The sequence below is a fragment of the Mobula hypostoma genome, chromosome 14 (assembly GCF_963921235.1).
Source record: "Mobula hypostoma chromosome 14, sMobHyp1.1, whole genome shotgun sequence".
NCBI lineage: Eukaryota > Metazoa > Chordata > Chondrichthyes > Myliobatiformes > Myliobatidae > Mobula > Mobula hypostoma.
The window spans coordinates 31623738-31695826 of NC_086110.1; positions in this window are offsets into that span (position 1 = coordinate 31623738).

A 72089-nucleotide genomic window follows, 5' to 3' on the forward strand; every position below is an offset into this window, starting at 1 on the left:
TGGCAGAAGTTTCAGAGAATTATGTGCTGCATGCGAAGGCTGATGGGGTGGTAGGTGAGGTCAAGAGGAACCCTATACCTGGTAGTGTGGCGGAGGATGGGGTGAGCATGATTGCCTTTGTTTCCTCTCACATTCCAAAGACATTCTGAAGGATTAATAGGTCATTGGTCACCTGGGTGTAATTGGGGGGCATGGGCTCGATGGACCAGATGGATTTCTTAACGTGCTGTACCACTAAAAAAATGAACTAAGAAATTCATTGCATGGTTTTGGGCACAGAAATGGCAGATGGAGTTTAATCCAAGGAAGTGGGAGGTGTTGCACTTTGGGAGCTCAAATAACAGGAGAACATGTACAATTTATGGTAGGGCCCTTAATAGCATTGAGGTCCATAGGGATCTTGAAGTCCAGGCTCATATTTCACTGGAAGTTGCTGTGCAGGTAGGTAAGATGGTAAAGAAGACGCATTGCCTGCTTGCCTTCTTTGGTAGGGGTGTTGAGTAAGAGAGTAAGGAAATCATACTGAAGCTATGCAAAGCACAAGTCAGACCATTAGATATGTGGGTTATGACCAATGGAAAAGTGGCTGGAGTTGTTTAGCACTTTAGTGGTTATTAGGTGCTTCAAGAATCAAATTTACAATAATTAGCAAAAATAATGAAGAAGAAACTGCCAATATTTACAAAAAGCTATCTACCAGCAACACAATAGTAGCTCCATACTTTGTCCAGTGTGAGTTCTTGGCAGCCCCAATCTCTCTCTCCTTCTGAGAGCCAAGAGCTGCATTTATTAGGCACCAGGACATACCATCTTTAATTACCCATGAAGTTAGCTTAACACTACATATGAATTAGAATATGATGCGCCCTACAATGATAATACAGAATAAATAAAAGTATTTACCTTTAAGTACGGTATACAAACAACACATACACATTTACGCATCCCTGTTACCAAGGAAATGGACTATTCCACCATGTATAGCGGGAAAGGCACCATGAAGTCAACCTGTGCTCATCAGCTCAGTTTAAGACCCATTGTGAGAACATACTGGGGAATATATTAAAGTGCATATGCTCAGCGCAACAGCAGAATGACAAGGCAATGTGTGTGTTTGTAAATGCACATGTGTAAAGAGTGTGTTCACTGAGTGGTCTCCATCTCACAGACCACATTGCGTACCACGTGCTTAGGCAGAGTTCTGTGTGCACTTCTGGTCAACCTGTTACAGAAAAGATGTGGAGTTTGTGGAGGGCACAGAAGGGGTTTACCAGGAAGCTGCCTAGATTAGGGGGGTATAATCTATAAGAAAATTTTGGACAAACTAGGGTTGTTCTCTCTAGAATGTTGGAGACTGAGGGGGAGTTCTGAAAGAGGTCTTTAAAATTATTAAAATTTAAATTTAACTTAATAAAATAAAGTTAGGAGAGGCATCATATGGTAGACTATCAGAAATGTTAAATACAAGAGGACATGATTTCAAGGTTGGGGGTTGTTAAGACAATGTGGGGGGCAGATTTTGTATGTAGGGAGTGGTAGTTGTCTGGAATAGATTACCGGGGTAGTAGGGAGGCTGGCAGTTTGAAAACATTTAAAGAGGTTTTTTTTGGTAGACAGTTGAATATGAAGGCAATGGAATGATATCGAATATACACAGGAGGAGGGCATTTAGTGCAATTAGCATCAGGATTAGCACAGCATTGTGGGCCGAATGGCCAGTCCTGTGCTGTAATGTACTATGTTCAATGATTCATTGCAAAAAAGATTTCTCCAACAATTTTCCATTGTCACACATGGGCAGTTTATGGTGATGATTTGACCTCAAATGATCAAAATTAATTATGTATTTCAACAAAAGTCTGAGAATGCCCACCTTAATGGCAATCAAAATATAAAATGATCAGCTGCACTGTGGATACATCCAGTCACAAAAGTGAAAGTTTTTTTTATCCCCCCAGCAATCAAAAAGCTGTACAAAGTGCAGCTCAGTATCTTTTGTCATCTTGAATTAAATTGGGAAGAGTGGGCCTCAATGCTCTGGATCATGTTTCTTTTAATTGCTCCACATATCTTCTCCTCCACTTTCATCAAATCAGCTCTACACAGAAGATATTTCCCTACCATCTGTGTAATCTCTTTGTCGTGATCAATGAGAATTGGCTCCAGCTTTCTTGAAATCCTTTAGAAAGGCAACTCATTAATCCAATCAATCGTAGGATGTCTCAGCGTTCCTTATGGTCAATGAAGTACTTCAGATGTGTAGTCGATGTTATATTATAGGAAATGCAGCAGTCAATTTGAGAAAAGCAAAGTCCCATAGATCCTAAAGCAAATGACAAAACCTATAAAGTATGAAATAAGAGTAAAGTTTAGTGGAGTATTTGTAGTTAATTTGCAGATCAAAGCTAGGTAAAATATATGTTTTTCGGCTAGGAATTGGCGCTGCATACACAACCAGGAGACCCCCATGCCAACTAAAACTGAGCTTCAGATCTCATTTTGAAATGTGACGATAGGGCTAGTAGTCATCTTCATGTGGACCTCTGGTCAACACAATGGAATTGGGGGCTGGCTCCATAATAATAATTAATAGTTTCAAAAAAGAATTAGGTCAAGCTAAGACAGGCTTGGTGTCATGTACAGTGAGGTAGAGGTGAAATGAAACACTTGTTTGCAGCAGCATCATAGGCATGTGGTTTCAGACAACACACAGAATATAAATTATATAAAAAGCTACGTAAAGACAAGACAGAGTCAAGTCCATGGCAGTGCACAAGACAATCGACAGTGTTCTTTTGCTGAGGTTGGGATATGTTTGTGCAGTTTGGTTTAAGAACCTGATGGCTGCAGAAAGGTGGCTATTCCTGAACCTGATGGTGTGAAAATTCAGGCATGTACTTGAAAGTGATTATCTGGAGCAGACTTACCATGTATAATTTGAAGACCAGCCGATATCGAAAGGGGTTATCAGCACCTCCTTATCTATGGACCTGTAATGTATCGATCTATTCCTTTTAGCAAAATGACCCCCACCACCTCAGCACTATGTATTGATCCGTTGTCTGCGCATTGATCTGCTATCTACACATACACAATGCTCGCTCTCTCTCTCTCTCTCTCTCTCTCTCTCGCTGCAATGTGAATACACCAGTTAAAGCCATCTCCCGCGTGTGTGCTTTCATTGTATCGATATGTAGTTGTGCACAGACACAACAAATTGGTGACAAGTACGAAACTGAATGTCAGAAAATATCATGAACTGTACTGACAGTTATGCCATGATTACGAGATGAAACAGCAAGAGTTAAACAGTACAGAGAAGGCCATCGCGGACGTTAGCTAACACATGAGTAATAGTGAAAGACATGTTAAAGTGAAAACAACACGGTGATACCTTAAGTCAGGAAAGTTGATGAATTTGATACTGCTAATGAAGGCCGGGAGTCATATATCGAGAGGGTTAAACTGTATTGTAACGCAAACAGGAGCAAAAGAGGGTCCCTACACTTCTTAGATTAATGGGCCCAAGAACATACAGCCTCTTATGCAACGCCAGCAAGAAAGACATTTGATGAAATTATTACAATTTTAAAAGTCACTTGAGCCCTAAACCACTGGTAGTAGCTGAAAGATTCAGATTTCACAAAAGGAACCCGTCAAAAGATGAAAACCTTTCTGAATACATTGCAGAACTGCGCAAACTTTCCCAGTACTGTGACTTTAGAGATGGACTTTCTGAAGCATTAAGGGACTGGCTTGTATGTGGCCTACATAGTCAAAGCACTCTAAACGGGCTACTGGCAGAAAGAGACTTAACCTTAAAATGGACATTGACCATTGCAATATCATGCAATGGATGCAACAGAACTACTGAAAAGCAGGTTAGAATGTGAAATGCACAAAATATCCCTGACTGGTGCAAAAGACCAAAGAACTTATCGATGTGTTAAAACCTGCCATGATGCAAATGACTGTTGGTTCAAAGAAAAAGTCTGCAGAAAGTGTCACAGACAAGGTCACATAGAGAGAATGTGCAAGTCAGTCAAAAAACACAACTGAGTGAAAAGTTTCAAAGACAAAATGAAGCAAATGCATGAAGCTACCAATTGTAAAACAGAATCAGACAACATAGAGTCTGACAAAGGTGAACTAACATGCCTAGAACTGCATAGAATAACCGCAGCAGATCATAAAATCATTTTGATCACAATAGATGTGACCAGTGTAGAACTGAAAATGGAGCTAGATACAGGGTCACCTTTGTCCATAATTCCAAAGGCTAACTACAGACTATTTTCTAACTAAAAGTAAATGCGACATATGGAGCTCAAACACAACAGTTGGAGCTTTATCTTGGTCGATGTCTCCCATCCACTACATAATGTACTGGGTGGGCACAGGAGTACATTCAGCCAGAGACTCATACCATCGAGATGCAGCACTGAGCGTCATAGGAAGTCATTCCTGCCTGTGGCCATCAAACTTTACAGCTCCTCCCTTGGAGGGTCAGACACCCTGAGCCAATAGGCTGGTCCTGGACTTATTTCATAATTTACTGGCATAATTTACATATTACTATTTAACTATTTATGGTTCTATCACTATTTATTATTTATGGTGCAACTGTAACAAAAACCAATTTCCCCTGGGATCAATAAAGTATGACTATGACTATGACTATGTATTGAAAAGTGGAGGGCCAGTGCTTTTCAGATGTGAATGGTTGAGTAAAATCCAACTGGACTGGCACTCAATCAAACCTCTCAGTGTGACATCAACAGGCAACTAGAGCCCATATGGCAAAACTAACCAGAGGCAGGCATAGCTGCTTAATGCCAATAAGAAGGTATTTGAGAAAGGGACTGGTAAACTCAAAGGCATGAAGGCCAGAATTGAACTTGATGAAACAGCAACACCAAGATTCCATAAAGCGCATCCAGTGCATTCTGCACTATATCCTAAAGTGAATGCCAAACCGCAAAACTTAGAGGCATCTGAAATTCTCTCCAAGGTTGAGTGGAGTGACTGGGCCATGCGCATTGTCATGGTGATCAAGAAAGAGAAGGCCAGAACCATTCGCATATGTGGTGATTTCAAAGCGAGCATCAACTTGGTGCTGCATACTGTGCAGTATTCCCTGCCACGAATAGAAGACATTTTTGCATCTTTGGCAGGTGGGGAGAGGTATTCAAAGATTGGCTTGTCACAAGATTATCTGCAAATGGAGATTGAGGAGACAAGCAGGAAGTTCCTCACAATCAACACTTACAAGGGACTGTTCCAGTATAATCATCTCATCTTTGGCGTCACATCAGCTCCAGCAATTTGGCAAAGAGCAATGGACCAACTGCTCCAAAATATCCCAGGAACACAACGTTACCTTGATGACATCATCGTGACTGGCAAAAATAATGAGAACACCTCCAGAACCTTGGCAAAGTGCTTATCAGGCTGAGTGAATATGACATGCGTGCAAAGAGAGAGAAATGTGAGTTTTTCAAGAATTAAATCTCATAGTGTGGACATGTCATTGACAAGCATGGCTTACATAAATCACAAGAGAAGGTGGAAGCAGTGTTACAGGCACCCAAACAGAAAGAAGTGTCACAACTCAGGTCATACTTGGGCCTTGTAAACTACTACCACTGGTTTCTCCAAAACATTGCTGTAGTGCTGAATGTGCTGTTACAGATAGGAGCAAAGTGGAAATGGTCAGCAAGATGTGAAAGAGTATTTAAGGAAACAAACAGACCAATAAACATCCGATGAAATGCTCACCCATTATGACCCATCCCTGCCCATCAGACTGGCATGTAATGTGTCCCCGTATGGCACTGGAGTCATTTTGTCACATATTGTGAAAGATGGATCTAAAGATTCGATTGCATTTGCTTCAAGATCACTGGCGAGCGCAGAATGCAACTACGCACAGATCGACCGAGAGGCCCTTAGTCTAGTATGAAGAATAAAGAAGTTCCACTACTACCCCTATGGACAAAAGTTTACTCTAGTGACGGATCACCAGCCCCTTGTGTCCATTTTCAATTCCTGGAATGGAATTCCAGTGATGACTGCTACCCAGTTACAACATTGCGCACTATTCCTAGGAACCCACTCTTATGTTCAAGGGTACCAAACAACACAGCAATGCTGATGGGTTGTCACATCTTCTACTATTGGCAACTAGAGAATAAAAGTCTTCACACTGCGACCCAGCAGAAGTATTCCTCACTGCATTGACGGACCAATTGCTGGTAACAAATTCCGAAATACAAAGGGAAACAAGGAATGAACTTACATCGTCAAAAGCCTATGAAGTCACCATGCAAGGATGGCCAGCTCAGGGAAACCCTATGTTTCCAGAGTTCTCAGTGAGATGAGACTAACTGTCATTATGTCAAATTCTGATGTGTGGATCTCGTGTTGTGGTTCCCTCTAAACTGTGCACCAGAGTGTTAGAGCATCTGCATGAAGGACACCTGGGTACAGTCAAGATGAAGCGTCTCACCTGGATCTATATGTGAGGGCCAGGAATAGATAAACAGATTAAAAACTTGGCCAAAAGCTGTCTAGGATGCCAAAAAGTTCAAAGTGCACCACCCAGGCACTATTACACCAATGAGAGTGGCTGTCTTCACCATGGCAAAGAGTACATATTGACTTTTCTGGGCCATTCATGGACTCCATGTTTCTTATTGCTGTGGATGCTCATTCAAAGTGGCTGGAGTTTATACCAATGAAGTCAACCTCCTCAGCAAAGACTGTCTCTGCTCTGAAGACTATCTTCACAATAAATTGCTTACCTGAATAAATGTTGAGTGACAGCAGACCACAATACATGTCAGAAGAATTCTGACTGTACGTGAAGAAAAGTGGCATCAGGCTTTTCAAGTCAGCTCCTCATCACCCAGCAACAAATGGGTTATCTGAAAGGTTTGTCCAAACCTTCAAGAAGTCCATTAAAACTATGCACAAGAACATTTCTCAACTGCACAAGGCGGACAACTTGCTTTTGTGTATCGGAATTCCATTCATGCTATGACAAATAAAACTCCTGCAATGGCGATCATGAACAGGTATCTGAGATTTCGCATAGACCTCCTGAAACCAGATCTACAGAGGAAGTACAGAATGAACAGTTCAACCAGTTGTCACATGAAGCAGCAAGGAGCTTTGAGGTTAGACAGGAAGTCCTAGCTCGTGATTACCAAAAGGACGTGGACACCCAGTAAGATAGCTACAAAAACTGGACCACTGTTGTACAGTGGATGTTCGATATCATACATGGAGACGTCATGTGGACCAGATACTGGATGCTCAACCAAAGAACACACCTGAGTCGATTGCTGCCAACAAGACGGGCACATTACAGCCGCTGGACTTCCCTCCCATTGATGATGTCACTGACAACAACGTGACACCGGCAACCGAGAACCGAGAATGATTTCTTCTATCATTAAGCTGTCACTGTGTTTTTCGTGATGCTCGTTATGTGAATAAGGTTTTCTCATGCTTCTCATTCTAAAGCCACTTCCTGTGTTTTATGCTCTATTTAAGGCTATTCTGGACCAATGTTCATCCCTGAGTTCTATATGAATTGCCCATTTTGTGTGCTCAAATCCTGAGTGAGTGAGCTCCTAGTTTGATTATTCCCTGTACTAATCTCCAAATAAATAAATCTTTATTCTTAATTTCTACTATCAAGCCCTGAGTTTACCCCACACCTGGGTCCACTTGTCTGAAGATCATTACAGCAGGACTCAACCAATCTGGGACCCAGCAGAGACTGAACAACTTCACACAGCATTGGCTGCCAAGGACAATCAGTTGGGTGGCATGAGCAGTTTCTCCAGGAGATGCTGCATCTTTGCAGAAGGACTCTGAGACTAGTAAGTGGGATTGACATTCCTCAGGGATGGATTCTGGTTTTGGGTTTTATGTCCTGCTATGTGTTCCCAGAACCATCATGGAGAGTCAATTAACCTGCTGACCCGGGAGTGGTGCAATGCAAACCCGGAGGCTTGCTGTTGACTCTCAATGCTTCTTGAATTACAACCCACAAGGTTCCCCTAGGACAGGGTGATATGGCCGATATAATTTCCCTACTCTTGAAGCAAAGCTGTTCCATGGACAAAGGCTTTATGGGAGAAAGACACTCCCGTGTGTTCTGAAATAAATTTATTTCTAAGAGTGATCTTTCATCCTGCTGGAGGCTCACAGACAGGCACCAAACACCTCCAGCTGTGTCAGGGAGCACGATCTGTACCCTTAGTGGCAGAGAGCAGCTGGAACAATGAGGCTTTGGTTGCTCTGTTTAGTCAGGGATTAAACATCCAGCTTAAAGGCATTCTTGCAACCAGGGACCAGGTGAAGGACATCTCGTCTTTTTTCCCATCTTTCTTTCCAATCTTTCTTTCCTGTTCAGATGAATGGTCTTGGCCCAAAATTCAGTCCAAACATTCCCCTAATCCTTGGTGATCTTCATAATTCTTGGATTAACTGGTTTCTGGCCCCATTCAGGGCTGGTCAAACCTATGTCAGCTTAAGTACACTCCTAGAGGTTCTGAGATGCCTTCCCAAGGTTGTGGGACGCCTTCCTGAGGTTCCGTGAGGCTCGCCCGAGTTTCCGAGATGTCTGCCCAAGTTTTCGAGCGACCTGCTGTGAATCACTTTGAGTTGTTTCCTGACTCCTGAGGACCAGACTTGAACTCAGTGGAGTTGTCCAGAGTACTTTTAGAGTATTCGGATTTGTTGGAGGTATTCAGCAAGAGGAGAGCCCCTGCACTTCCCCCACATAGGGACTACGATTGCAGCATCAATTTATTACCTGATCGGTGTCCTCCCTGGGGAAATCTCTAAGACTTGTCTGCTCCCAAGAGGCAAGCTTTGGAGGATTACATTAAGGAGGCTTTGACATCTGAGGTTACCCAGCCATCCACTTCACCTGCCAGAGCGGGGTTCTTTTTTTTGTATCTAAGAAGGACAAGGGACTGAGACCATATATCGACTTTAATAGCCAACTCTCAACAGCAGCGGCAACAGACTAACCATAGAAAGTGACCAGGTCCTTCGTTCTGTCTGGGCCAACAGGTTTGGTTTTCCACCCAAGACATCCTCAGGTTAGCTCCCAAATATATTTGCCATTTTAAGGTTCTCTGAAGAATTAGTCCAGTGACACATCGCTTACGATTACCCAGATCCTTGCGTATCCACCCCACCTTTCACTTCTCTCTCCTAAAGCCTGTACTTTCCAGTCCTTTGGCTCCTTCTGTCAAGGCCCCATCCCTTCCTCATTTTGTCGATGGACAAGTTTACAGTTAGGTGACTACTGGACTCACATTGTGTTTGTGGCAAGATACAATATCTCATAGACTGGGAAGGCTACAGCCTGGAGAAAAGATGCTGGGTCCCCTCTCAGGACATTCTGGATCCTCAATTAATCATGGACTTTCATAACAGGTATCCCGATTTCCCTGGGTCATAGGTGCTGACCATAGGGGGTGGGGGGGTCCTGTCATGAACCTTTCGGATCAGCAAGGGGCACCGAGTAGCAACAAATCTTGATGCACCTGAACATCTCTTATCTGTTTATTAGAGTTGTTTAATAACTACTTTTATCATTAAGCTGGCACTGTGCTCGTTATGTAAATATGGTTTCCTTATACTTCTTGATCTTAAGTGATAGTTGTTTTTATTTTGACCCGCATGGGTTTACTGTGCTTTATGTTCTACTTAATGTTATTCTGGATCAGCACTCATCACTGGGTCCTGAGTTGGAGTTCTGTGCGACCTTGCATTCTGCGTGGTCAAGCCTCGAGTGAGTAAGCTCTTAGTTTAATTACACCCTGTGTTATTCTCCAAATAAATCTTCATTGTTAATTTCTACTGTCAAGTCCTGAGTTTACTCCACACCTGGGTCTACTCTTCCTGAAGATTGTCTTCCAGTGTGTAGGAAGTGCATCTGACTTCAGCTCTCGACTGACAAGGTCAAGGAACTGGAGCTGGAGCTGGATGTACTCAGGGTCATCCGGAAGGCTGAAAACCTCATAGACGAGGCTCTTACTGAAGTGGTCACACACAGAGTGCAGGCTTCAGATAGTAGATGAGCATCCACGAGGAGAGTAAGGAGCGTAAGCAGTCAGTCCTGGGTTCCCCTGTAGCTATTCTCTTCATTGACAAGTATACCCCGTTGGATGCTGCTGGAGTGGATGACATATCAGGGCACAGCAGCAGCTGGGCTCCTCTGCAATATGCCTGGCTCTGCAGCTGAGCAGAGAAGGGTAAAGTCAGGCAGAGCGATGGTGATAGGAGACTCAATAGATGGGGGATAGACAGGAGATTCTGTGGCTGCGAAAGGGATGCCAGAATGGTGTGTTGCCTCCCAGATGCTAGGGTCAAGGATGTTCCAGAATGCCTGCAGAAGACTCTCAAGAGGGAGGGTGAGCAGCCAAAGGTCATATGCACATTGGCACCGATGATATTGTGGAAAAAGGGAAGAGGTCCTGTGCAGTGAGAGTAGGGAGTTAGGAAGAGGCTGAAGGACAGGACCTCCAAGGTAGTAATCTACTCCCAGGGCCATGTGCTAGTCAGTGCAGGAATAGAATAATAGTACAGATGAATGAGTGGCTGAAGAATAGGTGTAGGGGGCAGGGTTTAAAATTTCTGGATCATTGAGATCACTTTTGGGGAAGGTATGACCTGGACAAAAAAGATAGTTTATCCCTGAACCCAAGGGGTTTGATATCCTTGTGGTCAGGTTTACTAGAGCTTTTAGGAAGGGTTTTAAATTAATTTGGCAGGGGAATGGAAACCTGTGTGATAAGGCCGAGGATAGGTCAATTATTACACAAATTGATGTATTGTGTAGTGAAACTGTGAGGAGGATAGACAGATGATAGGGCAAAATTGCAGTCAGTTGGATGAGTTGAAATGGGGGTTAAATTGAAAAGGGTGATGAATACAAGACTGAAGATGTTATATTTGAATGCACGCAGTATACAGAATTTGGTAGATGATCTTGTTGCGCAGTTAGAGATTGGCTGGTATAATGTGTGGGCACCGCTGAGTTGTGGCCAAAAGAAGATCATGATTGGGAAATTTAACATCCAAGGATACACCTTGTATCAAAAGAACAGGCAGGTAGGCAGAGAGGGTGGGATGGCTCTGTTGGTAAGAAGTGAAATCAAATCCTTAGAAAGAGGTGACATAGAATCGGAAGATGTAGAATCCTTGTGGGTAGAGTTAAGGAACTGCAAGGGTATAAAGATCCTGATGTGAGTTATGTATAGGCACCAGGACAGTGTCAGGATGTGGGGAAATACATTTCACTGGAAAATGGAAAAGTTGTGCAGTAAGAGCAATGTTACAATAGTCATAGGGGATTTTGATATGCAGGTCAACGCTTGGAAAAATCAAGTTGGCACTTCATCCCAAGAGACTGAATTTGTAGTATGCCTCTGAGATGACTCTTTAGAGCAGCTTGTGGTTGAGCCCACTAGGGGTAAGCGAATTCTGGATTGGGTGTTGTGTGATGAACCAGATCTGCTTAGGGAGCTTAAGGTAAAGGGACTCTTAGGAGACAGTGATCATAACATGATCACATTCACCCTGCAGTTTCAGAGGGAGAAGATAAAGTCAGATGTATCAGTTTCACAGTGGAGGAAAGGAAATTCCAGAAGCATGAGAGAGGAGCTGGCCTACGTTGATTGGAAGGGGACAATAGTAGGATGACAAAAGAATAGCAATGGCTGGAGTTTTAGGGGGCAATTCGGAGGTACAGGATCAATGCATCCTGAAAATGAAGAATTATTCTAAAGGGAAGATGAAGCACCTATGGTTGCCGAGGGAAGTCAAAGGCAGTATAAAAACAAAAAGAGGATACGCAATATAGCTAAAATTAATGGGAATTTAGAGGATTGGGAAGCATTTAAAGACCAACGAAAGACAACTGTGATGAGAGGCCTAGGCGAGGATGGTAAGGACCCAAATGCTGGATTATCCGAGACTGGAATCGAAACATGATTTCAAGACTGAAGTGAGAAGAGGTTTCTTGACTAGACGCTAGACAAGAACCTGACAAGACTAGACAATAATCCAAATGAGACAGAAATCCTAAACGCAATTGCAAACTGAACCAAAGTTGAGCTAACAATTGAGCCCTGAAACAGAGCTGAGTTGCTCTTTAAATATCCAAATCTTGGTGCCAAAACATAGCTGCCAACTAGCGGAACAGGCCAGAATCTGGAGAGTGCTAGCTATTCATACTTTGGAGAATCAGAGTATCTAAACTGGGCAACGTATCTAGCATGGTCAGGTGCATACCATAATGGCAACTAAAAAAACCATAAGAAGAGAAAAGATGACATATATGAAGGTAAACTAGCTAATAATATAATATAAAAGAGGTTATCAAAAGTTTTTTCAAGTATATAAAGAGTAAAAGAGAGGTGAGAGTGGATATCTGGCTCTGGAAAATTTCACTGAAGAGGTAGTAATGGGGGAACAAACAAATGTCTGATGAACTTAATTTGTATTTTGTAACATACATAAAAATTGCTGGTGAATGCAGCAGGCCAGGCAGCATCTATAGGAAGAGGCACAGTCGACGTTTCGGGCCAAGACCATTCGTCAGGACTAACCGAAAGAAGAACTAGTAAGAGATTTGAAAGTGGGAGGGGGAGGGGGAGATCCGAAATGATAGGAGAAGACAGGAGGGGGAGGGATGGAGCCAAGAGCTGGACAGGTGATTGGCAAAGGGGATATGAGAGGATCATGGGACAGGAGGCCTAGGGAGAAAGAAAGGGGGAGTGGGGAAAGCCCAGAGGATGGGCAAAGAGTAGATGAGAGGGACAGAGGGAGAAAAAGGAGAGAGAGGGAGAGAGAGAGAGAATAAATAAATAAACAAACTAATGAACAAACAAACAAACAAATAAATAAGAAAAGGATGGGGTACGAAGGGGAGGTGGGGCATTAACGGAAGTTAGAGAAGTCAATGTTCATGCCATCAGGTTGGAGGCTACCCAGACAGAATATGAGGTGTTGTTCCTCCAACCTGAGTGTGGCTTCATCTTGACAGTAGAGGAGGCCATGGATAGACATATCAGAATGGCACGTGGAATTAAAATGTGTGGCCACTGGGAGATCCTGCTCTCTCTGGTGGACGGAGCGTAGGTGTTCAGTGAAACGGTCTCCCAGCCTGCGTCAGGTCTCACCAATATATAGAAGGCTGCATCGGGAGCACCGGAAGCAGTATATCACCCCAGCCGACTGACAGGTGAAGTGTCGCCTCACCTGGAAGGATTGTCTGGGGCTCTGAATGGTGATGAGGGAAGAAGTGTAAGGGCACGTGTAGCACTTGTTCCACTTACAAGGATAAGTGCCAGAAGGGAGATCAGTAGGAATGGATGGGGGGGGACGAATGGACAAGGGAGTCGCGTAGGGAGCGATCCCTACGGAAAGCAGAGGTGGGGGGGAGGGAACGATGTGTTTAGTGGTGGGATCCCGTTGGAGGTGGCGGAAGTTACGGAGAATTATATGCTGGACCCGAAGGCTGGTGGGGTGGTAGGTGAGGACAAAGGGAGCCCTATTCCTAGTGGGGTGGCAGGCGGATGGGGTGAGAGCAGATGTTCATGAAATGGGAGAGATGCGTTTGAGAGCAGAATTGATGGTGGAGGAAGGGAAGCCCCTTTCTTTAAAAAAGGAGAACATCTCCTTCGTCCTGGAATGAAAAGCCTCATCCTGAGAGCAGATGCGGCAGAGACGGAGGAATTGCGAGAAGAGGATGGCATTTTGTGTTGCTTGAAATTCCGGCATCTGCAGATTTCCTCGTGTTTGTATTTTGCATCTGTCTTAACTGAGGAAGACTCTGGCAGTATATCAGAAATTCCAGAGTGCCAGGGGGGCAGAAATGAGTGTAGCTGCAATTACTGAGGTAAAGGTTCTTGGGAAGCTGAAAGTTCTGAAGGCAGATAATTCATCTGGACCAGATAGGCTCTACCCCAGGGTTCCGAAAGAAGTAGCTGAAGAAACTGAGGAGGCATTAGTAATGATCTTTCAATACCTCTATATTCTGGAACAGTTCTGGAGGACTGGAAAATTGCAAAATGCCACACCACTCTTTAACAACGGAGGGCAGCAAGACAGCAAGATTGGCCGGTTAACCTAACTTCAGTAATTGTGAAGATGTTGGAGTCCATTATTAAGGATGAGGTTTCAGGGTACCTGGAGATGCATGATAAAGTGGCCACAGTCAGCATGCTTCTTTGAAGGGATATCTTGTCTGACAAATTTGTTGGAAATCTATGAGGAAATAACAAACAGGATAGACAATGGATATTGTTTACCTGACTTTCAGAAGGCCATTGACAAGGTGCCACACATGAGGCTGCTTAACAAGATAAGAGCCCATGATATCACAGGAAAGATGCTAGCATGGATAGAAGATTGGCTGACTGACAGGAGGCAATGGGTCGGAATAAAGGGGGCCTATTCTGGATGGCTGCCGGTGACTATTCGTGTTCTGCAAGATTTGGTATTGGGACCGCTTCTTTTCACATTATATGTCAACGATTTGGATAACAGAATTGATAAGTTTGTGGCTGGGTTTGCAGATGATACAAAGGTAGGTGGAGGGGCAGACTGTGTTGAGGAAACAGCGTGTCTGCAGAGGGGCTTGGCCAGATTAGGAGAATGGGCAAAGAAGTGGCAGATGGAATATAATTTAGGGAAGTGTATGGCCATCCATTTTGGTAGAAGGAATAAAGATATAGACTATTTTTTTAATGGGGAGAAAAATACAAAAATCAGAGGTGATTAGGACTTGGGACTATTTGTGCAGGATTCCCTAAAGTTTAACTTTCAGGTTGAGTCTTTAGTAAGGATAGAAAACGCAATGTAAGCAATCATTTCAAGAGGACTAGAATATAAGACCAAGGATGTGATGCTGAAGCTTTATAAAGCGTTGGTCAGCCCACACTTGGAGTATTATGAGCAGTTCTGCGCTGCTTCTCTAACAAAAGATATACTGGTATTAGAGAAGGTTCAGAGGAGGTTCATGAGAATTATTCCCTGAATAAAGGGGTTAACATATGAAGAGTGTTTGGTATATCGGGCCTGTACTCCCTGGATCTCATTGAAACCCACTGAATATTGAAATGACTTGTTAGAGTGGATGTGGGGAGGATGTATCCTATGGTGGGTAAATCTAGGACCAGAGGGTACAGCCTCAGAATAGAGGGGTGTCCACTGAGAACAGAGATGAGGAGGAATTCCTTTAGCTAGTGGGTAGTGAATCCGTGAAATTCATTGCCACAGACGGCTGTGGGGGCCAAGTTATTGAGTATATTTAAAAAGGAGGTTGATAGGTTCTTGGTTAGTCAGGGCCTCAACGGTTATGGGGAAAAGGCAAGAGAATGGGGTTGAGAGCGTTAATACATCTGCCATGCTGGAGTAGCACAGCAGATTTGATTGGCCGAGTGGCTTAATTCTGCTCGTATGTCTTCGGTCTTATGGTCTTAAACATTAATTGGTGCAAGTCCACTGATAGATTCCTTCCAGTCCTTACATGACTGTCACATTTATAAGCACCCCACTGACATTCTGCTACTTGATTTTTAATAAGGAGAGGAATTAATGAAAGATTACATAAGAGGTAAACCAACCAACAGATGCTGGCATGAATCTTCCAGCAGTGTTGCCAAGTTCCCAGATGAGTTCTGTGCTGCACTCAACACGTTTCACTTTAGAGATGAATCTAACCATTTAGCGTGCTTGTACAGCACAGATGCTATAACCAGATGACACCAGACACAGACCCTCCTCCATCACTCCTCTGTCACTACATTTTGTCATTGGTAGCTTGAAAATATTAGTCTTTATATTAACACATTTTGACAAGGGATAAAGCCCACTTAGATATCCTATGTCTATCATCTATTCTGACTCTTGGATTCATGACTGTTGGTTCACTTGAAATTATGTCATATATTTTTTTTCAAATTAAGGAAAGAATTATTAACTCCCTTTCCTTAATGGAACCTTGTTATTCCAGGCATGCAAATCAAAGCAGTCTACTAAACTGATCCTGTTAACTATCAGTTAAGCTAAGTTCTTGACCCGATATTGCTATAAAATTGAAGTAAAATTAGTTCGTTATTTACAGTGAGTTACTGTGACAGAATACCAATTAAAAACAAAAGGTAAGATTCATGAATTTACAGATTATTAAAAACTGGAAATACTCCATCATGTATACATCTTAACTTTCTGGACGTGTATGAGCTTACAAGTACTGATAAAATTACCTGCTTGCTTACACTTGCTCGCTTTAGGTTGCATCTGGAAATTCCAGTTGGTGAACGATTTGGGAAATCATGTACTCAGCAGGTTACAGCAGTGGTTTGCCTTTGCCTACTGCCAGGTGAGTTTAAAGAGATCCCCACCTCCTGCAGCGGATGACCAGAACGTCTAAGTGCCTTGTCATGCTCTTAGCGCTCCACTAACGCCTGCTGGCCTGCCTTCTTGACCATTGGACTATTAATCAGTCTCTTCTGCTCCATCTGCCAGGGTCAGACTTCACACACTGGAACAGGCAAATCCCCTACTTCACCGAGGGTCAAAGACCCATCCGCTACCCTCACCTGGTTTGGCCCATCTGCCGAGACCGTTTACCGGGGTGTGGCCGCTGCACGTGTTACAGCTACTTGGAGCCACAGGTGAGAGCTGAGCGCCAGGTGGGGACCAAAGGTGGAAGAGCTGCCCTGTAAAAGGGCACGGCACGCCCCTCCACCAGAGGTGCTACCTCTCCCTAGACACCCCATATATTCCCCAGTGTATAACAATCTACAAATCAATAGTACCGTGGAAGAGCTGCCCAGGAGAAGTACAGTCTTTTGGTTGAGATAATAAGTCAAGGCCCACTTTACTTCCTCAGTTGGACAGAAGTGAACATGTAATTCTAATCTGTGAAAGAAAAGGAGTGTAATCCTTGTACTGAGTGTAAGCCCATATTAACTCAAATCAGAAACAATATTGTTTGTCTATTTATTGTCTGTGCCTTTAGTATAGGACAGCAGTGTGGTGATATCACGTGCAATGATGTGCCAGTACCTGATTGGACAGCACTGAGTGTGTGCGGGGTTTGCCAGAATGTACCAGCGTGTGGCGGGGTTAAGATAGAAACATAGAAACATAGAAAATAGGTGCAGGAGTAGGCCATTCGGCCCTTCGAGCCTGCACCGCCATTTATTATGATCATGGCTGATCATCCAACTCAGAACCCAGCCTTCCCTCCATACCCCGTGACCCCTGTAGCCACAAGGGCCATATCTAACTTCCTTTTAAACATAGCTAATGAACTGGCCTCAACAGTTTGCTGTGGCAGAGAATTCCACAGATTCACCACTCTCTGTGTGAAGAAGTTTTTCCTAACCTCGGTCCTAAAAGGCTTCCCCTCTATCCTCAAACTGTGACCCCTCGTTCTAGACCTCCCCAACATCGGGAACAATCTTCCCGCATCTAGCCTGTCCAATCCCTTTAGGATCTTATACGTTTCAATCAGATCCCCCCTCAATCTTCTAAATTCCAACGAGTACAAGCCCAGTTCATCCAGTCTTTCTTCATATGAAAGACCTGCCATCCCAGGAATCAATCTGGTGAACCTTCTTTGTACTCCCTCTATGGCAAGGATGTCTTTCCTCAGATTAGGGGACCAAAACTGCACACAATACTCCAGGTGTGGTCTCACCAAGGCCTTGTACAACTGCAGTAGTACCTCCCTGCTCCTGTACTCGAATCCTCTCGCTATAAATGCCAGCATACCGTTCGCCTTTTTCACCGCCTGCTGTACCTGCATGCCCACTTTCAATGACTGGTGTATAATGACACCCAGGTCTCGTTGCACCTCCCCTTTTCCTAATCGGCCACCATTCAGATAATAATCTGTTTTCCTATTTTTGCCACCAAAGTGGATAACTTCACATTTATCCACATTAAATTGCATCTGCCATGAGTTTGCCCACTCACCCAACCTATCCAAGTCACCCTGCATCCTCTTAGCATCCTCCTCACTGCTAACACTGCCACCCAGCTTCGTGTCATCCGCAAACTTGGAGATGCTGCATTTAATTCCCTCATCCAAGTCATTAATATATATTGTAAACAACTGGGGTCCCAGCACTGAGCCTTGCGGTACCCCACTAGTCACCGCCTGCCATTCTGAAAAGGTCCCGTTTATTCCCACTCTTTGCTTCCTGTCTGCTAACCAATTCTCCACCCACACCAATACCTTACCCCCAATACCATGTGCTTTAAGTTTGCACACTAATCTCCTGTGTGGGACCTTGTCAAAAGCCTTTTGAAAATCCAAATATACCACATCCACTGGTTCTCCCCTATCCACTCTACTAGTTACATCCTCAAAAAATTCTATGAGATTCGTCAGACATGATTTTCCTTTCACAAATCCATGCTGACTTTGTCCGATCATTTCACCGCTTTCCAAATGTGCTGTTATCACATCCTTGATAACTGACTCCAGCAGTTTCCCCACCACCGACGTTAGGCTAACCGGCCTATAATTCCCCGGTTTCTCTCTCCCTCCTTTTTTAAAAAGTGGGGTTACATTAGCCACCCTCCAATCCTCAGGAACTAGTCCAGAATCTAACGAGTTTTGAAAAATTATCACTAATGCATCCACTATTTCTTGGGCCACTTCCTTAAGCACTCTGGGATGCAGACCATCTGGCCCTGGGGATTTATCTGCCTTCAATCCCTTCAATTTACCTAACACCACTTCCCTACTAACATGTATTTCGCTCAGTTCCTCCATCTCACTGGACCCTCTGTCCCTTACTATTTCTGGAAGATTATTTATGTCCTCCTTAGTGAAGACAGAACCAAAGATGTGTTTGTTTATTTCTGTTAATAAAAGTTCTCTAATTCTTCCAGAATATGCTTCTTTGTTGCTAACCCACGGAATGTTTGAAATAGAAGTAACATAACATGGTGTCAGAAGTGCTTTAGGAAGAATAATACAGGAGAATCGAGAATTGAAGATAATCGAAAAAAAAAGAAAAAAGTTTGAATGGAAATCTGTGAAATGGAAGGTTTTCAACCCCCACAAAAACTGTAGCTGACTGGGAATGTAGCTGAGAATTGGAGGATATTCAAGCAACAGTTTGAACTGTACTTATCGGTGATCGATTATGAAGAGAAATCGGATAAAACCAAAGCTGCGCTTTTGCTCCATGTAATCGGGAATGACGCAGTAGAGGTATACAATACTTTTGTCTTTGAAGATGATTTCAATTTAAAGTCAATAATGGACAGATTTGAAGTATTTTGTATACTGAAGCGTAAGTTAACATATGATTAACTTAACGTATAAATTTTTCACGTGCGCAGAAGGCTACTGAAACAATTGATCAGTATGTGACTGAGTTAAGAAAGCATAGTAGAACGTGTGAGTTTGGATTGCTCACAGACTCTCTTATTAAAGATAGACTGGTTTGTGGCATTTGAGATAACGCTCTGAGAGAAAGGCTATTGAGAGAGGAAGATTTAAATTTTGAAAAAGCTTTCGCGCTCTGCAAAGCTTTTGAGACCCTAAAGTCGCAGACTGAAGAGCTTTTTGTTGAAAACTGCAAGGTAAATGCTATAAAAAAGCAATAATATATCAAGAAATATATTAATACGTCAACAAAACCGATGGAGAGCAAGACGGCATTTGAAAAAAAAGTCGTGTGATCGCTATGCGCGGGAACACCATCCAAATCAGTTTTTCACATATGGCAAACTTTGCTATAACTGAAGTAAGATTAATCATTTTTCACGCTGTTGTAGAAGTAGAAAGAAGGAAAATGAAATGAAACAAGTAAATGCAGTGATTGAAGATGAACGTGAGGAATTTTATATAGATGCGCTTTATGAAAATGCTGACATGGAGAAAATAAAAGCAGTAGCTGCAGTGTCTGAGACGATCAAACAGGAGGCAATTGATGATGTGAAAAACAATGGCAGGAAGTGGTTGCTTCAATGCAAGTGATAATGAAAGAGACATTGAGAGAATATGAGATTCAGTCTAATCACCGTCTAGAGCAAGAACGCTCACAGTGGGCAAGGAGTGAAAGCTCAAGTAACAGAATTGAGAAGTTTTATTGAAATGATGAAGTCTCAGCATAAAAAAGAGATTACAAAGTTAATGAATGAATGAGATGAAGAAAAGAAGATTCGTATTTCATTACAAATGGAAGTGGAAGGAATTAGGAAAGATACAGTCCAAACAGAAGCAGGGAAGCAGATTGCTGAGGAGGATAGCGTGAACTGCTTACCTGAAATTCCAGATTCTAACCAGGATGGAAGTGAGAGTATACCAAAAAGTTTAGTTGAGATACATGAGGAAAAGCTTAAAGTGGCAAAGAAGAAGAAAAAGAAGAAGCACAAGAAGAGTCATGGCACAGATAGCGAAGAGCCAACTTCAGAGTTTCAGTTAGCTGATATAGATTTGTTTATTGGTTAATGTTGTTATTTGTTTTTTTTTCTTTTTAGGAAAAGAAAATGTGATTCTTCAGACTGTTAATTAATCCTAATTCCAATTGATGGCGGCACACCTGGTTCTCATCAAGACCTGCAGCATAAAAACCCCAGCTTTGCATCCACTCGTTGCCAGATCGTTGTTTAGCCAGTGTGGTAATTAACGTTCCCGGCCACTTAGGATTGTGTATTTTAAGTTTTACTTCAGTACCGACGTTTACCTGGGTAATTCTGTCTCTTTGTGTCAAGATAAGTATTCTAAGTTTTACTTCAGTACCAAGGTTTACCTGTGCAACTCCATCTCTCCGTGTCAAGAAAAGTATTGTCTACCGCTTGCCTTTCTACGCTCTGTACCAAGATAAGTTTTGCCTGCCGCCTATCTCCTGTTTGCCGTTCAGCGCCAGCAATGCCCTGTCTCAAGATAAGTTCTGCCTACCTCCTGCTTTCCTGTTCACCCTCCTGTTTGCCGTTCAGCTCCAGCCACTCTCACACCCTCGTCTGCATCCTAACGCAATCTCCGTGCCAGTGTCCTGCGTTTGGGTTCGCCGTGTTCCTTGCAACAGGATGATCTGACCACCATGGATCCAGCAGACACAAATACCCTTCAAAAAGCCCTCGCCAGTCAGGGTTCCCTACTGGGACAGCACGACCAACTCCTCCAGGAGGTCATGGAGAACCTCCGTTCCCTATTTGCTCATGTCACGCAGATTGATAACCAGGTGGACCGTGTCTCCACTCATATCACTCAACCCACTCCTGTCTAACCAGCCCAGACAGCCTGTCGCGGCAAACCCCCACATGTCAGCAACACCCCCGCCAAGACAGCCTCACGTACCTGAACCAGAGCACTACGCTAGAGACTAGGGGAAGTGCCAGGGCTTCCTACTTCAGTGCTCCCTGGTGTTTGAACAGCAGTCATCAACTTACTCCACGGATAAGTCAAAGATTGTTTATATCATGAGGTTGTTGTGGGGAAGTACATTAGCGCGGGCCACAGCAGTTTGGGACAACCAACCGGATATCTGCTCTTCTTTCACCACCTTTATCGTGGAAATGAGAAAGATCTTTGACCACCCCGTCCGTGGTAAAGACACCACCAGGCATCTACTCACTCTCTGCCAGGGTTCACGTAGTGTTGCTGAATATTCCGTGGAGTTCCGGACATTAGCAGCCGACTCGGGGTGGAACAATGAGTCACTCCAGGGGGGTTTTCAGAATGAACTCAGCAATATGGTAAAAGACGAGTTGGCGGCAAGAGACGATACCGACAGTCTAAATTCCCTGTTCTCCCTAGCCACCAGGTTGGACAATCACCTCCGAGAACACCATAGAGAAAGAACTGGTCGTCCACCACCTTTGGTCACTCCTCGGCATTCATTGCCACCTCCCGCCAGAACAAGCCTCTTTCCTCCTTCTGCACCCCGAGTAGCTCCCAGCCCTGCCGTTTCCACCGCCCCGGGGGAGGAACCGATACAGCTGGGACGGAACCGTCTTTCTCCCACAGAATGACTCCGGAGAATGAGAGTGGGTGAGTGTCTCTATGGCGGCCAGTCTGGCCTCTTCCTTGCCACCTGCCCCCTTCAGCCATAAGGGAAGGCTCACCAATAGCAAGGGGGACCCTGGTGAGCCAGACAACATTCCCTTTCGTCTGTCCCCCGACCCTGGATGTAGCTTCAAGCCACTCTGTGTTACAACCAACAGTCCTTGCCTCTGTTAGCACTAGTGGACTCCGGCACAGAGGGAAACTTTTTGGATGAAAACAGCCTTCCAAGCCGGAATTCCTCGTAAGCCATTGAGTACCCTGGAAGCCCAGGTACTGGACAGTAGACTTCTGGCCTGAGTCACACACTGCATAAAACCCCTGCCTCTCCTTCTCTTGGGAAACCATCAGGAACAGGTATGATTCAATTTAATTTCCTCTCCTCAAGCCCCTATAATTCTTGGTTATCCCTGATTAAGCCGTCATAACCCCCACGTCGATTGGCCCACCAGAAAGATAGTCAGCTGGAGTTCATTCTGCCATTGCACTGGTCTGCAATCAGCTCTTTCCCCAGTGGAGGTCACTGCGACCTCGTCCGCCTCTGAGCCCCCTGACTTGTCCAAGGTTCCCATAGGGTATCACTATCTGGGAGAAGTTTTTAGCAAGTAACGGGCCCTTTCTCTGCCCCCACATCACCCTTACGATTGCGTAATTGACCTTCTCCCCAGAGCCTCACTACCCACCAGTCGGCTGTACAACCTGTCCCGACCAGAAAGAGAAGCTATGGAGACTTACATAAGTGACTACCTCGCAGCTGGCAATATCCGACCCTCATCTTCCCCTGTAGGTGCAGGTTTCTTCTTTGTGGGGAAGAAAGACGGCTCACTACATCCCTGCAATGACTACCGTGGCCTTAACAACATCACCATAAAGAGTAAGTATCCCCTGCCCCTTATCAACTCAGCATTCAAGCCCCTTCACGGAGCCACAATTTTCTCTATGTTGGACTTGCGGAATGCCCTATCACCTGGTCAAGATAAGGGAGGGAGATGAATGGAAAACAGCTTTTAACACCCCCCCCCCTCGGTCATTTCAAATATCTGGTCATGACATTTGGTCTCACTAATGCCCACGCCGTCTTCCGAGCTCTGGTAAATACATCCTTAGGGACTTTATTAACCGTTTTGTTTTTGTTTATTTGGATGACATCTTAATCTTCTCCCGTAATCTTCAGGAGCACACCCATCACATCCGTCAGGTCCTTCAGCGGCTTTTGGAGAACAAGTTACTTGTTAAGGCAGAGAAGTGCGAGTTCCATGCCCATTCCATCAGTTTCCTGAGGTACATTATTGAGAGCGAGCAGGTGAGGGCGAATCCCGAAAAGATCCTGGCGGTGGCAGAGTGGCCAAGACCCACGACACTTAAACGGTTCCGTCACTTTCTGGGGTTTGCAAACTTCTACCGTCGCTTCATCAGGGATTACAGCTGGGTGGCAGCGCCCCTTACTCAGCTCACCGCTCCTGCGACCCCTTTTCACTGGGACCCCGAAGTGGACTCAGCCTTCTCAGAGCTGAAGAGGCGTTTCACCTCCACTCCCATCCTGGTCCAACTTGACACCTCGCCAATTCATTGTGGAAGTAGATGCCTCCAACTCTGGCGTGGGAGTGGTCCTCTCCCCACGCTCCGTCCCAGACCAAAAGCTCCATCCCTGCGCCTTCTTCTCTCGCCATCTATCCCCCACTGAATGGAACGGCGACATTGGGAACCAGGAGTTGCTGGCCATCAAACTTGCCTTGGAGGAGTGGAGGTGCTGGCTGGAGGGAGCAGAACATCCATTCATCATCTAGACGGACCGTAAGAACCTGGCATACATCCAAACCGCTAAACGCCTTAACTACCGCCAAGCCCATTGGGCACTATTTTTTGGCCGTTTCAAATTCACCCTCACATATTGTCCTGGATCCAAGAATGGGAAGCCAGATGCTCTCTCTAGTCAATACGTCTCCAAGGAGGGCCCTTCCAACCCTGATACCATCCTTCCACCATCCTGTGTTGTGGCTGCCCTCACCTGGGAGATCGAGTCCATAGTTAAAGAGGCCCAACGGACTCAACCTGACCCAGGTGATGGACCCCCTCCCCCCCCAGTCGCCTCTTTGTGCCTGACTCTGTCCGGTCTCAGGTTCTCCAGTTGGGGCATACTTCCCGGTTCGCCTGTCATTCTGGAATCGATCGAACTCTGTCCCTTCTGAAGTGACATTTCTGGTGGCGCACCATGGATGCTGACACTCGCTCCTTCGTCTCTGCCTGTTCTGTATGTGCCTGCGGAAAAGCCTCCCATCGGCCACCTGCTGGGCTGCTTTGTCCCCTACCTGTCCCTGGCCGCCCTTGGTCCCACATTGCTCTGGATTTCATCACTGGACTACCCCCTTTACATGGTAATACTGCTGTACTCACCGTGGTGGGCCGTTTCTCCAAAGCCGTGCGCTTCATAGCTCTTCTCAAACTCCCTACAGCCCGTGAAACAGCCAACCTCCTTGTCCACACGTCTTCCACCTTCATAGAGTTCCCTCTGACATGATTCTGATCAAGGCCCCCAATCCATCTCTCAAGTCTGGAAATCCTTCTGTCAACTCCTCAGGGTTTGAGTAAGTCTGTCTTCCAGTTTCCATCCACAGACTAACTGTCAAACAGAGCAATCAAACCAGGATTTGGAAGCAGCACCGCGCTGCATATCCGGCAACATCCTGGAGCACCCATCTCACTTGGGTGGAGTATGCCCACAACTCCCCGGTCAACACCGCCACCAGAATGTCTCCCTTCAAACGCTCCTCGGTTATCAACCCCCTTTGTTTCCCACACATGAAGACAACATTGCGGTGCCTTCAGTTCAGGCCCATCTCCGCTGGTGCCACAAGGTCTGGAAGGATGCATGCTCGGCCCTGCTCCGCTCCGCTGACCGTAACTGGAGGATCGCTGATCACCACCGAATTCCAGCGCCCAACTATTGGCCAGGTCAGAAAGTTTGGTTGTCTTCAAGAAACATCTCACTGAAGAATGAATCCAAGAAACTCGCCCCATGTTACATCGGACCATTCGAAATCGAGAGCCTCATCAACCCCTCAGTGGTTAGACTCATACTGCCCAGATCTATGCACATTCATCCCACGTTCCACGTCTCTCAACTGAAACCCGTGTCTGTCAGCCCTTTGTGCCCACCTGCTGAACCTCTTCCACCCGCCTGGGTCATCGACGACTACCCAGTTTACACCGTCCGGTGAATACTGGATGTGCACCGCCGAGATAGGGGTCTCCAGTACCTAGTCGATTGGGAGGGATACGGTCCTAGGGAGCGCACCTCGATTCCCTGCTCCTTCATCCTGAACCCTTCCCTCATCCGAGATTTCCTAATCGCATCAATCAGGACAAGTCTGGTGGTTCACCTGGAGGATCCGGTTGAGGTGGGGGGGGCGTACTGTCACGGTCCTGACCATTAATTCCCTATTTTCTCCTAATTCCCTTTGATTCTCATTCTTACCTGGTTCTCATCAAGACCTGCAGCATAAAAACCCCAGTTTTGCATCCACTCGTTGCCAGATCATTGTTTAGCCAGTGTGATAATTAACATTCCTGGCCACTTAGGATTGTGTATTCTAAGTGTAAGGGGGTTTCGACTTTTATGTTACTGTGGAGGCTAATTAAAATGGCCTCTTTGTTATGTTAATCTGGGGAATGCGGCTTTGTTGTGTTAAACGTCGAGAAAGTTTGCGCTAGCAGCTTGTTTTGGTTAAGAGTGTGATAAGAAATATGTTATTAACCAATTGGGATAGTTGTTACATTTTTGGTTTATTTGAAGATACTGTATGCGCGAGGTTTTGGGGGCAGAAGGCGGGAGAGCGGGACAGAGGATGGACGAGGTGCTGTGATGTCTGCTAATGGGGTCAGACCCTGAGGAGGGCAATCAGCGAGGAGACGGAGACGGACTCATGTGGAGCATCTGGTCAACCACCGTTGTTGGTCCCAGGCGGCCAGTTGAGGTGGTCCGAGGGGACACAGGGTGAAGAAGAAGGTCCTTGAGCTCCCATTGTTTTGTGCACGAAGGGATTGAACTTTGATAAGTGTGGTGCCTTTTATTTTCCTTTTATATTTTATTCTCTCTTAATTATATAGTTCCAGTAATATCTATAAACTGTATATCATTTAATTGCATCTGGTGTATTGTCTGTTATTTGGGTGGGGTGGGGTACCTCACACAGCATCCAAACAAACTATTACCCAGTTTGGCGGGGCCGAGGCTGTTTCCCTAGATGACAGCGAGCCAAGCAACCCTGAGGGTGGCCAGGGGGGCTAAATAAGCTTTAGTTCAGTACCGAGGTTTACCTGGGTAACTCTGTCTCTCTATGTCAAGAAAAGTATTCTCTACCACTTGCCTTTCTACGTTCCGTGTCAAGATAAGTTTTGCCTGCCGCCTGTCTCCTGTTTGCCGTTCAGTGCCAGCATCGCCATGTCAAGATAAGTTCTACCTGCCTCCTGCTTTCCTGTTCACCCTCCTGTTTGCTGTTCAGCTCCAGCCACTCTCACACGCTCGTCTGCATCCTAACTCAATCTCCGTGCCAGTGTCCTGCGTTTGGGTTCACCCCATTCCTTGCAACACAAAGTCCTTTCAATTGCCCTCAGGTTGAGGAAGGTGCTAGTCTTTCTTTGGAATGGTTGGTCTGAGTCAGACTTGCTGGATCCTGTACAACACCTGTAGATTCCAGCACATGAATATTCTCCTGATCCAAGTGTGTACAGACAAACTGGCTGGCCCTCTGAAATCTCAGGCCAAGGTGGGGTTCCAGTAGCAACTAGTATTAGTATCGATGCCCTACTCTTGGAAAGTCACTGATGCTCTTTGAAACAAAGCGAGAATTGACAGGAAAGGATGGGGTGGAGGGAGGTTTGCCTTCTATCAAAGCTAACAAGGATGTTGTGTCTTTTAAATGTATCTGACACACAGACATGTAAAAATATTAGAACTCACATAAATGATTAACAAAACAAAATCACAAAGTCAAGTAGAAATTATGTAAGGCATTAAACTAATGCCAATTAATTTTAAACAATTTATTCTTTACCTCTTATTGTACAGGCTTGAAATCCCCCTGGAAATGACAGGGGTCTCCACGGATCTGGTGCAATCTGACACAGAATCAGAGAGGTGATTCTCCAGTACAATGGTGAGGAATCCTGTCTAAATGTCTATTGCCCAGTGGCACTTACATCCACAGTGATGAAGTGTTTTGAGAGGCTGGTGTTGAAGCATATCGTTACTGTCTGAATGGTGACTAGGATCCAACCAATTCGCCTACCGAAGCATCAGGTCTACAGCAGATGCCATCTCGTTGGCTCTTCACACAACCCTGGAACGTCTGGACAGCAAAGATGCATACATTAGGATGCTCTTTATTGATTACAGTTCAGCATTTAACTCCATCATCCCTCAAAACTAATCAGTAAACTGCAAGACCTGGGCCTCAATACCCCCTTGTGCAATTGGATCCTGGATTTCCTCACTTGTAGACTCCAATCAGCTTGGCTTGACAAAAACATCTCCTCCACAATCTCCAGCAACACAGGAGAACCACAAGGATGTGTACTTAACCCCCTGCTCTAGTCGCTTTACACCTTGACTGTGTGACTAAGTACAGTTCCAACACCACACACATGTTTACTGACAACACCACTGTTGTGGGCAGTATCAAAGGTGCGGGGGGGGGGGTTGAATCAGCATACTGGAAGGAGATTGAAAACTTGGCTGAGTGATTTAACAAAAACAACCTCTCATTCAATGTCAATAAGAGAAAGGAATTGATTGTAGACTTCAGGAAAGGGAAATCAGAGGCCCATGAGACAGTAATCATTGGAAGATCAGAGGTGGAGGGGGTCGGTAACTTTAAATTCCTTGGTGTCACTACCTCAGAGGACCTGTCCTGGACCCATCATATAAATATTATTGCGAAGACAGCACGATAGCACCTCTACTTCCTCAGGAGCCTCTGGTGGTTTGGCATGTCATCGAAAACCTTGGCAAACTTCTGTAGATGTGTAGTGGAGAGTGTGCTGACTGGCTGCCTGGTATGGGAACACCAATGCCTTTGAGTGGAATATTCTACAAAAGGCAGTTAATTCTGCCCAGGTGCATTATGAGTAAAACCCTCCCAACCATTCAGCACATCTACACGAAACGTTGCCATAGAAAAGCAACATCCATCATCAAAGAACCTCATCACCCAGGCCATGCTCTTTTCTCATTGCTGCCATCAGGTAGAAGGCACAGGTGCCTCAGGACTCACATCACCAGGTTCAAGAACTGTTACTACCCCTCAACCATCATGGTCTTGAACAAAAGGGATAGCCACACTCATTTAAGGACTCTGTTATATTGTTATTTCATACCTGTTATTTATAGCTATTTATTTATATCTCATTTGTGCAGTTTGTTTACAGTTAACAGTTCCTGATGTTTACAGTTACTTTTCTATAGATTTGCTGACATGTATGTACCCTGATAATAAATTTTACTCTGAACTTTGAACTTTGAAATGCAGAAAGCAGAATTTCTCTCTAACTTCCAAATCTGATGTTACCAAACCATAATTTGCCATGTCCTACAATTTATTCTATTGCCCCCCTCGCCACCCTACATCATGATTCTTCATTCTAATTAAGAGCTGATTACTGAATACACAATATTGTGCATGTAGTTGCACCCCATTCTAACATTACCAAGCCTCTCAGTAATCATTCAGGATCTTGTCACATTATTCCGCTGGTGGAATTGTACTGCACTGTGAGAAAGCATCCATACCTGATAATCAACAACCTTTCTGCAAATCTGCACCTGAAACTGTAGAGATTCATGCACACAGTACAGCATTCAGGGCAGCTTGTCCACCTTTGGTCCCCACCTGGCACTCAGCTCTCACCTGTGGCTCCCCGTAGCTGTTTGCATGTGACAGCGGCCACACCCCGGGCAACGGCTTTGACAAGCCGGCTAAACCAGGTGAGGGTAGCCGACGGGTCTCAAACCCTCGGTGAGATAGGGAGTTGTCTATCCCAGCATGTGAAGACAGACTCCGGCGGACTGAGCGGACGACACCAATGGAAGGTCCAACGGTCAAGAAGGCGGTCTCTGCAAGCGTCGTGGAACGTGTAGAGCAGGACAAGACACAGAAGATGTCCTGGTCATCCACTGTGCCTAGTCCCATCTCCAGCCGTCTCGACTCTGTCTTGCCACTGGATCCAGATGGGAATTGGGAAGAGAGAGTGAGGCTGACGCTGTGCAACTCTCCCTCACTTAAATCCAAATCAAGTGCTGGTCTCGACACCATCATAATGGTGTCGAGGTCTTCATCGATGACAACGATGGGCGAACAACAACACAGCATTACACTCAGCATTTTATTTATTATCAGTACACTGATTCATCAAGAAAATATTCCTGATCATATTGAAAGATAGTGGTGTGTGAGCACAACTCCTTGTTCAAAAAAGTTAATTGAAACAAAAAATAGCGGTAACCATTTTATTCTCAAGTCTCATAAAGAGGAACTTTTTTTTAAAATGGGTTTTCATTACTGCATATTTCTATGTTTCTAATGTTGCATGAGTGATTGATACTGTTTAAAAGTGGCAATTGCTGCAAATCATTTCATTACAAAAAACAAAGAACTCAAATACAAAATCTTTCTTAACATTCTGAAAACTGTCATTGTTGATAAAAGTAACCCTCTGCAATTTAAGAGAGTGGAAAAGTATTACGTACCAGGCACAGGCTGAGAGAGTGCCTTTGAAACTGATACTTTGGCTTCATCCTAAGGTTTAGTTATAACTGATTTGTTCTAATGAAACTCTGTAATCCGGGCAGATGACTTCAAGACAAGATGGAAAAATTGCATAACTAATCACTCAAATCCAACCATAAGCAGTGAGAATCCAATAGGATTGAACAAAGTTGGCAAGTTGTGCATGGACTCTGTGCACCCACATCTACAGATGCACGGGTTGTAAGGGTGGCGCCCTGAACAGTACTCTGAAGTCATCGAAAAAGTGACGGTGGCAGTGATTGTTTAGTGGAGGAACAGGGCAGGTGAAAGTGGCAGGGATACTCAGAAAGTTAGTCAACCCACAGTGCTGTTCCACATCTGTCCAACCCAGAGTAGTTGGATCAGTGCATGTCCATCATCTGTTTGTGATATGGGGAAACTTAAATGGAAGGATAACTTAAAGCTCCCAGGCTTGTGGGCAGGTCATCAGCATTCTTGCTTGCATACTGCCTCAGGTATTCAACCAGCTGCAAAAAAAAAAGGACTGGAGAGCTGTATATGGACAGGAAAGGAATGGAGGGTTATGGGCTGAGTGCAGGTCAGTGGTCACTGGAGAAGCTTCTTACAACTGAAAGAAACACGAGGGGAATAGAAATCCTTATCTGGTGAAAGATATCAAGCTGAAGAAATTAGTTTACCTAATTATTCTTTACTTAATAGTAAAAGTCAATTGGCAGCATTCCAGAGAATGTAAAGATGAGAACAACCATTGGAGCCTCAAGGACCAAATCCATTAGAAATGCATTGATGAAACTAATAATGGCAAGTTATCCAGCATAGTAAAGGTATTAAAGCAGTTATGATTTCTTTGGTTTCTAACTTAGTCTTAGGCTATAAAAAATCTCCACGTCATTTAAAAAGGACAACTTAATCCATACCAGAAATCATTCAGATTGTAATAATTAACTCTTATTTTTAAGAGAACAGAGTCTCTGATTGCAAAGAGTTAAGAACAAAACCATTCCTAATTCTATTGCAATCCCAATATTTCATAATTGATTCACAGTGGCTGGGCTGTTTTGAATCAGATATCAGTGGAGATGCTGACAATATAAGCAGAATTGCTGCCTCATTAGTAACAAGATATCAGGGATGGCTGATTAAGGCCAGGAGAATACTTCAATCTGCTGAAACCATATGCAGAATAATTAAAAGCAGTGACAGCCACAGCTATAAGAGAGCTTTTCTTAAGAGAAAGGCAAAGCAATTGGTATTCTTGTTCTTAAACTATTGCTGTTTTACCCTACTTAATAAAATTTATGAATGCAAATATTAATTACTTATCACTACAGCACATAGGATATAGCCACGTAACATATTTTAAATCACGTTGCCTTGAATTAGTTCAAATTCCAAATAATCTGTTGCAGGGTCGACAGCAACATTGGATTTAAGATGATAGAAGTAGTTATCCAATGGAGATTTCCTGTCATTTCCATTCAGACAGTTGTTGGACATTGATTGTCAAATGCTGTGTTTGCCTTTTATCTCTCGATCTGCTCTGCTGTTCAGCATAAGCTACATGGACACCATGCAACTTGGCATTTCTGCATTCAGGTAGAACCTTAAGCACCATGCTGAGACTTCAAAGAATAAAGAGCTGTCTTTGATGTTAGAAAAATCAAACAACATTTTCAGACAGTACTTTCCAAAAAACTATATAGTTACCTGATACTTATTGTGTTATTGTCCATCCTCCCGCCAGCTCAACCCTCAGTTTAAAAATGCCGTGTTATTCAGGCACTTCAATGCAACCTTTATTAACCATTTGTGAGATTTGAAATCTGTACTAGTAAGATCTAGGTAATTGTAAAATATACATAATTTCTGAAGTAACAACATAGTGATTAGGAACAATATCTCTCTTGCAAGTGAAATAACATCTCAAATCACCAATTATCCTGGTCACATCTTATTAGTTGTGTGGTTATTGCCTCTCTGTTGGAAATAGAGACCGACACTTTGAAGAGATTAACAGCAACATGAACCAATGTGGACATGGTTTTCCCCGTGAGCCACAGATGTGGTTTTGCATATAAAACATTATTTGTTCTATTTGTGAAGTGCCAGTGTTGGTAAAGTGAGGTATTTAACTTGTCAAAAAGCAATGCTCTGCAATTCTACAAACCAGCCTTAACCAAATTTTAGACTTGATATACACCAGGGTTTATCAACCTCACCAGTTCTTGGAGGAAAGGCAAATACGATTATTCATCATGTGTACTATCTGTACTGTTCAACATTTTATCTAACTCAAAACCTGCTGGACTTCCACAGCATAATCTAATCAGAGATAGGCTGTGACATGACTTTTGTTGAGAAAGCCAAAAGATGGGGAATAAAACACACATGAATAATTAAGTGTTGGATCAAGGTAATCACTCTTGGTTCTAAACAGCAAAAATGCTGGTTTAAACCCTAACTTTGACATTTAAGCATATAGTTGAGACACTTACTCCTGCATGCAGGAGAAGAGATGCTACACAGTAGGGGGGGGCTGAACTCTCAACTAAGATGTTAAATAGAGGGATGAATTAAAGTCTTATGTGTGCCTAAAAGTATGCGAGACTCCATCGAATTTATGGCAGGAGAGTTCTTCTGGAGTCCTTGCCAATAAATATCCATCAGTTAAAAGCCAAACAGCTCATTTTCTCAATTTGTGGGGGTTTTTAATGCACTACATGACTGTTACATTTCCTGCAGTGCAACAGTGAAAAAATTCTAGGATACTTCATTGAATAAATATCGCGGATTCAAGAAAGGCGCTATATAGGTAGGTAGATAGACACCGAAGGAAATTACAGTGTCACAGAAGCATTACAAGATATACAAATATTATGAAAGAAGTAAGAAAGAATAAAAAATAAGTTACCTCAAACAGTCTAATGGGGAGGGGGGTCATCACTTTCCTGGTTATAGGTTGACTCATTATAGAGCCTAATGGCCAAGGGTAAGAATAACCTCATATAGTGCTCTTTGGAGCAGTGCAGTTGTCTGAGTCTATTACTAAAGTGCTCATCTGTTCAGTCAAGGTGGTATGCAGAGGTGGGAAACATTGTCCAGAATTGCCAGGATTTTCCATAGGGTCTTTTGTTCTACCACAGCCTCCAGTGTGTCCAGTTTGACTCCTATAACAGAACCAGACCTTCTAATAAGTTTATTAAGCCTGTTGGCATCAACACTGTTGATGCCATTGCCCCAGCACACCACCACATACAAGATTGTAGGGGTGACAATGGACTGGTAGAACATGCGAAGAAGAGGCCTGCATATTCCAAAGGATCTCAGGTTCCTCAGGAACTAGAGGTGACTCTGGCCCTTCTTGTACACAGCCTCCATGTTGGCGCTCCACTCAAATCTGTCATCCAGGTGCACCCCCAAGTACTTGTAGGTCCTCACCACATCCACATCCTCACCATCGATAGTAACAGGGAGCAGTGGAAGCTTAGTTTTCCTAAAGTCCATCACCATCTCCTTTGTCTTACTGATGTTGAGCTACAGATGATTCAGCTTGCACCATTTGACAAAGTCCCCCACCAGGGCCCTGTATTCATCCTCCCATCCTCTCTTTATACACCCAACTATTGCTGAATCAGAGAATTGCTGGAGATGACATGACTCAGTGTTGTATCTAAAGTCCAAAAATATACAGAGTAAACAGGAAGGGAGCCAATGGTATACAATACATTTGGGAAATAATAAATACATGAATACATTAGAAATTCATTTCAAGAAAGTTAATTGAAGTTAAGGTATAGATGCAATTCTGTTTGAATTTTACCCTGAAAAAAATTATGAAATCCCGCACCACCTGGAGGCTGTCATGCATGAAGGGAATGAGAACTCAAGAACTGGTCCATCAGTATTTTGACTCCATTTCCTGCCTGGTGGTAGTGCTGAATCTAGCTGAATCTGAAATCCTTCACTAAATTTTCCAATCACTCAATATTATTTGCTGATTTTATTCATCTTCTGTGTGCAGGTTCTTAGGCAGATGTTAACAAAAGAAAATATCATTTGGTACAACATATATTTGAAATGTCAAACTTCATGTTCAACAGTCTTTGTAGCAGCAGAAAAATCAGAGTCTTTTCAACTAACTTATTAAATATAGCATTTTTATATCAAGTTATGTTGTCATTAGCTTTCTATGATAGGCTTATCAAATCTCAAACAGCCACACATCTATTGCTCAGATTGAAGATGAAATTGCTTGAACTATCTTTATTTTTCTTGAATCAACAGTCTTTATGAATTCTTTTTACTCTCTATTGTACCTGCAGAATTACAATAATGTGTTAACAACAATAGCTTTAATGCTGCCATTTAATGCTAGTTCTTTTCACCCTTTCTTTTTTTCTGCTTTAAAAGCTCTGTGTAAAAAAAATCGTATTTACATCATCCAGGCAATCTGCTTTGAAGTACTCCAATTAATCAGGCCATTATGCTAAAAAATAAATGATCCACTTATCTACACACAGAAATGTTCAAAGCTTAAAAATTCCCCTGAACAGATGTACATTATCATTGGCTTTGCCTGTGCTCTTTGCTGCAGTATTAGTTAAGAGTGTTCCCTGTGTCCCCGCACATCCTCCTCACTTACCATCTACTCTTTACAGAGGCTTACACCCCACTGTGCCAGTACACACATCAAAGCTCTCTTTCTATCTGTTAGACACAAAGCACAAAGTGAGAACATATGGCCTCTTTTAATTTTCCCAGTATTTAAGTCAATATCAATGCTTTTCTCCTTTGGCTAAAACATAATAGGGTTCATCTTCACCCATCAAAGCAGGAATCTCCAGCACCTCGGCAGACTCCCTCTGTAGACTCTTGCCAATTGAACAGTTACTGCACCGTATCAGTGCTGGCAGCACATATGAAGAAATTGCTAATTTTTAGAACTGCTTTTATTTCAGCAGATCAAAAAGATGTTTTCAAATGATGAAAAATTGCCAGATGTGACTGCAGACTTTTAGATAAGAGGATTTGAAACACATGAAAGGCTCCAGTGTGTAATGCAATGAAGTTAAATGCATAAGTTTTTTCTTTTAATTCCTCGTAATACTGATATCCTACAATGCAATCTCTTCTGCACAATGAGGAAACTATAACGTACTTTGAGTACAAACATATCCCTATAGCAATATCAGTTTTTTTATTGAACAAAATCCCTCTGATCGGGTTGGTTTAGGGGTGTAAGATCTCACCACTGGGCATCATGTATAATGAAAAACTAAGATTGTTCTCTATAAACTCAGCTGACTAGTTGTTTAAAATCTTGCTGCAAATAGTTCATTATATCTGAAATGACAGCTTGGTCTCCAAATGTGTGTCCATTACACCCCGCATTTCTTAAGCGAAATGGGAACCCATCATTTCTTAAATCAGCAACAAGAGCATGAATTTAAGAAGCCTAGAGGATTAAATTAGAAGATTTAATTTCATGCAAAGAGACTCTAGAATTTAGAATGCAGAAAATTGCATGAAGCGAGTATTGGCAAAGATATGGCATTAAAGAGAGAAGTCGATTATCGCTTAGAGAGAACAAAATACTAAAACATAGTGGGGAATGATTAGATTAATGGAATTAGGAGAGATAGCTAGAATATGTTATTATCATTGGACCAAATAGCCACCTACTGGCATTTCAATGACTGTATAACAAAAAAATAAGATGTAAAGCACTTTGACCTTGAAATTATAATTTGGTTAGTATAATTATAATTTACAGGTTTCCTCTAAAACTCTACTGTTATTTCCATAAATGCAGAAAGTGAATAACAAGAAGTTTAGCTCAACCAGTTATAAGCATTACCACTTAAGAATATAACCTTTCACGGAGGGGTCATCTCCATTATTTCAAAGTGATAAAATGGAAGCACGGAAGCAAAAATATAGTGAGACCTTGGTGACCTTGCCATGTTGAGGTCTTCATTTCAACTCAAGAGCACAATTGGTGATAGTCAGACTGAAAACGTTTGCAGATTTCTGGGAGAGAAGGAATCCAGATAATGGCGACTTCTACGAATCCATTATAGAATCATAGAGCACAGAAACAGGCCTTACAGCCCATTTAGTTCATACCTAACTATTATCCTGTCCGGTCCCATTGATCTGTACCTGAACCATAGTCCTCCATGTACTTATCCAAACTTCTCATAAATATTGAAATCAAACTAACTTAAGTATCTTTTGTAGGTTTCCCATTTAGCCCACCATAGATTTTGGTATGGGAGCTTTGAACTCAGCTGCATTGGCTGTAAATCTGATATAAAAACAGAAAATTCTGGAAGTGTTCAGCTGGTCAGGCAACAACTGAAACCTTACTCTTGTTTCCTCACTGCAGGTGCTGCCTAAACCGCAGAGGGTGCCCAGTTCTTTTCTATTTTTGTGTCTTCATTTGCTACGTGCACAGTACAATGGCAAACTCTGCTATTGAACAGTAACATATGAACTAATTACCCTTATGTTTATTTCAAGTCATTATTTTGTCATCTAATTTAGAGTCACGGACTTGTACGGTGCAAGAACAGTCCCTGTGGCTCACTACATCCATGCTGATCTCCCTGCTCATCCATACTAATCCTATTTGCCTGCGTTAGGTCTGTATCCATCCATGTTTTGTCTGTGCAAGTAACTACTTCAAACTCTATTAAATATGGTGATTGTATTTGAGTCCTTTGCAAGTGCATTCCAGTATCAACTGCTCTTTATATTAAAAAAACTTTCCCCTCAAATCACTTTTAAAACTGCTTCCTCTCACCTTAAACCTAGTTTTATGACACCCCTGACACATTGAATATTGTAAGTGGAATGGCATATGGGGGAAGATAAGGAAGGTTTGCTACCTGGATATCTCTTGCCAGACAGATAAAAAATCCATTGACTCTTAACTAGAAGGAGCAATAGGACAGAAGGTACAGCACATATGTTTTAAGTTCAAGTTCAGATTTAATTATCATTCAACCATATATGAATATAGCAAAAAGAAACAGTGTTCCTCCAGGGTGAATGTGTAATGCACACTGCCAACAGCACATAGCAAAAATAGCATATGTGTTTGCGATTTCAGAAAAAAGCATACAGTCACAGAGAAAAATAATTTAAAATAATATAGCCCGAGTCTCTGAGTGGCATGACTGTAGTCCTGTAATTCTGCCACCAAATGAACACTGGAGGGCAGCACCGAGCAAACGCTGGAGAGCAGCACTTATGGGAGGGGCTAGCCCCCAATGCAGTGCGGATTCTAGCGCACCTCACGGATGCTCTTCCATACCACCTCGGCCTCTCCTCTCCTGGGTAGCTGCAATGGGTGAGCTCATGGCTTCGGCCTAGACCTCGCCACAACCGAGACAATGTAGCTCTTCCACTGTCCTTCTCGCCAATGAACCAGCGAACCGGACTTGCAGTGTACTACATTATCAATGTCCAACAGGGGCTTGTGATCCCAATAGAAACGTCCATGACAGTCACTCGCACAGCGTACTGTCATGGCGCAATGGTACACAACAAGTCCAGGTGACAACACAACAACGATAGCTCCATTGCGATTGAGGAACTCGCTGATGGGATAGTTCTGCACTGCTTGATGTCCTTCGTACCTAGCAGTCGGTCGCAATCGTATAAAATAGGTACAAGATGAGCAGACACCCTTGATTGGGCCCGCAGGGGTCGCTACATCCGTCATCTTACTGGAAGGCCGTCTACTCAACATCTTGTTTTGTTCTGTGAATCACTCCCAAAAGAACGTTGAGTATATATTTATGTTCTTAGCATGATCCGAGATTGAAACTACTGAAATAGAGCTAGAGCTGTTATTTTTGAATAATCATGTAAACTACAGTTATTTCAAGCTAAAATAAACAGACCAGCTTGAGATGGAATTGACTTGATCAAAGACAGCCCTAAAAAGGTAATGCAGGCTTCAGATAATTGCAAAGACAGATTGATAATGAAAACATCAGGAAAAGATTTGTGGTCAGGTCTGCTGAAGATCAGTGAGGACGGATTAGCCTGTACTGCTTTAGGTATGTTATTCATTTACCAAAACACTATGTATGAAAATAAAATTTTCTGGATCATGAAGGTCCATAAGCTGGACTGAAGGCAAGGGTATAAAGTAATATGATATTAGCAGTATGAAGGTTAGAATTTAGGAGCTTAAAACATCCTAGAATAGCACAGTTCTTAAACTTGATTGTTTAGTTCATGTAAATTAGAAATTTAAATCCCTTGTACAGAATGTTGTTTTTTTCCATGCGACGTGCTTGCATTGTTTCTTTGCTTTGTGATTTTCCATTGTGGATTTCAGCCCATATGTGCTTAATCAATGTGATACCCACACTGGAATCCTGACAATACAGCTGAAGCAGTAACTTGGGAAAAATCAGGATTTGTCAGAAAGTATCAGCAATATTTCCTTCCAACTTCTGTGTACTCCTCTCGTCTTAAACCTAGTTGTTTGACACCCTGGCACATTGAGTATTTTAAGTGGAGTGGCTTATGGGGGAAGATAAAGAAGGTTAGCCACCTGGATATCTCTTGCCAGATAGGTAAAGAATCCATTGACTCTTACCTAGAAGGAGCAATAGGACAGAAGGTACAGCATATATGTTTTAAGTTCAAGTTTAACTATCATTCGACCATACATGAATATAGCGAAATGTAACCATGTTCCTCTGGGGCCATGTGCAACACAAATTACCAACAGCACGTAGCAAAAATACCATATGTGTTTGCAATTTCAGACAAACATACAGTCGCAAAGAAAAATAATTAACAATAATATAGCCCAAGCCTCTGAGTGGCATGACTATAGTCCTGGTCCAACTTGTTCTTCCACCAAATGAACACTGGAGGACAGCACAGAGCGAACACTGGAGGGATGCACTTATGGGAGGGACTAGGCCCCAACGCAGTGCAGGTTCCAGCACACATTACTGAGGCTCTCCCACACTGTCTCCGTTCCTGGGTAGCTGCAACAGGTGAGCTCATGGATTCAGCCTGATCCTCGCCACATTGTAGCTCCCCCACCACCGGTCTCGTCAATGAGCCAATGAGCCGGATTACTAGTGTCCGTCAAGGTCTTGTAACCACAGGAAAATGCCAAGACATTCACTGGCTATTAGACTACACGCCGCCTTCGTGCACTGATATTGATACCTTTCTGCATCAGGCGGCAACACAGTCCACATCACGTCCAGCTCATCAAGCTGCTCAGCCCACAAGCGCCTTAATGGTGGTATAGAACTATAGTCGCTGAAGTTCTTAGCGTCCAGCAGTCATAAAAAGACGAAAACATCTTTGGTTGGTCCTGGAGAGGCCGCTGCATCCAAGCATGCCACCAACTTACCGGAAGTAACTTCTGTATGATCTATCACCTGCTGAATCTCAATTCCCTTTTCACTGGCGAGGCCTTGTCGTTTGCCATTGCTGATCTTATTACCACTCACCCAGCTTCCTCTAATTTGATTTGGCACATGAATTTTGCCAGTTTAAAGACCTTGTGAGCCAACTGGCAAGACCCTTTGTAGTGAAGAACCTTGAGCAGCAGAAAGGAGAATCCTCACCTCTGAAAGGGAATCCAAATCCCCACCTCCTGAGAGTTCTGACAGATGGCAAAGCCCTGTTGCTGGCTGTTAAAACTGTTAAGGAATCAAAATAGGTTTGCTTGTCTCATCTGCAATGTGAAGTAGCCTGACATCTTCCAATCCATCGCTGGAAGGACAAATCACTCCGTTTCATGAGCAAATGAGCAAGAGTTGATTGCTATCGTGGTCTCATGTATGTTGGCCATCTTTATCCATTCTAAATATCACCTTAATTTCAGTTTTATCATCCTGGAAATAATGTATAGTCTTAGTTCATTGAGTCAGAAACTATACTCAGCACAGATGTTTGTTTCTTAAGCTTAGTCTGCTTATGATTGTCATACTGTCTGAAGGCTCACCTTCTAGATAAATTTGTTTAAGTATAGAACCCATGCATCTACTTGAATGATTTGAAGAACAAAAAGGAATCCATCATTTATTCCTAAAACAATACCACAAGAGTGATTGTTGAGTCACTTCTATATTGTTTGCAGGTACCAACTGATGCACGAATTGTTTGTTATATTTCCCCTGCATTACAGCGATGTAGTTTTTTCACAAATACATAATTGCCTTTAATAATTCTTTGAGCTGATGTTGGGTTCTTTCTTTATGAATCTATTAGGCCAACATTCATATCCTCTGAATTTAAAAAAAATTGACAAAGTCATTGCACACCTATGAGATAAGAAGATAGGATTTTCATCTAGTTACTCCTGAGAATGAGATTTTCATTAGTACTGAAGAATATCAGACAAGTTGCATTTCTGTTTAAAATCCTTAAAAGCACCTCAGGTAACAAGCCCCCAGCATAAACATGAAGCTATTTGTTTATCCAAGTTTTGAAAGTACAATTGCTATGTGCAACATGAGAAATTTCTTTTCTACCTAATTCTGTGTCCTTGGGTGAGTTCTGACATTGTTATTCAGCTCAAATAATGAGGGCAATTAAATCAGAGATAGTGTATTTTGTCTGGCAATCAATAAAGCTATTCAGTTGCACTATCCCTGTCATTTCTTTTAAAAATTCCATAGTTTATTTGCAGAAGAGAGAGTAATGTAAATTCTCTTTCCTTCATATAGTAAATGATTATAACTTTAAAATATGTTGATGAATTTAAAAGACAAATAATACAATTACTAAAATTGATTGCATTGCAGTGGAGAAATGCAGAATTTAGTAGTGGTTGTTTGTTGTTCTCCACATTTGAATAAAACTGGTTAGACCTTGTTCTATACTTTTCTAGACTTTGTGAAAGCTTTACTGTTGATTTTATTGTAGCTGGAGTAATGTACTACCATATCTTCATATAATGTATTATATTGTATTGTAATGTATTATATTAAAATGTTCAATATCCACCAGATCAAAATTCTCAGCAAATATTTAATTTTCAATTCTTTTGAATGCTTGTAAAATGTCAAAAATATTCCCACAAATTAATCGCTACTAATTGTGGGATACTTGGGGTAAACGTTATCCCGGGTATCCCACGCTTACTAGCAATTAATATACATAGCTCTCTGTTGAATCCTTACTTCTGTTTCACATCTGTAAACTTTCTGGTTGAGTTCACATTTTTTATGTTACATTCAATTCTGATTTAAATGCTGCTATTAGTTGAAGGACATGGTGATCAATTTTGGACAGGCTCCATGTTTTATGTTGTACTGGTATGCATGGATCTGGTAGGTAAGCGAGTGATGGATATTTGTGTCCACAATTTTCTTTCTGTTTTTTCTCTGCAGTACAACTGGGATTATCCAAAAATCTAATTTAATTATCTGTGAAACAGTCCAGGATGTCCTGTTCCATTAAGATTACAATATGAATAGAAATAATTTCTCTAAATTCAAGTAATCTTTTTCAAAGAGTGGTTGGAAGATTGTAATTATTTTTAATAACAGGTTTATCATTCGCTATCTCCAATGGAAAAATGCTTTACATTAATTAGAACACATAAAGGACTGAAAGGACAGATATGCTGCCTTGTGTTACTCCCGTGGCCGCATCTTCTTTTTGTGGCCTCGCAGGTCCAGATGTCCGGCAAGTCTCACTAATCCAGCTATTTCATGAAATGGAACTCTCTGGCCTTGCAACCAGGGCACAGGTCTCCCCGCCTCCCCCCCCCAAATATTCTTATGACCTTTATATGACACACTACTGTTGAAAGAAACGTTGACATACTTTTAAGTGTCTCTGGTTAGCAAATATATTTAAGAACTTTAAAAATATTTAAAATAATTATGAAATTATAATTATTTAAAGTCAGGATTTAAATACATTTAAGTAGTTAATTAGTTAAAAACAATGAGATTATATAATTAAAGGATTAAAGGATTTTACATTAAAAAATCATTTTGTAATAAGGTCTTTTCTCCCATTTTCTGCATCATAATCTATATTTTTTGTTGCCCTTCTTTTGCCTCCATGCAACTACTAAATATAATTGGGATATCATAAGCAATATTATATGCATAATATGACTCCAGATTTGAAGGTGCCATTATTAAACTCTCAATCAGAAATAAGGTAAAAATTATTAACGTTTGTGAACATGTCACAAATGCTCAAAAATAATGTTGCTGAAGACTGAGGGGACACAAGAATTAGATATGTTGAGAACTTGTGAGTATTATTCATGTCCTAAGGACCAATAAGGAGGAAATATTTTAAAATGGACTTTTTATAAAGCTTGAATCACGTCCTCATTTGCATTTTGGCAATGCCAAAGTACATAGCTCTCTGTTGAATACTTACTTCTGTTTCATATCAGTGAACTTTCTGGTTGAGTTCACATTTTATATGTTCCATTCAATTCCGATTTAAATGCAATATAGTTTTCATGTTACATTATTAAAACATGTTTCATTTTGTCATATCTTATGTATATTTAATTGGATGAATAGCCTACACAAAATAAAGTTTGTGAACTTTTAATTATGTAGCTGGCAGTTAAGATGTTTCAAATATTTGTCAGGTCCAAAATAAATTGAGATAATTAATAGCAGGCAAATTAAATAACACAGCATAGAGAACTGAAAGGGCTTTGAATAAATTATATTACAGTCACAATGGGAATCCAATTTCAACTTTTTTACATAATTACATTACAAGTTACTAATCAACTGTGATAAAATGAACTGTTGAGTTTACATGTATTCTTCAAGTAAAGGAGGATTAGAACATCAAGGATTGTTATATCAAGGATGAGGAAAGGATGCAGTCGGGCTTTGGTATATGTTTCCAGTTTTTCAGTAAGGAAACATTTCGTCCCTGGGTAATGCTCACGTACACCTATGTAATGGAAATGATCATAAGCAGCAATACAATTCCACAAATCAACTGCATTCCATAGAGTATTGGCACTGTATTATAAGACCATAAGATAGAAGAGCAGAATTAGGCTATTTGGCCAATCAAGTCTGCTCCGCCATTCAAACATGGCTGATCCTTTTTTCCCTCCTCAACCAATTCCACAGCCGTCTCCCCGTAACCTTTGATGCTGTGTTCAATCAAGAACCTATCAAACTCTGCTTTAAATACACTCAATGATCTGGCCTCCACAGCCGCCTATTGTAGCAAATTCCACCAATTCACCACCCTCTGGCAAAAAAATTGCTCCGCATCTCTGTGTTAAATGGATACCCCTCTATGCTGAGGCTGTGCCCTCTTGTCCTAGACTCCCAAACCATGGGAAACATTCTTTCCACATCTACTCTGTCTAGTCTTTCAATATTTGAAAGGTTTCAATGAGATCCCACCATGCCCGATCCTTCTAAATTTCAGTGAGTACAGATGCAGAGCCGTCAAAAGTTCCTTGTATGATAACCTTTTCATTCCCAGAATCATCCTTGTGAACTGCCTCTGGACCATGTCCAACGCAAGTATGTCTTTTCTTAGATGAGGAGCCCAAAAATGTTCACAATACTCAAGGTATGGCCTTAACAGTGTCGTATAAAGCCTCAGCATCACATCCCTGCTCTTGTACTCTAGACCTCTTGAAATGAATGCTAACATTGCATTTACCTTCCTCACCACCAACTCAACCTGCAAGTTAACCTTTAGGATGTTCTGCACAAGGACTTCCAATTCCCTTTGCATCTCATTTTTTTGGATTTTCTCCTCATTTAGAAAGTAGTTTGCACATTTATTTCTACTACCAAAGTGCATGACCATGTATTTTCCAACACTGTATTTCATTTGCCACTTTCTTGTCCATTCTCCTAATCTGTCTTAAGTCCTTCTGCAGCCTACCTGTTTCCTCAACACTACCTTCTCCGCCACCAATCTTCGTATCATCTGCAAACTTGGCAACAAAGCTATCTATTCCACCACCTAAATTATTGATATACAACATAAAAAGAAGTGGTCCCAACACTGACCCTTGTGGAATATCACTCGTCACTGGCAGCCAACCAGATAAGAATTCTTTTATTCCCACTGGCTGCCTCCTACTAATCAGCCAATGCTCTAACCATGTTAGTAACTTTCCTATAATACCTCGGGCTCTTAACTTAGTAAGCAGCCTCATGTGTGGCACCTTGTCAAAGGCCTTCTGAAAGTCCAAATATACAACATCCACTGCATCCCCTTTCTCTATCCTACTTGTAATCTCCTCAAAGAATTCCAACAGGTTTGTCAGGCAGGATTTTCCCTGAAGGAAACCATGCTGACTTTGTACTATCTTGTCCTGTGTCACCAAATACTCCATCACTTCATCCTTAACATTGACTTCTAACATCTTCCCACCCACTGAGGTCAGGCTAACTGGCCTAAAAATTTCCTTTTTGCTGCCGGAGCCCAATGATTTTGAAAGATCATTGCTAATGCTTCCACAAACCCTAGTGCTGCCTCTTTCAGAACCCTAGGGTGCAGTTCATCTGGTCTGGGTGACTTATGTACCCTTTGGTCTTTCAGCTTTTTGAGCACCTTCTTCCCTGTAATAGTAACTGCACTCACTTCTCTTCCTTCACACACTACAACATCTTACACACTGCTAGTGTCCGCCACAGTGAAGACTGATGCAAAACACTCATTTAGTTCATCTTCCAACTCCTTGTCCCCTGCTATTATTTCTCCAGCCTCATTTTCTAGCATCTTATATCCACTCTCATCTCTCTTTTATTTTTTACATACTATCCACTTTGATATTGTTTGCTAGCTTGCTTTCATATTTCATCTTTTTCCTTCTAATGATTCTTTTAGTTGCTCTCTGTAGGTTTTTAAAAGCTTCCCAATCCTCTATTCTTTGTTGTATGCCCTCTCTTTTGTTTTTACATTAGCCTTGACTTCCCTAGTCAGCCATGGTTGTACTATTTTGCCATTTGAGTAGTCCTTCATTTTTGGAATACATCTACCCTGCACCTTCCTCAGTTTCCCCAGAAACTCACACCATTGCTGCTCTGTTGTCATCCCTGCCAGCATCTCCTTCCAATTTACTTTGGCCAACTCCTCTCTCATACCACTGTAATTTCCTTTACTCCACTGAAGTACTGCTACATCAGAATTTATTTTCTCCCTACAAATTTCTAGTTGAACTCAATCATACTTGACAATCTGTAATACTGCAACAAGATCATCACTTTATTTCTTGTACTCTGTGCATTGAGGTATAACACTTTGAGTACTGTATGTGCTACCCTTTTTGATTTTGCATCCTTAATGCACTGATGCTCACTTGCTGGCTGCAATTTTCTCCTATCATCTGCCTGCACTTCCTGACAGTCTGACTGCACTCTGTCTTTGCTTTTTTACCATCCATCTGATCCTGATTCCCTTCGTTCCGAATCCCACCCCGCTGCTAAATTACAAACCCCATTTCCAGAAAAGTTGGGATATTTTCCAAAATGCAATAAAAACAAAAATCTGTGATATGTTAATTCACATGAACCTGAATTTAACTGACAAAAGTACAAGGAAAAGATTTTCAATAGTTTTACTGACCAACTTAATTGTATTTTTTAAACATACACAAATTTGGAATTTGATGGCTGCAACACACTCAACAAAAGTTGGGACAGAGGCACATTTACCATTGTGTTACATCACCTTTCCTTTTAATAACACTTTTTAATCGTTTTGGAACTGAGGATACTAATTGTAGTAGATTTGCAATTGGAAATTTTGCCCATTCTTGCTTGATATAAGACTTCAGCTGCTCAACAGTCCGTGGTCTCCATTGTCTGATTCTCTTCATGATGCGCCATACATTTTCCATAGGAGATAGATCTGGACTGGCAGCAGGCCAGTCAAGCACACGCACTCTGTGTCTACAAAGCCAAGCTGTTGTAGCCCGTGCAGTATGTGGTCTGGCATTGTCCTGCTGAAATAAGCACGGACGTCCCGGGAAGAGACGTTGCCTTGATGGCAACATATGTCTCTCTAAAATCCTAACATATGCCTCAGAGTCAATGGTACCTTCACATACATGCAACTCACCCATGCCGTGGGCACTGATGCACCCCCATACCATCACAGATGCTGGCTTTTGCACCTTTCACTGATAACAATCTGGATGGTCATTTTCATCTTTGGCACGGAGAACTCGACGCCTGTTTTTTCCGAAAACTAGCTGAAATGTGGACTCATCTGACCACAGCACACGGTTCCACAGTCTTTTGGTCCATCTGAGATGAGCTCAGGCCCAAAGAACTCACCGGCGTTTCTGCATAGAGTTGATGTATGACTTCCTCCTTGCGTAATACAGTTTCAAGTTGCATTTCTGGATGCAGCGACGGACTGTGTTGAGTGACAATGGTTTTCCGAAGTACTCTCGAGCCTAGGTGGCTATAATTGTCACAGTAGCATGACGGTTTCTTAGGCAGTGCTGCCTGAGGGCTCGAAGGTCACGCGCATTCAACAGTTGTTTCTGACCTTGCCCTTTACGCACTGAAATGTCTCTGAATTCTCTGAATCTTTTCACAATATTATGTACTGTAGATGTTGAAAGACCTAAACTCTCTGCAATCTTGCATTGAGAAATGTTCCTTTTGAACTGACTAACAATTCTCTCACGAATTTTGGCACAAAGGAGAGAGCCACGACCCATCCTTGCTTGCAAAGACTGAGCCTTTGATGGACGCTACTTTTATACCCAGTCATGATACCTCACCTGCTACCAATGAGCCTGCTTAACGTGGAGTCTTCCAAACCGGTGTTACTTGAATACTCTGTGCACTTTTCAATCTTATTTTAACTCTGTCCCTACTTTTTTGCATGTGTTGCAGCCATCAAATTCTAAATTTGTGTATATTTACAAAATACAATTAAGTCGGTCAGTAAAACTATCGAAAATCTTTTCTTTGTACTTTTGTCCGTTAAATAAAGGTTCACGTGAATTAACATATCACAGATTTTTGTTTTTATTGCATTTTGGAAAATATCCCAACTTTTCTGGATATAGGGTTTGTAGTTTAAGCCCTCCCCAACAACTGTAACAAACCTACCGACAAGAATATTGGTCCCCCCTCTTGTTCAGGTGCAAAACCCATCCCTTTTGTACAGGTCATACCTCCCCCAGAAGAGCTCTCAATGATCCAAGAACCTGAAGTCCTGCCCCCTGCACCAGCTTCTCAGTCACTTATTTATATGCCAAATCATCCTGTTTCTATGCTCACTAGCACATGGCACAGGTAGCAATCCAGAACTTACTATGCTGGAGGTCCTGCTTCTCAGCTTTCTGCCTAGCTCACTAAATTCTCTCTTCAGGATCTCATTGCTTTTCCTTCCTATATCATTGGTACCAATAAGTACCAAGGCATCAGGCTGCTCTCCCTCCCTCTCCAAATGTTGTGGACCTGACCCTGACACCAAAATTATAACCAATTTTGAAGTGGATTTGCCTAAAGGGCAAAAGTGACCCTACTTTCAACAAAATACAAGCACCATAATTAATAGACACACAAATCAATAGGTGCAAAAAATTTTCAATTCAGTCAAAAACAATCAAAAATGTTGTGCTTATGTCCACATGATCCTGCAGCTAAATGACTCCGACAGATCCATAAGGCAATGATCAGTAGCAGCAGAAATGTATTCCATCACAGCCTATACGTCATGGCCCATGTATCTCTCATTCCACTGTTACAACTGAACAATAGGATCAGAGATGAGTCAATTAGTATAGAAGGGCATGTTAGAAGCAGCTCCTAACACACGTAAAAGTTCAATGCCAACCAAGCAAATTTGCAACTAAGTATGCTTAACTACAAACGCAGCATGCAATAGTAGTAGAGCTACTAGGACTTTATGTTTCAATCCCTATGGTAAGTCGGCACTCACGATGTAGGCAGTGGGCTTGGAGTGGTGAAAAAGAGGGTAGGCACGTTATCGAGGTCATCAGGTGGGCACCCTCCTTCTTTGACGTTTCGTTGATAAGCCCACGACGTCTCCAGAGGGCTCAACGGTGCTACCTGGAGTCCCAGATACACCCCCCTCAGTTCCATACCCTCCTGTCTTCATCGTGCAGCCCAGTTGTTGTCTTTCCTTTTAATCCAAATCCAATTGCTGCTTTCTTCTGCTGCATTTGACAAGGACTTGATTGCTTGTTGGAGGGAGTGACCCCTCACCCCCATCTTCTTCAATAGACTGGTCATAGATGTAGCAATGAATCCCCTGTATCCCACTTCTACAGGGAAAATCTTGGTCTTCCAGCCATTCTGGGCAGCTTCAGTTGCCAGTTCAGAGTACTTGGTCTTTTTCCTCCAATAAGCTTCTTCGACACCATCTTCCCATGGTACTGTCAATTCCACAACATATGCCGGCTTGGCTGTTGTAGACCACAGTACCATGTCTGGCCGGAGAGTTGTAGCCGCAATGTCTGGGGGAAACACAAGCTTTTTTTCCAAATCCACGTCCATTTTCCAATCCCGAGCAACCTGCAGAATGCTTACATCTTTTGATGTTATATGGTGCTGTGGAGGTTGGCCTGCTGGTACAAATCGTGTAATGTGGACATTTCCTGCTGATGTTTGTGGGAGAGCATTTGTGGTGATTCGCCTCTGTTCCAAGATTGATGCCAGCTGTCTGAGAACTTGGTTACACCTCCAAGTGTACTGCCCCTGGGTGAGGCTTGTGGTGCATCCTGTTAAAATGTGCCTTAGTGATCCAGGTGCTTGACAAAGAAAACAAGCGGGGTCTTCTCCCCACCACTGGTTCAGGTTCTGGGGTGTGGGTAGGAGTCATAAGTGGCTCTGATGACAAAACTTAGCCGAGATCCCTCCATCTCCCAGATGTCACACCAGTTAAGTTTCCCCTTTTCCAGGCTCTTCCAATTAGTCCATTGGCCCTGCTTGGCCATTGAGATGGCCCTGGCATTTCGCTCTGCCTCCTCCTGTCTTCTCAACTCCTCCACCACGGGCCGTCTCTTCTGCATTGATGTTGCCTTGTGCCATTGAGGAGCTTTTGGGATGAGCCCAAGCCCAGCTTTCCCACTTAGCACTCTGAACGGCTTCAGATGGGGTCCACGTCCTCCCCGTTGCCACACGGGGGGGCCGCTGTTCGAATAACATTATCTTCAGATTCAGTGAGGGTCATGACCAACCTTGCTTTGGTGTATTTGAATTCTTCTACAAGACTTGCAATTGGTAATTCCAATTTGCCGTTCCCGTACAGTCGAACAGGACTTAAACATCGTGGAAGTCCAAGCCACTGTTTTACATGTGTGCTGATCATTCTTTTGAGCTTTTCAGCCTTGCTGATGGGGATTTCAGACACTGTTAAAGGCCACATGAGTGGAGTATGCCGAACTGAAAGCACCACAGCTTGAGTTTTCCTGGCAGCCAGGTCTTGTTGTTGCAAACAATGTACGTGATGGTATCCTTTTTGAGTCGTTTATACTGCTCTGTGTCCTTGAGCTTAGCATCATGCCATCAGTCCAAGCTCTTCACTGGCATTTCTGAAACAGTTGGGACAGGTGTTCCGTCAATCTGAAATCTTTTATCCGTGACTTGACCTTTGACGATGGAGATGCTTCTGGACATTCTGGGCTTGATCTTCATCCTCGCCCATGTGATGTTTTGATGAAGCTTTTCCAGAAGTCACTTGGTGCAGGGGACAGTTGTCGTCAGTATCATTATATCGTCCATATAGGCTCGTATTGGTGATAACCGTTGACCAAACTGTAGCCCTTTTCCCTCCGCAACCCATTTTGAGGCTCTGATAATGATGATGATGATTATGAAGACACGTAGTCCTCTTTTATTGTCATTTAGTAATGCATGCGTTAAGAAATGATACATTATTTCCTCTGGTGTGATATCACAAAACACAGGACAGATCAAGACTGAAAAAAACTAACAAAGCCACATAATTATAACATATAGTTACAACAGTGCAACAATACCATTACTTGATGAAGAATAGTAAAGTTCAAAGTTTCTCAAATGTCCCACATCTCATGCAGACGGGAGAAGGAAGAAAAACTCTCCCTGCCATGCCGACCACAGTCCGACTCTGAGTCATCTGAAAACTTCGAGCCCTGATCAGCTCTCTGACACCGAGTACTGAGCGCCATCTCTGTCCGAACGATTCGACCTCCTTCTCAGTAGCCAAAAGCAGGCAAGGCCGGGGATTTTGAGGCCTACCCTCCGAAAGATTCCCGACCACACAGTAACGACAGCAGCAAACGAGTGTTTCAGAAATATCTCCAGATGTTCCTCTGTGCTTTCACGTCCATTCTCCATCAAATCAGAATTGTCCACGGCCCCATTTAACAGATATGATATCATTTTTCACCAGAGGGCTGCGCACACGCAGGCACGCCGTCATCTTCTCCTCCCACCTTTTGAGCTCCATTGCCATAATGAAGGCCAAAGGGGAGATGGTGCACCCCGCAAAGATGCTTATTTCCAGTGGTTGCCACGCTGTGGTGAAGTCTGATGTTGTGGGACATACTTGCAGATCCTGGAAGTAGTGTTTTACCAGATTTGTTATTGTTGCAGGCACCTGAAAGAATTCAAAAACATTCCACTGTAGGGAATGAGGAACTGATCCATAGTCGTTGGCCAGGTCGAGGAACAAGACATGCAGATCCTTCCTTCTTTCTTAGCCATCTGGATTTGATGCCATATGACACTGGTATGTTCAAGGCATCCCAAGAAGCCTGCTATGCCAGCCTTTTGGATTGACGTATTATTGAAATGGTTTTGTTTCAGATGCTTTGTAAGCCTTTGCGCCAACACGCTGAAAAAGATCTTGCCCTCAATGTTCAGGTTTATTTGGTGAAATTGCTCAATGGTAGACTATTTTTTTCTTCTGGGATCAGAACTCCCCCTGCTCTTTTCCAGGCTTTGGGGATAACTTGCTTTTCCCACGCAACCCTCATGTTTTTCCAAAGGAATTTTAGAACATCCGGGGTGTTCTTGTAGACACAATATGGAACGCCGTTAGGGCCTGGCACTGATGTCGATCTTGCCCTTTTACTGCCTCTTTCACCTCGCTCAACTTGGGAGGGCTGATGTTAAATTGCTGTTGTGGGGGTGAGATTGGTGGGATGTCAGCTGGGACGAGTATCGGTTCATCTTTTCGCTTATCAGTGTGGATGATTCTGAGATGTTTTTCAACTTCCTCTTTTGATAATTTTAAGTATCTGCTTTTCTCTTTTGTGAAAATGCCTTTCACATATTTAAAGGGATCTTTGTAGAAGTCTGTTCTTGCTTTTTCCTCCTTTTTGTGTTGTTTCCGTAAATTCTCTGCTCTGCGCAGCTTCAAGAGCCTTTGTTTTAGGTCCTCTTAAAGGAGGTTGATGCCCTCCCTTTCCTCTGCTGTTGCTTTTTTCCACAACTTCCTCAGGCCTCTTCTTTCTTTAACAAGTTGTTGGATTTCCTGGAGACGACGGGATTTGGGGGCGGGGGGGAGGCTTATCTTTCCTGCTGACTTGTTCCTTCACTCCAAATTTCTCCTTTCCGTAGCTGTAGATCAGGTTACCCATCCTCTCCAACTTCTTTTCTGCTGATCCCTTGATGCCTCTTAAGATCAGGCTCACATCTGCATTGATGGTTTCCCACTCCTTGCTGTTAGACTTTGGCCATTTCGCCAACGGCTTACGTCCTTGCATGTTCTCCACTTTACGATGTGCCTGGCTGTGTCTTGGACTGCTGCTTGTGCCTGAAACTTCTTCCACATCCCGTAAGGTGCTGATACTCTGCGGACTGTGAGTTTCTTCCTGACGCTGAGTTTCATCCGACTGATTTGACCTTCCTCTTAACAGAATCTGGTCAATGCGGGGCCCTGGGTTGGAAATTTTCAAGCATTTCTTCCGTCCTTGATGAATTTTTGGACCACAAGCTGATGTTACTTTAGTCCAGCCACACCTACAGGTCTGAAGAACGTATCCAGCTGCTGGTTTCTCAAGAGTATTGCCACTTTCTTGATTCAATGTCATGTCCATGCCAAGGTTCATTACCGGGAGGTCAGTCAGAGAGTCTTCTCGCAGACTCTGGGGGTATACTTCTTTTTAAACTTTCCGTAGCCAAGTGAGGGTGGCTCTTGGGCCCTGACAAGGTGACGGAGCCTGCTGTTATGGGTAGCTAGCCCATAACAGCCCCGTTGGGGTCTATTTCCTCCTGACAGCTGTCTCTCCAGCTGTCACATGGTCTTTCCCTTGTCGTCAGCTGCACTTTCACAGCAGTCACTGGTTTTCTCCCAGAAGATCAGTAGAGCTACCAGGACTTGATGTTTCAATCCCTATGGTAAGTCGGCACTCTCGATGTTGGCAGTGGGCTTGGAGTGGTGACAAGGAGGGAGGGTAGGTATGTCATCGGGGTCATCAGGTGGGCATCTTCCTTCTTTGACGTTTCGTTGATAAGCCCACAACATCTCCAGAGGGCTCAACGGTGCTACCTACCCAGATACACCCCCCTCAGTTCCATACCCTCCTGTTTTCATCGTGCAGCCCAGTTGTTGTCTTTCCTTTTAATCCAAATCCAATTGCTGCTTTCTTCTGCTGCATTTGACAAGGACTTGATTGCTTGTTGGAGGGAGTGACCGCTCACCCCATCTTCTTCAATAAACTGGTCGTAGATGCAGCAACGCATCCCCTGCATCCCACCTCTACAGGGAAAATCTTGGTCTTCCAGCCATTCTGGGCAGCTTCAGTTGCCAGTTCAGAGTACTTGGTCTTTTTCCTCTCATAAGCTTCTTCGACACCATCTTTCCATGGTACTGTCAATTCCACAATATATGCCAGCTTGGCTGTTGTAGACCACAGGACTATGTCTGGCCGGAGTGTTGTAGCCACAATGTCTGGGGGAAACACAAGCTTTTTTTCCAAGTCCACGTCCATTTTTCAATCCCAAGCAATCTGCAGAATGCTTACCTCTTTTGATGTTATATGGTGCTCTGGAGGTTGGCCTGCTGGTACAAATTGTGTGATGTGGACATTTCCTGCCAATGTTTGTGGGAGAGCATTTGTGGTGATTCGCCTCTGTTCCAAGATTGATGCCAACTATCTGAGAACTTGGTTATGCCGCCAAGTGTACAGCCCCTGGGTGAGGCTCGTGGTGCATCCTGTTAAAATGTGCTTTAGTAATCCAGGTGCTTGACAAAAAGAGCAAGCGGGTTCTTCTCCCCAACACTGGTTCAGGTTCTGGGGTGTGAGTAGATCATAAGTGGCTCTGATGACAAAACTTAGCCGAGATCCCTCTATCTCCCAGAGGTCACGCCAGCTAAGTTTCCTCTTTTCCAGGCTCTCCCAATTAGTTCATTGGCCCTGCTTGGCCATTGAGACGGCCCTGTCGTTTCGCTCTGCCTCCTCCTGTCTTCTCAACTCCTCCACCACACCCCATCTCTTCTGCACTGATGTTGCCTTGTGCCACTGAGGAGCCTTTGGGATGAGCCCAAGCCCGGCTCTCCCATGTTGGACTTGGCCAACCACATCCCTGAAGCAAAGAGCAGACTTAGCACTCTGAATGGTTTCAGATGGGGTCCACGTCCTCCCCATTGCCACAAGGTCAAACTTTTCAACCTTGCTGATGGGGATTTCATACGCTGTTAAAGGCCACATGAATCTAGGGAGTATGCTGAACTGGAAGCACCACAAACATCCACAAAGCAATCAATTCTGCCATCCAAATCATTAGCATATAATGTGAAAAGAAGTGATCCTAACATTGACTGTGTTGTATATTTAATATTTCAGTAATATTTGAGTAATTTTGTAAATATATTGTTGATTAAGCATTCTTTGTTGTTTACACTGTTTATCATGGATTATATGTTAAAGTGGGGTGTATGGGGTGTCAGGGAGGGGTAGCACCTCTGGTGGGGTAACATGTTGCGTCCTTTTCAAGGCAGTTAGTCCACCTTTGGTCCCCACCTGGCACTCAGCTCTCACCTGTGGCTCCCCGTAGCTGTTTGCATGCGACAGCGGCCACACCCCGGGCAATGGCTTCGACAAGCCGGCTAAACCAGGTGAGGGTAGCCGACGGGTCTCAAACCCTCGGTGTGATAGAGAGTCGTCTATCCCAGCATGTGAAGACGGACTCCGGCGGACTGAGTGGACGACACCAATGGAAGGTCCAACGGTCAAGAAGGCGGTCTCTGCAAGCGTCGTGGAACGTGTAGAGCAGGACAAGACACAGAAGACGTCCTGGTCATCCACTGCACCTAGTCCCATCTCCAGCCGTCTCGATTCTGTCTTGCCACTGGATCCAGATGAGAATTGGGAAGAGAGAGTGAGGCTGACGCTGCGCAACTCTCCCTCACTTAAATCCAAGTCACGTGCTAGTCTCCACACCATCAGCAATGGTGTCGAGATCCTCATCGATGTACGATGGACGAACAACAACAACAACAACAACATATGTTAAAGTATGTGAATGACATATGTCATTATGCTACAAAGTCATAAGTGTGTGCGCCTTGATAAAGGTAAAACTAAGAACATGCATGAGTTATTCCAACTCCGTGTTTTTCTTTCAATTAGTGTTATGTTTTTGAGTTACGAAACGTATCAGTGCTGATGAGTAAATTTGAATATGAACCCAAGACAACTAACTACCTCTGCAGCACAGCAAAACATTTTGTTTTTCTTCACAAGGGAGAGAAAGAGAGACTGTCAAGTTAAAAACAGAGTGCTGTACATGTTCTTCAGAAAAGGAGACAGAGATGATTGAGATTTTAAAAAGTCAGAAAATGGGTGAATTTACGGGCCCATAAACAGTGACTACTGGGTGATGATAATAAATAAATTTTGAAAAGAACAGAAATGGCTGGCTACATCAGAAAGTTAGACATGCTCGATAACAGCATATTATGTACTGAGCAAACTGAGCAGTATTTTGAAGCAAATGAAATAGCCAATGAAAAGCACATTCCAGCTTTGCTGAGTGCATTTGATGGCAAAGCATACAGTTTGCTTGGACATTTAACGGCTCCAAACAAAGCAGCTGAAATGAGGTTTGCTGATATCATGAAAGTAATACAAGAACATTTAGAACCAAAGCCATTATTTACAGTGTAACGATCTCACCTGGCTTGTATGCAAACTTGGCTTGATAACTAATTCAGCTAACAGCCACTGGACTCAGCGGTGAGAAGACAACCTTTCATAAACAATATACGTCTAGGGTTGGTATGATTTGGGGTTCAACTAAACAGGAACATCATGATGCTCCGATTAAAGAAACCTCAATTTGACCAAATGTTGTGTAAATACTGCTCTTACACAACTATCGGTCGACAAGAAATAATGGACAATACACTGCATAAAATTATAAAGGAAGCATATTTCCCAATTTCAGCTTTATCAAACAGTTAATAGGAAAGAAACGAAAAGGGCCCATCACAGTTAAACCAGTCCAATCTGCACATGGCCATTGGAGCTCATACTGGAATATTCGGGGGTGTATCTCTTACTCACATGTTGTACCCACACATTTTCAAACTCCCTTCGAAGACCATCCCAAGTAAACTGGTTCTCTTTGTCTCAGGAGTATTGCCCTTCCACCTTGGAGCCATTCATCTGCACAAAGCGTTTCTTGCACCAGGCACTGTCCTCCCGATGGCATTCTGCGGCATTTTCCTTTCCATCCCGCTCCACAGCTCCCACCAAAAGACCCCAAACCAGACTACTGTCCTTTAGAAAACTCTTCCCTACAGCTCTCTAGAACCTTCTCTAACATCCTACAATCCTGATTGGCTGGCTCACAATCCTAAACTGGACAAATTTGATCCTTATCTTCGCCAAATCCAAAACCCATTTTCCAGCATGGCATACTGTGCTTACAGAAAACTGCTAATATACACTATCTCAGCATAGCAGTGGAAATCTTAACTAGGCCATTACAATCGCAAAACACTTTAGATTTCATAAGCAGGATCAAATGGAAGGGGAAGCCATTTCAGCTTATGTGGCTGAATTGGAGAGATTGACTGAACATTGTCAGTTCAGTCATGGGCTTAATGATGCACAGAGAGATCGATTAGTTTCTTGAATCTTACAAGAAGTCAAGTTGCAGTTTCAAAATGAGCACTAATCTGCATGCTGTTGATGAAAAATCAGATAATGTTGAGAGGGACACAGGACTGCACAGCCTTAAGGTTTACAGTGTGAAAACTAACAATAGACAAGCAATTTGGCTTACACCAGAAGTGAATGACAAATTAATTATTTAAAATGGATTTGGACATTGGCTCGACTGTTTCAGTTAGTCCATAAAATGAGCTTAAACGGCCTTTCAAAGATACTGAATCGAAGCTCCGGATGGCTCTTGACGTGAGTTGGCAACAGCACATGATGAACGTCGAGCTCTATAACAACCTACCGATGCTCTCCACTAAAATCGAGGCGAGAAGACTGCAACTAGCGGGGCACTGTCTACGCGACCCCGAGCTACCTGCCAGCCTAGTCATCATATGGGAGCCCAAGCACGGGAGGATGAACCCTGGGCGCCCTCCCAAGACTATGGTCAACACGCTCCTAGAAGACAGCGGTGCGGCTAATGTAGATGAATTGAACACACTGATGAGGGAGAGGGAGAAGTGGAGAGTCCATCATCATGCCCGATGCCGGTCCCCTAGGCCTGAGTCGACATAGTAGTAGTAGTAATAGAATCGAAGCCAGCAGATATCCACCTAAGTTATACTGGAGAAAAGATAACTCCTGTGGGAAATTACATTTGTAACAGTGAAATACAACAACCAGCAAGTCACACTGGACGTACGTGGTAAAAACCAGAGGGTCGTCATTGTGTGTGAGTGTGGGGTGGGGGGGGGGGTGAGAGGGAGGAGGTGATTGGCTGAGAAAACTACAACTTGATTGGAGATCCATCCACCCCTACAACAGAGGCAACTGGAAGCAAATTAAGAAAGGTACTGGATGATGCCACAACAGAGCTCAAGTATGGCACTGGAAAACTCAAACATATCAAGAGAAAAAGAGTGCTAAATTTAAATGCCACACCCAAGTTTTACAAAGCCTACCCAGTTCCTTATACCATCTGTGATAAAGTAACCAGTGAGCTAGATCGCATGGGGGCTAAAGGAATTCTTTTCAAATTTGAGTACAGCCCATGGGCAATGCCAGTTGTCCCAGTAACCAAAAAGAATGGGTCTGTCAGGACCTGTGACAATTTTAAGGTCACCACCAAATCGATACTGAAAAGAGATCAATAACCTCTGCCCAGGATAAAGGACATCATTACAAACCTTTCTGGAAGAAAACAGTTCAGCAAAGTGGACTGAGCTGAGGCCTACCTACAGATGGAGATGGAAGAGTGTTTCGTAACAGTGTTTCGTAACATAAACTTTATCACCATAATAGGCTTATTTTTGGAGTAGTATCTACACCTTCACTCCAGCAGAAAGCAACAGGCCAGGTTCTGCAAGGCTGTCCAGGCACACAGTGTTACCCCAATGACATTTTTGTTGCAGGTAAGGATGACAAGGAACATTTCCAAATCTCAAGACAGTGTAAAAAAGATTAGAAGATTATGGGCTCAGAGCACAATGTGACAAGTGTGAATTATTTACACTAATCATCACTTACAGTGGTCACACCATTGCACAAGAGTACAGAGAAAATTCAAGCTGTGGTGGATGCCCGAAGGCCACAGTTGTGGTCCTTTCTATAATTTGTCAATTACTATACCAGGTCCCTGCAAAATCTGGCAACTGTGCTCCGCCCCTAGAACTCCTTACTCCAGATTGGGAAGAAATGGCAATGGACAAAGCAGTGTGAGGTGGCTTTCATAAAGGCAAAGGAAATTGTGACGTCAGACACTGTACTCGCACATTATGATCCACATCATCCAGTAAAGCTTGCCTGTGACATCTCATTTTATGGTATAGGTGCAGTCATGTCACGTAAAATGAGTGATGGAAGTGAACACCCCACAGCCTTCGCATCACATTCCCTTACCGCTGCAGAGAAAAATTATGCACAGATTGACTGAGGGGCCCTGAGTCTGGTTTGAGCTGCAACCAGTTTCAGCCAATACTTGTATGGGAGGGAGCTTACCCCTATTAATGATTATCACCCACTAGTTTCCATTTTCAAAGTACAAAAGGGTGTTCCTCTGACAGCAGCTGCACGGATGCAGAGATGGGCTCTGGAGGACACAATTATAAGATCAAATTCAAGGGGATAACTAATCATGAAAATGGTGATGAATTGTCACATTTATCTTTGGAAAGGGAAATACCTGAAAATTTGCAAAACTGGAATTCTCCTTGATGTAGTCTCTCTAATGCAAATCGAAAGTCTCCCTATTACAGCAGACATGATCCAAAGGGAAAGCAGCTCTATATCGCCACCCAAAATGGCTGGAATATGCAGCAGAAACTCTAACTTTTACATTTTTTCCAGTGCTGGGATGAACTTGCCCTTGATGTGGGTTGCTTTATGTGGAGATTATGAGTTGTTGTAGCATCAAGTTAAGAGCTAGAATGGTGGAGGAGCTATATGCCAGTCAGCTAGGCATGGTCAAAATGAAAGCATTGGCTTGAAGCTTTATATGGTGGCTTGGGATAGGTCATCAGATCGAGCGGCTTGCCATGCCCTGCTCGGGATGCCAACATGTCCAGAAGAAAGGTATTCAGAGCTGTCAGAACCACTTCCTTTAGTCCCAAAGTCAAATCCTACAACCACCATGGGGGAAGCCCCAGAACCTGAGATTGTTTCACAGCCACAAGTCTCACCTGCCAAGCTGTGTGACCCCACCTTGTCAGGAAAGAAGTTATTCCACAGGAGTAAGAAATGCTCCTCAGTGATTAAATCTTTTGGCCCGATGGGGACAATTTAAAATTTACTAGGCTGTGGGTGTCTAAGCAGGGAAGAGTGTCGTGTATTTGATATTTCACTAACATCAGAGTAATATTGTAAATGTATTGCTTGATTAAGCATTCTTTGTTTACATAATTCATTACAGGTTATATATGAATGGCATACGTCTTCACACCCAACACATCATAAGTACGTGCCTTGCTAAAAGTAAGGCTAAGAGCATCCTGGCTCTGTCTTTTTCTTTCAATTAGTTTTATGGTTTGGAGTTATAAAACAGATCCCTACAGAAGTAGACGCTGGCTGCCAAACAGAAAAGGCCCCTTTGTTCCCACTCTTTGACTCCTACCGGTCAACCCATCTTCTATCCATGCTATTACATTTCCTGTAATACCACAGGTTCTTAACTTGTTCAGAAGCCTTGTGTGTGGCACTTGTCAATGGCCTTCCGAAAATCCAAGTACAGTCGGCCCTCCTTATCCGCGAGGGATTGGTTCCGGGACCCCTCGCACATACCAAAAAACGCGGATGCTCAAGTCCCTTATTCAACCTGTCTCAATCCGGTGGACCTCAGGACCCAGCAGAACCCTGGACCTTATTTAACCTGTCTCAGTGTGGTGGACATTAGGACCCGGCGACAGAGATCTGAATCTGCAGTGTTTCTGTTCGCGAAAATAATCACGATTGCGATTTAAAATAAAGTGGAAATAATAAAGCGGTCAGAAAGAGGTGAAACGCCATCGGTCATTGGAAAAGTGTTAGATGACAGTCGGTCAATGATCGGAACAATTTTAAAGGATGAAGTGAGAAAGGCCCTGCCCGATTACAGCTACAATTATTACTAAGCAACACAGTGGTTTAATTATTGGGTTTTGGGGTTTTGGGTTTTTGATCCTCCACATCAACCCAGCACGGATGGAGAGCGCTCAGGAGCGGTCTGTCACTAGATCGAACTCGGGAATTTCCATTCCCGAGCCCAGTGTTGAAACATACGTTTCTTAGGTGTTTTATATGCATAGAAAGGTAAAATATGTACTATATACTAAGGCAAACGTTTGACTAACTGACGCTAAATAATACCAGATGTACCTGTTCTGACTTACTTAGTAAGAGAACTTCCTGTTTTTACCGATTCCTGATCCACAATAACCTTTGCACATCCTCCCGTATACTTTAAATCATCTCTAGATTACTTTTAATACCTAATACAATGTAAATGCTACGTAAAATAGTTGTTATACTGCATTGTTTAGGGGATAATGACAAGAAAAAAAAGTCTGTACATGTTCGAACGACAAGTGCTAGAAGAGCACTTCCGGGTTTTCTCGATTCGTGGTTGCTTGAATTCGCGCATGCGGAACTCGCGGATAAGGAGGGCCGACTGTAAAATACTTCCACTGACTCTCCTTTGTCTATCCTGCCTGCTATTTCCTCAACGAATTCCAACAGATTTTTCAGGCAGGATTTCCCCTTAAGAAAACAAAGCTGACTTCAGCCTAATTTATCATGTGTCTCCAAGTAAGGTAAAACCTCATCCTTAATAATGGACTCCAACATCTTCCCAACTACTGAAATCAGGCTAACTAGCCTATAATTTCCTGTCTTGCCTCCATCCCTTCTTAAAGAGTGCAGTAACATTTGCAGTTTTCCATTCCTAATGAACCATTCCAGAATCTAGTGACTCTTGAAAGAACACAACTGATTCCTCCACTATCTTTTCAGCTCCCTCTTTCAGAGCCCAGGTGCGTAGTCAGTCTGGTCTACCTGACGTATCTACCCGCAGACGTTAAAGCTTCTCAAGCAGCTAGCTTCTCCTTTGTAATAGCAATAATACTCATTTCTGTCCCCCAACGCTCTCGAACTTCTGGCATACTGCTGGAGTCTTTCACTGTGTAGGTTGACTTTTTAAATTCATCCACCATTTCTTCGTGCCCACTACTACCCCTCCAGCATCACTTTCCAGTGGTCTGATATACACTCTAGAACATAGAATAGTACAGCACAGTACAGGCCCTTCGGCCCACACTGTTGTGCCAACCCTCAAACCCTGCCTCCCATATAAGCCCCCACCTTAAATTCCTCCATATACCTGGCTAGTAGTCTCTTAAACTTCACTAGTGTATCTGCCTCCACCACTGACTCAGGCAGTGCAGTCCACTCACCAACCACTCTCTGAGTAAAAAGCCTTCCTCTAATATCCCCCTTGAACTTCCCACCCCTTACCTTAAAGCCATGTCCTCTTGTATTGAGCGGTGGTGCCCTGGGGAAGAGGCGCTGGCTATCCACTCTATCTATTCTTCTTATTATCTTGTACACCTCTATCATGTCTCCTCTCATCCTCCTTCTCTCCAAAGAGTAAAGTCCTAGCTCCCTTAATCTCTGATCATAATGCATTCTTCCTAAACCAGGCAGCATCCTGGTAAATCTCCTCTGCACCCTTTCCAATTCTTCCACATCCTTCCTATAGTGAGGTGACCAGAACTGGACACAATACTCCAAGTGTGGCCTAACCAGAGTTTTATAGAGCTGCATCATTACATCGCGACTCTTAAACTCTATCTCTTGACTTATGAAAGCTAACACCCCATAAGCTTTCTTAACTACCCTATCCACCTGTGAGGCAACTTTCAGAGATCTATGGACATGTACCCCGAGATCCCTCTGCTCCTCCACACTGCCAAGTATCCTGCCATTTACTTTGTACTCTACCTTGGAGTTTGCCCTTCCAAAGTGTACCACCTCACACTTCTCCAGGTTGAACTCCATCTGCCACTTCTCAGCCCACTCCTGCATCCTATCAATGTCTCTCTGCAATCTTTGACAATCCTCTACACTATCTACAACACCACCAACCTTTATGTCATCTGCAAACTTGCCAACCCACCCTTCTACCCCCCCATCCAGGTCGTTAATAAAAATCACGAAAAGTAGAGGTCCCAGAACAGATCCTTGTGGGACACAACTAGTCACAATCCTCCAATCCGAATGTACTCCCTCCACCACCACCCTCTGCCTTCTGCAGGCAAGCAAATTCTGAATCCACCTGGCCAAACTTCCCTGGATCCCATGCTTTCTGACTTTCTGAATAAGCCTACCGTGTGGAACCTTGTCAAATGTCAAACTCTCATCTCTCCTTTTCTCTTTATATATTTGAGAAAAAAAACTTCTGGTATCCCCTTTTAAATCAGAAGAATGACTCTTCTGTTAAGTTATAAAAGCAGAAAATAACTGGTCAGAATTGACCCTAGCATGTTTCACTTCCACTACTTTAAGTGAATAGCCACAGAGACTAATAATCTATCCATCCTCTTTGTTCAGACTGTGAAAAGAGTTACTGGAGAGACACTGAAGTTGCTGGATATAAATGTTTGCATTGATCACGACTAGCAGGCATTCTCCTGGAGATCTTCCTAGTAAGGTTTCTCTGAATTCAAAGTCCATCTGGAGTTTATACTCTTGTGAACAAAGTTAACAGCAGGTGATTCAGTACAATTTCAACAGCTATAATGGCATCGTTTCCTTTAATATCTCACATCTGACAGAGTTGCTTATCTTCAATAGGAGCACTCTGTAGCTGGCACAACACCCCTGAATGTTCAGACTTATTTGTTAGGACAAAGTAATTCGCATGGATAATCTAAAAGCTGCTGAGGACAGAGAACACAGGCTTCCAAACGTAGCATTATAAGGGCTGATTTTCTGACTAGAAAAATGTGATAGCAGAGAGGCTGTTGACCATATTTGATGTGCTACAATGACAAGGTCGATCTGGTCTGGAAGTTTTCTTGAATTCATTTGCAGTGGTGCAGAATAACTTATCCAGTGATTGCTGGTTTTATGTAGGTCAATTAATACAACACCATTGCCTTATGTTTGGCTGATACATACAAGAACATCCCATGGTCATATTATTTTATAAACCATATCTTTTGAGCAACCAGCCCCTGCTGTGTTATTTTCAAAGCCTCCCTTTTTGTTTCAATCTGATTACTGCTTGCAATTTACATTAAGAACTGAAGATTGGCTCTTGTTTAAATGAATACTTGGTATTTTCACAAAATTCCATGACTACTTAATCCCCAACTGTTTGTCACAACAATCAGGATGTACCCTTCAAAATAACCTCATTTGCAATTTCCTGTTCTGTAAGGTTATTTTCCTTGTTTTAATGACCTTGACCGTTTTTAGGATTCTTAGTTTTCACAGTTGGCTGGTTGCAATCCGTTTGTACCTGCCCAAAGTAAGATGCTTTTTTTATATATAGATGTACATAATAAGTTTCAAGAATTAAATTTTCTTGGTATCTGTTTACCTCTCTCCACAGATGCTGCCTGACCTGCTCGTTATTTCCAGCATTCCCCATTATTTCAGGTTTCCAACAACAGTAGTGTTCTGTATTTCACAGTCATAGTATTGCTTTTTCTCTCTCTCTTCTGTCCTCCTTCATCTCCCTCTCTTTACACCTCCTCCTGCAATTCACAGGCTCTAACCACCTTCACTTAAAGTGCAACCGCTACCATTTGTATCATTCAGTTCCTTCAGGACTCTTCACGGTCATGGGTATTCCCTTTGCAGCATTTTGCTATTCACAATGTAAGGTGGATTTGTCTGGGAATGTCGCACCTTATATGAACTATTTGTCAAATACTACTCAATCTGTTTATCCAGATTCAACCAAACATATGCAGAAAGAAGATCTATTTTGCTGAAAACTTTGGCTCCTTCCAGCTACAGATTCTGTGTGGAAGACATTCATCACTAACAGCCTGCTTCAATGTAGCAATTAACAGATAATTAATTGTAATAAATTAACACGCAGTAATTTTTCTCCCTCTAGTTACTATCAGGTGTTGCCCAGTTATTCCAACTTATCTTGATGAGAATGTTATTTTCTTTTAATTTATCAAACTCTTTTTCTTCAGTACTTATGGGATATGATGAGATTTACAGCAAATTGGCTGCATTCACACGACTGACTTGATGGAAATATAGTTCAAATTTATTGTCATTCAACCATATACATATACATAGCTAACTAAAACTTTGTTTCTGTAGGGCCAGGATGCAAAACATAGTACATATAGTTACAATCCAGCACATAGTCACAAAATAATATTAGCACAAGTCTCTGAGTGGCCTAGCTTGAAGATTAATAGTTGAGGTATGAGGTGCAAGGCGGTAGTCATCATAACTATAATGATATGTAAGTATTCCGTAACATTTCTGCATACTTTCCCAACAGGATGCCTAATCATGAATTCAAAATATTCACATCAACAGCTTTTTCCAATCTAGCTTCAATGTTCTGAGAAAATCTTTGTCTACCTACGTTGAATGATTAATATGTTTGTCTGCAACCATTAGTAATTCTATTCACTGACCGTTGTGATTTCATTTAGCCTAATGTCTTCAACGCTTCACCTGAATATGTTTTCAATTTCCTTCTACACCTCCTCAATGGCACCTGACTGAACTCATTTCAAAATATATCCTTATTTATAACTGAGTAATCTTCTGCCATATCAACAACTAAGCACTTACACATTTTTTTTACCTTGAAGTCTTACTGCTCTTTGCTTTTGCTTTCATAGTGTAAGAGATTTCTACGCACAATTCTCCATTGCTTATTTATTTGTTGAGACACAGTGATGAGTAGGCTCTTCTGGCCTTTGAGCCATGCCACACAGTAATCCCCCAATTTTAATAATCACAGGACAATTTACAATGACCAATTAACCTACCAGCCAGTGGGAGGAAACCAGAGCACCTGGAGGAAACCCTAGCAGTCACAGGGGGAACGTACAAAGGCAGGAATTCAACCCGGGTCGCCTGAACTGTAAAGCATTGTGCTGACCACTACACTGCCGTGCTGCAATACTGTCAAATTTTAATGTGGAAATATCCCTTCCGTGAAGAAATCACACTGCTGCACTGCTGGAGTAACTTCGAGTATTTTGGCTTTAAACTTTCATGATAAGATTATGCACTCCCCCCCGCCCTAGGAGTCTGTCATTTCAAAATTCAAAGTAAATTTGCAGTGACAAATCAGCACGTAGGAGGAAGACTGAAAAACTGGCTGAGTGGTGTCACCACAACAACCTCTTTGTCAATGTCAGCCAGAGCAAGGAGCTGGTTATTGACCTCAGGATAAGGAAACCAGAGATCCATAAGCCAGTCTAATTGGGGGATCCGAGGTGGAGAGGATCAGCAATTCAAAATTCCTCAGTGTTATCATTTCAGAGAACATGTCCTTGGCCCAATATGTAATTGCAATTACAAAGAAAGCATGGTATGGCTTTTACTTCCTTTGAAGTTTGCAAAGATTCAGCATGACGTCTAAAACTTCAACAATCCTCTTTAGATGTGTGGTTAAAAGTATGTTGATTGGCTGTATCACTGCCTGGTATGGAAACTCCAATGCCGTTTAATGGAAAATCTTGCAAAATGTAGTGGAACCCGGCCCATCATCGGTAAAGCCCTTCTCACCATTGAATACAACTACATGGAGCATTGTTGCAGGAAAGCACCACTCAGTTTATGCTCCCTTGTCACTGCTGCCATCAGCAAAAAGGCACAGGAGCCTCAGGACTCACACTACCTGGTGCAGGAACAGTTAATATCCCTCAACCATCAGGCTCTTGAACAAAATGCAATAACTTCACTTGCCCCATCACTGAATTGTTCCCACAACCTATGGACTCACTTTCAAGGGCCCTTCATCTCTGTTCTCGATAGTTATTATTTATTTATTTATTATTATTCCTTTTTTTTCTTTTGGTATTTGCACAGGTTGTTATCATTTGCACACAGTTTGTCCTACCTCTTAGTATCATCTTTCATTGATTCTATGTTATTATTGGATTTATTGAGTATGTCCACAAGTAAACTAATTTCAGAGTTGTACAGTATAGTCGGGAGGAGAAGATGGCGACGCGACACAGCGCGCGCGGCCTCTCCGGTGATGAATATCTGTTATCTGTCAAGTAGGATGTCATGCATAATCCTGATTTGATGGAGGCAGATGTGAGAGCATGGAGGAACATCTGGTGAAACTTCCGAAATGCCTGTTTCACTGCCACTGCTACTGTGCGTTCCAGAATCTCCAGAGGGGAAGGCCCTGAATCCTGGGCTTTGCCTGTTGTTTGGCGGCCGGAGCCGGGGTTAAAGCGCTTGGCAGAGATGGTGCTCGGTGCTCAATGTCGGAGGGCTGGTCGGAGGCTCGAAGTTTTCGGACAGACTCAGAGTCGGACTGTGGTCGGGTGCTGCACGGCAAGTTTGCGGCTCTGGAAGCTCATGGCAGGGAGAGTTTCTCCCTTCTACCATCTGCGTGAGATGTTGGGGCTATCGGAACTTCGAGACTTTTTTTTTACCGTGCCCACGGTCTGTTCTTTATCAAATTACGGTATTGCTTTGCACTGTTGTAACTATATGTTATAATTGTGTGGTTTTTGTCAGTTTTAGTCTTGGTCTGTCTTGTGTTTCTGTGATATCATACCGGAGGAACATTGGATCATTTTTTTAATGCATGCATTTCTAAATGACAATAAATGAGGACTGCGTGTCCTCATAATCTAATCTAATACGCACTTTGATATATATGCACTTTGATAATACATTACTTTGAACTTTGAATTGACTGATACATGCATTGAAAAGCTACCCATATATGGTATTTATAATACACATGCTTTGAATTGTACTTTGAAGCTATAATTTACATTGTTCTTCTAGAGCCATAAATGGCTATCATGTGGGCAGGACATGCACTAGTCCTTATTGAGGGATCAGCAGTGCAAAGGCTGAGCAGCTTTATGTCCTTAATATCCACATTTTGGTGGCTCTGTTCTTGGCCCAACACATCGATATAATCACAAAGAAGACATATCATTGGCTCTGCTTCATTAGGAGTTTGAAGAGGTTTTGTACGTCACCAAATACTCTTACAAAATTCTCTAATTGCCTGGTGGTGAGCATTCTGACTGGTTGCATTGCACGGTGGTGTTGAGGCACCAATACATAGGATTGCAAGAGGATGCAGAGGGTTGTCAGGTCAGCCAGCTCCATCATGGGTACATCTCACTGAGTGGCAGTGTCTCAAGAAGGCAGCATCCATCATTATGGACCCCCGTCATCCAGGACGTGACCTCTTCTCATCACTTCCATCAGGGAGAGGGCACAGACGCTTGAAGACCCACACTCAATGACTCATGGACTGCCTCTTCCCACCATCATCAGATTTTTGAAGGGTCCATGAACCAATGAACATTACCATGAACACTTTTTTAAATGTAGCCCCCTGGTAAGCCTCAGGCTCGCTCAGCTCACTTTCGTCTGGGGGGAGCAGCCTTCAGCCCCGCCAGACTGGGTAATCAAGTTTGTGTGGATGCCGTGTCATGTACCCCCCCCCTCCAAATAACAGACAGTACACCATATGCGATTAAATGATTACACTTTGTAACTCATACTTTGACTGTGTAGATAGTAAAGGAACAAAATAAGAACTGGTTAATTGTTAAAAGAAAAAGAAAAGGGTGCCATTATTATTAACCAGTTTGTGCACACGTCGTTGGAGCTCTTACAGAGCCGGGTCCCCCTTCCTCCAGTCGATGTCCTCCGAACTCCGCCGACCCTCAAATGGGAACACCCTCGGTGATCGACCAAACGCTCTACTCGAGTCTGTCCTCGTCTCCTCTCCTCGCCGAAGACCCTGGGCCTCGGGCTCCCACACGGGGTCCGTTCCGTCACCCAGTTTACAGCGTCGCGTCTCCTCTCTCTGTCCCCATCATGCCTTCTGCACCAAAGCCCGCAAAATCAATGGCTTACAGACACACAAGAAAGAATAGCATCTATCCCAATTAGTTAGCAAATGAATACAATTCTCATTATCAGTAATTATAACCCAAACAAGCTGCTAGAGAGAACCACTGTCTCAGCAGTTAACATCACAGAGAAGCCATTTTTATTATAACATTACAAAGAAGCCATTTCATTAGCCTTAGCAGTAACATAAAAGAAGAAACCCCTACATAAATTATTTAATTTGACATTTATAGTAATTTTATGTCATTGCAATATATGGCTGCCATAAAACAACAAATTTCACACCATATTCAAGATTCAAGATTCAAGATTTAAAAAATTTATTGTCATTCTAACCGTACATCAGCTCTGCAGGGCAGAATGAGACAGTGTTTCTCAGGAGCAGTGCAATCATAACATAACAAATGCAACACTAAATAATAAACACAATAAATAGTAAAACACAACAGCCACATGTCAGTTAAAATCAGTTATAAGTGTCCAGTGCAAGTTAAAAGTGTCCAAAGCAGAGTCAGGTAGAGCAGCTATTTAGCAGTCTGACTGCCTGTGGGAGGAAGCTGTTTAATAGCCTTGTGGTTTTAGTTTTGATGCTCCTGTAATGTTTGCCTGATGGCAGAAGAACAAACAGTTCATGGAGAGGGCTTGAGGGGTCTTTAATGATGTACCGTGTCTTCTGGAGGCATCGACTCTGAAAGAGGTCTTGGACAGAAAGTAGGGAGACCCCAATAACCTTCTCTGCTCCCCTAACCACCCTCTGCAAGGCTCTTTTGTCGACAGCACTGTAGCTGGAGTACCAGGTTGTGATGCAAAAGGTCAGCACACTCTCAACCACCCTTCTGTAGAATGTAGTTAAGATGTTAGTGGGGAGTGATGCTTGTTTAAGCTTTCTCAGAAAGTGCAATCCCTGCTGGGCCTATTTCACAATCCCAGTGGTGTTCCTGGATCAGGTGAGATTGTCCGAGATCTGCACCCCAAGGAACTTGCTGCTTTCCACTCTCTCCACTGTGGAGCCGCTGATGCTGAGGGGTGTGTGCTCAGGCTGAGACAATCTGAAATCGACGATCATCTCCTCGGTTTTGCTGACATTAAGCATCAAGTTGTTATCCCTGCACCAGCTCTCTCGGTGTTTGACCTCCTCCCTGTACATTGTTTCATCATTTTTGCCGATGAGCCCCACCACTGTGGTATCATCTGCAAACTTAATGATCAGGTTCTCCTTGAATCTGGCAGCACAGTCATGTGTTAGCAGTGTAAACAGCAATGGGCTAAGCACACAGCCTGATTCAGCCTATAAAACCCGATTCCTGATTGTTTCTACTTTGCTTTAGGGAAAAGCTCTATTGCATTCCTTAGCGCCATTTCTAAGGTCATCTTGATTTTTTACGCAATATCAAGTTGAGATTCTGCATTTTCAGGATCTATAATCAACGATACTCATTGATTAAATCACAAGCATACTTGTTATGTAACGTAAAGCCAAAACTGCATTGCCAAGACAGGTTATTGAATGAGATCAACACAGAAAAGTAGAAGCTCAGCAAGTCAGTCCATTCTGGAGGGAAATAGACAGTTGATGGTTTGGATAGAGACCCTTCATCTGGATGAAGGTTAGTCCTGATGTTCCTCCAGTTTTTATGTATTATTTCAGATTCCAGTATCCTGTATCTCCTTCAAAGAGGTGACATCCATCCAGACTTGCCTAGCTTCTTATTCCAGATTCTAAATTTGTAGCTGTCAAAATTTTCTGAGAATTTTGTGTTAAAATGATCCTGTAACTTACACACTTCTTCACTTGATGAAACATCATCCCCTTTTTGGCATGAGATGATTCGCTAGCCTATTGAATATTTATGTACCCATTTTTGTTAACAGAATAACTTTCTTGCACTTCTTTGTAGCTACTTTGTGAAGGTATATTCTTACATCAGCATCAACTTTCTCTGAGCCATTTGCTCTCAAAAAACCTGTAGGACTAGAAGTTTCAAATAGCAATTAACAACTTCCAAGGTAGCTGGTAACCAGCCAAAATGTGAATAACCGAAATGTCTTATTTTCTAATGTCATTCCCACCTAGATGGTAGATGTCACTCCTGAATACCCAAAGTTTGACAGTGCTTATTTAGTGTCATGACATTCACTAACTTAACTATGACACCTTTATCAAAGTGATTCATGTGTAGTTTTACCATCAGTGGCCCTTTTATTCCAGTGTGCTCTTGCATGCACAGGCTTACACACACCCACAGCTGCATGTTTGAGTGGCCTTACTCTTCCCTGTGAGGATTGTGCTTTTCTTCATGCAAAAACCTCACGCACATTTTCCTCGTACTGAATGTTCCCCTTCTATTACAGAATGGAATTGGTGTTATCATTACATTCTCAAAAGCAATAAGGGATATGTGCATTGCTGTTCCCATTTATATCTGTTGTACTTCTGACTGCAAGTATTACGAAACACAAGCTTCAAGCGACATTTTAGAAATGACAAGACCAATGGCATTTATAAATTGGTTGTTCCTCAGTGTTTTACTATAACCAAAGGAAATAATTGCCTTTTATTAAAAGCATTCACTTCATTTATCTGTTTTCTCTCTACTTCCCTTTCTCTTTCTCTATCTTATCCTGTTAACAGTAATGCTTAATTCTTCCCATTCCTGCCATCACCGGTATCAGTTACATGCCCACTGTTCCCTTTGGTCTGTTTCTTTTGCTGCAGTAAACTAAGTCTCCTGAATACAGCTGATGTTTCTCTTCTCTTTTTTTCCCACTTACTTTCTGAACAAGTTTTCATGCCCAAGCTATTGATTCTAAACTTCAGTGAAAAGGCAAGAACTGCATGTGTTGCCCCTTGCAGTCAGCATGCTGTGGCAAGCCCTAACTTTGGCTTTGTACTTCGAATTTCCTTCTCTGTTCGGTTCTCAGCCAAAAAGCAATTGGTCTCCTTGCTGTGGTGCAGCATTGCGACACGAGGAACTGCAAGGTAGCTAGGGAGAATTGTGCCTCCCCCACAAAGCTTGCCTCTTGTCAGGAGATATTGATGAGCATTGATGCTGCCTGCAAAGACCAGCTCACCTTCTCAGCAAAAGGAGGACAGCATGGGGAGAAAGCCTGGAGCACAGCAAAGAAGAAGAAAGCAAGGAAAATAATGAGAGAATAATGGAGGAATGAGAGTTGTTGCAGTCAGTGTGAGTGCTAAGATTGGAAGTAAAGTAAATAATGAAAGGGATTTGATTTTCTTTGTAAATATATGTTATGATGCAAATTATTATCCAGCTGTATTGAACTTTCTATAGAAAACATGAGATAACTAAGAATATTGTTTGGCAGATCTCATTGTTTATTAAATGTGTTGAGTCTATAAATGACATTTCAAAATATTCTGTAATGCAAAATTTGTGCAACTTAATAAATATTAATTTTGTTTGTATTTCATCTGATCAAAGTACAGGTTATTTGGTAAAAAGATTGGGGATTTATTCCAAGTATCATTTTTAAGACACCAGCCATTCAGGTAACAATTCCTTTGAAAGTTTCTTTTCAGAAATCAGTCAAATATTTCTGTTGTGATGGATGAAACAAAGAAATCTCAAGGTATTTGGCAATAACTTTTTTTTACGATTTGAGGTCTATCATTAAGTTTTGCATTCTAAGGTTAGTTGCTAATTGATTTCTACAGGCTATATGAATATTTTGAATTCTTTTTATAATTCTTTAAAATAAAGAAAGGCAATGTTATGTAAGCTCCAGGAAGATTTTGTCAGGACTTCAAGGCTTCTTCACAAGCCAGTTGCTCTCAGGCATGAGTGCACTGGTTGATATTCCCTTCAGAGAATGAGCAGAAGTTATTCAAAGCAAAGCAAGAAATTGGAAGAGGGATGAGAAAGATGAGGAAAAAGGCACTCAGTAAGTAGCTGTATCTCTTCATACTGCTCAGGGGACAATTCTCCTTTCTGAATCTCTACATTGAACAGTGGGTGAGATGTCTACAGTCCTCAACAACCACAACCTTGTGCAGCTGCAACTTCAGCTTTAGGGAAAGCTGTTCACATGTTACGAGAAGCTAGTAAGACAAAGTGGCTTTGTGGTTTTGTATGTCAGGATCTTTCCACGCTGGAGCTGGAGAGATCACAGATATCTTCCTTTGTTAAATAAGGAATCTTGCAGGTGCAAAGTGTTCAAAGAAAACTGACTGGATGTCATATTCTTTGAGCTGAGAGCAGCAGCTGGGGACAGCGTAGAGCTTTGTGAAGATGACACGCATCCAGGGCACAGGATGCCATTGACTTTGCCCTTATAGCTTTGCAGATATCATTTGTCCATACCGAGATGGACTGCAACTGCAAGGACATTCCACTGCCTCAGCACCCAACTGGCATGTAACTAAGAGAAGCAAATCATGCCTGTCAACATGAGATATCTTGGCACCAGTCACAATGCCTTCATTCTGCTATGTTCTACTGTGCTATCTGCATTAAAAGGACCCCTGCCAATCAAAAGGTGGCTATAAGGTGAGAAAGGACGGCCACCAATAATGTTAAGTCAGTTACTCTAAGAGGCACACTGCAGTCTGTATACAACA